We start from the raw sequence: 60,948 nt of genomic DNA, 5'->3' as shown, positions 1-60,948 counted from the left end.
CAGCAGCAGCTCCATGGCTCCAACCCTCACCCTGCACAAGGGGCAGGCACGGGACTCCTGTGCCAGAATCCTGTGCTGAGGCAGCTCTGAGGCCAAGTCATTTGACTTCCATGAGTCAGAGTGTTACACAAAAACATCCTGGGAGGAGGGAGGGAGGGAGGGAGGGAGGGAGGAGGAATTCCAGACACTGACCTTAGACAAGAAATTTAATCCACTTTTCTTTTCCCTCGTTTTAGGAAAGAGGGGGAGAGCAGCTCTTCCACAGGCTGGGATCAGGCTGGAGCTCAGCAGATGGAGCTGGGGGCTTTCACACCATTTATTCCTGAGGCAGGAAAGAAAATGATGGTTTGCACTTCTGTGGGGCTTGGGATTTATCCTTAAACCCAGTGCAGGACTCCTCTGTCCCCTCTGTGCCACCTTCTCCACTCACCACAGGTGACTTGCCACAGTGGGAAGCACAACCAGGAGCTCCTTGCAGGATTTCTGTGAGGAAAGCAACAGGAGAACAGAAAAGAACCAATTCCCACAGGGCAGCCATCTGTCCCCAGGGCCACAAATGCCTTCCTGGCTGTGGATGCTTCTCCCCATGGACACTCCTGTGGGGCACAGCCATGCTGGGAGTCACAGGGTTGGAAAAGTCCTCCAAGACCATCAAATCCAACCTGTTCCTGATGCCCACCTTGTCACCAGCCCTGAGCACTGAGTGCCACCTCCAGGGATGGGGACTCCACCACCTCCCTGGGCAGTTCTGATGTTTAACAACCTTCTCCATGGAGAAATTCCTGCTGATTTCCAACCTGAGTCTCCCCTGGCACAGCCTGAGGCCGTTCCCTCTCCTCCTGTCCCTGTTCCCTGGAGCAGAGCCTCCCTGGCTGTCCCCTCCTGCCAGGAGCTGTGCAGAGCCACAAGGTCCTCCCTGAGCCTCCTTTTCTCCAGGATAAACGCAGGAAGGCACATTCCATGGGCACCACACACTGGCCCAATGGAAGAGCAGCCACCCTCCCACTGCTCAGCCACTGGGGTTGTTTTCAGCCCTGGAAAACAGGAAATGGGGTCATGGTGTGTCCTGGCCCGGCGCCGACTCCTCCGTCTGCCGCGGGTCGTTCATCCCGGGCGGCTGCCGGCCAGCTGGGAATCATCTGTTGGAGAAATCGGGAGCACAACCTGGGCACGTGGCTCTGCTCAGGGTGCAGGATTTAAATCCCATAAATTTGAAATCCCTGGAAGTGTTCTAGGCCAGGATGGATGGGGTTTGGAGCAACCTGGGATAGGGGAATGTGTCCCTGTCCAGCAGAGAATGGAATAAGATGAGCTTTAAGGTCCTTCCCAACCCATTCCATCATTCTATGAAATTTCACTGGGATTTCCTTCCCAGACAGGATTTGTTGAGGTGTTCAGGGTGCAGCCGTGCAGAGCCCTGGCACAAGGGACAGCTTTTCTTGTTGGGAGGTGTCCAAATCTGCAAGAACAACCCCAGTCAGAGCTTCTGCCTCTTGGAAAGGGCAGCAGGAATCTCCCTAACATCAGCTCTGGATTTGCTGGACAATGCAGTGCCTGTGCTCACTCTGACCTTTCCAGCACTAATCCCACACTATTTGGCTCCACAAAACTCTGGCTTTTGAGCAGTCCTTGGGAGCAGAAGAGCTGCAAAGAGCCAAGCTCCGAGGAGAGGGAGGAGGTTTGTTTTGTATCTGATCCCTCTCTCAATCCTGCTAGAGCCCCATTCCAGGTTCTGGAGGAATTCTAAGATTTTTCAGGACACATCCTGCTGCTGGGTGTCCCTGCTCCCTTTGGCCTTGTGTTTCCAGCCACCCAGAGCCTTCCTTTGGGATTCCCTCACGCTGGACCCCTCTCCCCTTGCCTCCTCCACCCCAGTGTTTTCCAGCTCCTCACTTCTGATTGCTCCTCAAGTGGAAAGTTTACCCAGGCTGAGTGTCCAGCTGACTCTTTGGTCAAATAAAACCTTTCCCATCTTATCAGGTCATTAAGGCACCGTCAGGAAAAATTCTGCACTCAGCAGCAAATGCTGGGGAAGAACTCAAGGGGGAAAAGCCCTGAGTCAACACAAAATGATGGAAAATTGGCAATCAGCCCCAAATGATTCCATTTCCAGATCAAAGAACTGTTCTACCTCACCTGGGGACTGCAGGTCCCACCTGCAGTGCGAGGAGATGTGGAAGTGATATTCCAAGGATCCCAAATTAACTCAGTTCTCAATGACACTGAACATGTTCCCTTCCCTTAAATGACACATGACACAAGTGAGACTAAATCTCACAAAACAACAGGAGCTCAGAGTCAAATTTGAATACATTTGTATTATTTATTGGCTGTATTAAATATATTATCTATTTGATAGTTACAATTTAGTAATACAATGCATGGCAGCTTTAACATACATTTGAGATACCTCAAAAATGACAATACAAGAAAACCAAAGATACCTAAAATACATTAATGCCACGAGGGTACATCCTTCTGGAATGGACAACAGCTGGTGGAAAATCTGTATTGCAGTATAAATCCCAGATATTTTCTGGAAATATGAGCATTTTGTGGCAATCACAAAAGGATTCTATTTCATTTTTTAGCAGTGGTGACTTGTTAGTATTTACTCTGCAATCCTAATTTCAGGACTACTATTGCCAAATAAACCTCTACAAGTTTAAGGAGTTAAAAAAGAACCCTTTGGCAACAGAGATTTGCTGCAGGCAGTTTATCTGCTAAAGGGAGACTATGAGGAAAATAAAGACAGATTGTAAACTCTTCTGCAAACTAGAGACTAATATCTGTATAAAACTCTGACACTGGAGGGAGAGATTTCTATGATATAATAAATGATTAACTTAAAGTTCTGCTACAAGTAGAACAATACATTCAAACATACATTTTTTTTCTTTCCAGGCTTTTTAATCAAAATAAATAGAGTACAAAAATGAAGAGTACGTTTTGAAAAGATTAATTTCAGATTGCACCATCAATCTACTGTGAAGAGGATTAAGTGATACTAGATCATAATTTAGGTTTTCCACATCTGAAATACAACACAATGCCTCAAACTCTAACACAACGTTATTCCTCAACTGCTGTAGGAGAAAGACCCTTAAAAGTGATTAATTAATTACTGGAAACACATCGCCTGTAGCTCTGTCACATCCACCCTCCCACCCACAAGTGCATCGCTCTGATGGCCAAAGTGGAGCCACAGACTTTGCAAAATACCCTAAATCTACCATTCTGTGGCATGTTCCAAATGCTGTTGGCAAGACCCATCCTGAAACACTGGAAATTTGTGAGTTCCAGCTTTCAAAAGCTTTGATCTAACGGAGCCAGGAGCTGCCAGGCTCCTCCACAGGGATTCACAAGCAGATGGAACACAACAGTCAAATGTAGTGCACAGTGTCCACAAAAATATCCCCCAGCCGACCAGGACGAGTTTCAGACAAGTTCATAGCAGGCTGAACATTCCCAACAGGAAAACCATGGAATGTGAAGCTGCTACCACTGGGATAGCAAGTTTAAAACATTGTATAAATGTTATCTAAAAAGAGTTCTCTCACGTACAATTTGCTCGTTGGGGTTAAGTTAGAAGGGCACCCAAAGCAGGCTGAACTTTTTATTTTTTAGGTTAATAATAGTACAAAAACATTTGCTCAGTTTGAGCCAAATAGTGTAACATTTATCATAAATGCACTCTTTCTCCTTAAAGACAACTCCTGTGCTGTTCTGAGCACGCTGCACAGGGAATTACTTTTCTCTCAGGCACTGAGAGTGAAATGTGGATTGGGCCAAAGCTGCTCAGGACAGCAGGAACGTTTCAGGCAGAGCCTTTCTTGGGCATCCCGGCTGAGCGCCACATCCTGCTGGCATTGGTTTGGATTAAAACCCTAAAAAACCCTGGCACCCTCTACTCCAACACTTGAAATGATTATTACTGAATCCCAAGTATTAAAATAACTGTAAAGTAGTAATATCACTAAGTCAATATTCTGCTTTCCTTCTACAGTCTAGTAAATGTGGTATGCTCTAGTAGGCTCTGCAGTTCTGCTCTAAGCTCAAAGCACTTGTGCTGCTGGATTTCATGGATATCAAACTACAGCGAAACTCCATGGAACAGCCATCGCCTCCCGCTGCTCTGGTGGTGCTGGCAAAGGACTGTTCTAGCAATGCCTTCCCTCTCCAACTGGCTGGGATGGGGAGAGAGGAGGAGTGTGCACACCCCCTCAGTGTGCACCGTAAGGCAGCTGACTGCTGTTCTCTAACAGCTCACCCTGATTGCAGAGGCCCCAGGATCACCCTTTCTACAGGAAATCTGTGTCCAGCATTTGGAAAGGATCTGCCGAGCCAGCCTCGCCGGCAGCCAGCAGCAGGAGCGGGAACGCACGGAGCGAGGGGCTCCCAGCTAGGATTTCATTGAACTACCCATAAATACCCCAGAGAGCTCTGTACAGACAGCTGAGCGGGGCCAGCTCTGCCCTACTTGATGACGAAGTACTGGATGACCACGGCGAAGAGGATGGCGACCACGGCGAAGCCGCAGAGCAGCGCGATGGCGATGGCGCGCTCCTCGCGCAGCCGCTTCCCGCTCTGCGCCAGCTCCGCGCCGGCCGGGGCCGCGGCGGGGCCCGGCTCCCGGCGCTGGCAGCAGAACACGGTGCTGGGGCTGTAGGGGCCGCAGAGCTCCGGGCAGCCCGGCAGGTCGTGGCACTGGCGGCCGGCGCAGACGCGCGCGCGGTACTCACAGTTCGTCTGCGCGGCCGGCAGCCGGAAGCACGGCTCGGGGCCCTTGTACACCTGGCAGGAGACAGGAGCTGTTCAGTCAGGAGCACAGCACTCACCACCAGCACCTGCAACTGCCTGTCCTGCTCCAGGGGTGTGGGCGGTGCTGGGCACAGCCTGGGGTTGCCCTCCTCCTCTCAGCTTTGTAAAATCGCGGCTTTAATCTCTGGACAATTTGTGATTCGTTGAAGTTTCCTGCCACACCCCCATGCTGAGGCCTCACGTGAGCTGGGACGCTCAGAAAGGAGAAAAAAATCATCCTGCATTTTCCTCCTTAAAGCTCCTCCAGCAAAGTGGACTCTCTGATTAACAGAGGCACCACAGACCGTCAGGATTAAGAATCAAGAGCCAAAGGAATTGTTGGGAGAACAGGATAAACCAGTGCTCACCCACTTCGCACTTTCTGAAATGAGAAGTCTCCCTGTCACCTCCCCAGACAGAACTACAACCTTCAAATCATGGACTCACAGCATGGTTTGCATTGGAAGAGACCTTAAAGCCCATCTCATTCCACCCTCTGCCATGGGCAGGGACACTTCCACAAGAAATATGCACACCTTCTTTTTTTAATAATTTTTCCCAGGAAAAGTCCCTCACATTCCTGATGCTGTATAAAAGGTACCTGATCAAACTCTCTGCCAGCAGCAACCTGAAGGATGTAAACAATGGAATCTCCTTTCATCGGCTGTAGAGGCTCCCATGTGATTTCAAAAGTGTTTTCTTCCAGCTGGATCACTTTGGGTGCTAGAAAATAGAGTGATTTGTTGGTGTTTTAGAAAAAGAACAATGGTCTTTACAAATGTACAGCTGCCATGCTTAGAGACAACTCATTTAAATAACTTAAAGCAATTAAGATTTGTTTGTTTCTTTCTTCTTCTATTTGATGACATAAGCTTAAAAATGATCATTGCTATGTGTAGGTTGTACCTGTTGGTCTTTTTGAGCTGCCAGAGTGAACCCATGTTTGTGAAGAGCAGCACTTTCAAGTCATTACAGAACCCAGCATTTCTGTCCATGTGCAGAGCTGAAATTATGTTCTAACCATGGTCCAGTCAATCAATTTTGCTGCAGGCACTCAGCACTCTGACCTTCACAGTGACTTTAATGATGATCTTTAACGTCCATGTTAAAAAGTGAAGATCAGAGGAATTAACTGTGCCCTCATTTGCCTACACACTGCTGTAACTTCGATGGATAACCCTGAGAAATGCCTTTCCAGCTGAGCAAAGGTAGGAATGCTCAGTTCAGGGGTGGAAGAGCTGCTGTGCAGGAGGTGATGACAACAAAAGAGCCCTTTTCACACCCAGACAAAGCCCTTCAGAGCGAGTTTGTGTCTCTGTCCCTGCAAAGCCCAGCTGAGGGTCAGCTTGCAGGATCCAATCCTGCTCACCAGTGGCTTGCAGCAGTTGCCAGGGCAGTGCCAGCTCACCTTTGAGAGGTGCAGGTGGAGACTTGGTGGTGGTGAAAGCACAGACCTCCGAGAAGGCTCCTTCCCCCGCGTCGTTGTACGCCTGGATGCGGAAATGGTACGTGGTGGATTCGCTGAGCCTCTGCACCTTGTAGGTGTGACAGGGACCATTATAGACTGTCACAAACCTGGGGGACACAGAACACACACACAGTTACCCAGCCATCACCAATGTGTAGGGCAGCATCAGACCTGAAACACTCAGATTTGAGTTAAGGACAAAGAAGTGATGCTGCATTCTGGGTGTCCCAGCCTTCTTCCCACTCAGGCTGCAGAGCCCAGCTCCTCTAAATCACAAGAACAACCCTTGAATATCCAAAATAAATTGAAATTTCCCGTTAAAGAACAGCTGGCCAACCCGTTTCTTATATGCAGGCTTGTTTTTGAACGCCCAAAAATAACCGTGCCAGCACAGGAGGGTGGTAAGGTATTTATTCTTTAAATAGTATTTACTGTTTACAAGCAGTAAAGGTCAAGTTGTTGACAGCATTTCTGGTTGAAAGATGGGATGAAAAACTGCAAAAGAGCAAACTCTGGGATGCTCAAATGACTCGGGGGTACAAACAGAAGGGAGAATAACATAAAACACCTTAAAAACCTGAAGTGGTAAAACCACAAGATCTTTAATTGTCTCACCTGCCAAACCTGTCCTCCATCTGCAGGTTGAACTGAGTAGGGTTGGGAATTAAAGCTCTGCTGGGCCCCTCTCCCCACTTCAGTTTAAGGCTCTGGTAGCTGAAGACAACACATTCCAGATGGGGAGGGTCAGGAGGTAGTGGTTTGGTTTTGGCTTTCATGGAATGACTGAAAGGACCGACTCCAAAGCTGTTGATGGCCTGTACCCTGATCCTGGGGATGGGAGAGAGCAGCCACGTGGTCACAAAAAGTGCTGGGTAACAAAGCAAGAGTTAAAAGGTGCACAGAGTGTAACTCCAAACAGTAAAGCAATTAACTTGCACTTAGAAATGAAATCTCAACTCAGTTTTAACCAACACTGAGGTCACAGGAACCCTTGCTCTGCTCTTGTGCATCCATCTTCTTATGGCCACATACCTGAGCATCCCAATGAAAAATCCTAAACCCAGAAACCTTAAAGTCTTGGCTTTGAGAGAGAATGTGAACCTTAACACCAACCACGATCGCACTCCTGCCAAATCCTGGTTGGACTCTGGATATGACAATTTTAGGAGTTGTTTTGGAGCTGCAGGATGAATTAGGCAAATATTCTGTATGCTGCATGAAAAATTGTTCTAAAAATTTAAAGCACTACCCTCAAAGGACTTTTAAATCCTACAAATGTGATTTCAGAATAATTCTTACCTGTACAGGGTGTCAGGCAGCAGATTCTCAAGGACATGGGTTGTGTTTCTCCCCACAGTGACCAGCTGCTTCTCCCCATACTCGATGTTGTACCCTGTGATCTCTGCCCCGTGGCAGCAGGGCTCTTCCCACTGGATTGCAAGGCACGTGGAGAAAGGAGGGGGAATTTCCAACTGGTCCTCTTCAAGTAAGTGGAGCACGGCCACGGCTGCGGGCACTGATGGGGGAGTGGTCACCACGCCCGTGTCCCCAAACAGCCCTGCCCCAGCCACGTTCACAGCCTGAAAGACACCACGCAGGAGTTACCAAATCCCTGCTTTGCAAGCAGGCAGTCACAGCTCTCACAGCCTTCCGTGTGTTCTTAAAAGCAACGTGGAAGAGAATGGAAAATCTCCAAAATCTCCTGAATGATTTGTCAACAGGGCAGAGCATCTGTAAAACTGGTATTTCACAGCACAGGATCTAAACTTTTCCAGATTCAGGGAATGAGGGACTGAGGGATAAGGGAAGTGTTTTTCCCAATTACCTTCTCTAGTGCATGAGCAGGTGACAGCACATGACTTTATTCCTCTCTAGCTGGAGTTTGTCTCCAGACTGCAAGTGCCCAGTGGCACCAAAAGGCTCTTCCTACCTGGACTCTGCAGTAATAGGTGGTTGCAGGTGTGAGCCCCTTGACCTCATAGCTCTGGCAGGGGCCAGTGTAGATGATGTGCATGGACCCCTCCACCTGGCCCCAGTCCAGCCTGTACTCGGTGATTTCTGCTCCATTGCACGCCGGGCTCTGTGGGGTGAGGGAGAAATTCTGCTCAGCTCTTGCACTTGCACATCCCCAGCATCCAGGGGGGAGCTCTGTCACACTGATACACTGAGTGAGAGTCACAGAAAAGGTTGGAAAACACTGCCAAGATCATCAAATCCAACCTTTGGAAGCACTGGGTTTGAAACCTGAGGTCTGTTCCAAGGGATTTTAAGTTAAAAGGTGACATGTGGCTGTAACACCACCACAGCTCACACCAGATTTTTGGCTGTCCCACAGTCTCTTACCTCTTAAAAGAATTAATTCACTATATATTAATTACCACACCCTGAGAAGGATTAAATGCCACCCAATTTGTCCAGTTAAGACTGCAATTAATCACTCTCAAAGTTTACAAACCCAACACAGATGTCTATACAAGAAATGGGCTTAAAATATTCAATCTCTACCCATACTATTTCTTTCATTTCTGAGTATCATAAATGTGCCACTACAATTCTAAAAGCCAAACACTAATTTGGGTGGTACTGAAAACCATCAACACCTACCTCCCATGAAACCACAGCACAAGTTGCACTTTTGCAGGTTATCAGGGGCTTGCAGCACTGCTCAGGGGGTCCTGGAGCAGTGCAAAGCTCTGCCTTCTCAGAGTGGGGGCCAAACTGCAGGAAAACAACATTGCATGAACACAGCAACAGCACCAGGGCAAGAACTGATGTGCAAGTGAAGCAAACAAACTATTTCTAACTTGACAGGGAAGCAAACAGCAGAGCTCAGGGCTCAGTTGCAGGTACTTGAAGCTGGTCCATTCCCACAGGATATCTGAGATCCTCCCTCTGCCATGGTTTTGTAATTCCTCCCTCCCCCAGCCAGGATCTGCCTTCCAGCAGCAGCTGGGCACTGTTTCACAAACACTTTTATGCCATCAACATTTATCCCACACTTCTCCCAACGTGGCATGGCTGGCACCCATCCCTCTCCAGAGTGCCGCTCCCACCACATCTGCAGAGCCTGAGCTCAGGGCAGCACATCCAACAATTCCAAAGGCACAGACATCAAGAGGTTCACACCAGTCAGGCTGCAGAGCCCCCTCAGCACCAGCCTGCTGTCCCCTGTGTGGTACCAGTGAGGTGTGGTGAGTGCAGTGGTTACCCCGACTTTGTTCCCTGCCCGCAGCCAGAAGCTGTAGGTTCTCCCTGGCAGCAGGTTGGTCACTCCAAACTCAGCTGCTGGGCCCTGGTAGAGCACCCTGCGCTCGTCCTGCTCCGAGCTGGCCATCTCCAGGAGATACTCTGTGATCTCAGAGCCTCCATCCACAGCCGGGGGGCCTGCAAAACAAAAACAGATTGCATCTTCCTATTAATTTCTAAATTCCCCGAGTTAGGGCAGGCTCTTGTTATGTGTCTGAGCAGAAATACTTCACAAAGCTTGCTTCCCCCCCCACCCCCCCAACCAGGTACTGATACTTAGTTTAAGATGGCCTTCATCAGGGTTCTTTCATGCATTTTCCCTGTTTTCTTCACTAAACAGTGTATCATCATTAATTTTTAACTCCCTTACTGAGATAATAGCAAGAAAACAAGAGTTGATTTTTAAATTGCCAAGTAGGTGTCAGTCATGGGCCGACAGGAATCTTTCTCACTGGAAAATATTTATGCCTGCTTAAGTCTCATTGTACCACCCTACCAGAGGTGGACAGAATCTTTGGTCTTCTTAAAAAAATCCCACAGAACAAACCAAAAACCCCACTGCAAGCCCAAAGAAACCCTAAGGCCACAGACAGCATCTCAATATTTTTATTTTATCTTTTTTTTTTTCCCTGAAGAGTTCTACAGATTTTTGATTTGGATGACTGAAATCAGAGCAGTGTTTTACTCCAACTCTGGTGCTTACCCCACTGCAAAGTGATTTCCTTAGGCTTGGCTTTGCCCAGCAGGGCTGGGGCAGGACAGGGTCCGGGGGGAACGGCTGCTGTGGTGACAGTCGTGACATCAGAGGCCTGCCAGGGACACAGGTCATTGCAGAGCAAGACATAAAGCATTTTGCTAAAACACAAACAGAAATGGTTTCCAGAAGCACCTTTCCCCTCCTGCTGCTCACCTGGCTCTCCCCACCTTTACTGGCACAGGACACCCGGAGTCTGTAGGAGGTGCCAGGCCTGAGGTGGTCACAGACGTGTTCCCGCTGGGCTCCGCTGTAAATGGGCTCCCACCTCCCTCCTGGGGGAAGGAAAAACACTTTACCCTTCCAAACCTCTCTAAAATCCCACCTGGAAATTCTCTCACACAATTATTAAGGTGGTCAAGCCAGAGAATCAATCTGAAATGATTAATTATACAGAGAACATGATTAATTATACAGAGAACACACACAAACACACGTGTGAAATCAGAAGTGATTGCTGGAGTAAAGCATCATTTAAGTTGGAAAACACCTCCAAAATCCAAGCCTACACCATGTCCCACATCTAAATGTGAATTAAATACCTCCAGGGATGGAAACTGAGGACTGTATTAGTACCCAAAGGTGACTCCTTACCAACTGATGCCTCAGAGATTTCCAAAAAGTATTTAGAGATGTCTGATCCTCCGTTATCCTTGGGGGGTTCTGAAAGAAATCAACACCTTAAGTTACAGAAGATTTAATATCAAAGCATTATTTTGTTAACAGCTTTTCCAGTGAACATATTCATATTCATTCAAACAGATGAGTCAACCAGCAAGAGAAACCAGTGTACTTAATTATTCACAAAACATTTTTCAGAGCAATTTTCCTCCTATTATTAATCATGATTATGCTAGGAAGAGTAACTGGGAAAACACTCACAATTTCACGTATCAGTTATTACTTTTTAAATCAGTTCTTACTTTTTAAGTGAACACAGGAATTTTTTAAACATCACAGTAAACCCAGAGGGTATTAGGACAGCAGTCAGTGCTTCCCAGAAGTGAATGAACAACACCAGTGTGGTTCCACAGCCCCAAAATAAACCATTTTTGGGTAAAGTTGAGTATTTCTCCCGCAATAACAATACCTGCAGATAAATAATCAGCCTGAGTTCCCTCTCATTTAATCAGAGAGAGGCTTGTTCACACCCCAGCAGCACTGGAACACCCCAAGGCACCTACCCCACGTGACTCTCACACTGTGGGGATGGATCTTGCCCTTCACAACAGGTTTGCTGGGAGCTCCAGGTCTGTCAGGTTTGGTGCTGTATTCCACCACCTCACTGGGGCTGCTTTTTCCTTCACTGTTGTAGGCAAAGAGCTGTTGGAGGAGGGAACAGAATAGAGAATAAATGGTTTCTTTAATGACAGTAATATATGTTGATAATACATGAGGATAAACATGCTGATGAGTAAAAAAATCTATTAAAAACCCAACAAAGATAAAGACAACCATTTATACCAAAATTAGCTGGTGAAAAAAATCTGGTTTGTATTATTACTTGACCAAAACCTGCTCTAACAACAGGTAATTGTTGGGACAATGGGTGAATTCCTGCTGTCTCCATACAAAGCTGAAAAACTTGCTGGGAAATGCCAAAGCCCAGGAAAGCACATGAAATTAGGACCAAACTATGGTACAAACCCTGAACTTATAGGATGTACTCCTCCTCAGGTTTCTTAAAGTGCATGAGAGCTCATCTCCATTGTACTGGGGCTGGAATCCATAGCCCTGGCAAGGAGGGAAAAGAAAGATGAACACAATCACTGACTTTTAAGGTGAAGCAAAAGCCAGAGCAAGTAAATCAGATTTTTTTTTTTATCTTGAACTTCATTTCTGTGCCATGAATTGCACACAATACTTTGTGCCATGAACTGCACACAATACTTTATCTCTCCCATGAATTCCAAGCAATGCTTTCTCTCTCTGCCGTGAACTCCATGAAATGTTTGCCGACCATTCACCAGAAGATAAAAAAAAGTTGATTTTTATTTCAGCACGATGAAGGAAATTTCCACACAAAGCTCAGCACTTACAGAACCCTCTTCCTCCATGTCCAGGCTGTAGGTGAGGGAGTCATCCAAGGCCCCTCCTGCAGGAGGGCTCCATCCCAGGGCCATCCAGGTCACTCCTGCTTCCAGCAGCGCGGGCGGCGCCGGGGCCAGCGGCACCACCCCGGCCGTGCCGAACGTCACCGTCTCACTGAACCCACTGGGGAGGAGATTTGGAACAAGGGTGAGCAGCAGCTGATGGAATCCAGGGGGAAATCCAGCATTTGGTATCCCTGGGCTCCTGGTTACCTCATTCCAATGTCGTTTTTAGCAGCCAGTCTCAGGGAGTATCTCGTGGAGGGAGTGAGTCTGGTGAGCTTGTACTGCTTCAGGTGCCCGTAGTAACATTCCTTGAAGGGGCCATTCTTCCCCTGCAAAACAGGGAGATCCAGAGTCACTCCCTTTGCCCTGCCAAGGTCACCCTCCCCACTCTGCATCTTCCTAAATCCCAGAATCTCAGACTGGTTTGGGTTGGGAGAGACCCTAAAGCTCATCTCATTCCATGGGCAGGGACACCTTCCACAAGAAATGTAATTTCACTCATTTAACAGTAATTAAAAAATAAACTACTGAGCCTCAAGAATGCAAAATTTAATGTATCATGGTCATTCCAAGTCTGCTGATGGTCATCCTGAGCAGTCTTGATAATAAACCCCATTAGGACTGAGATATCTGATTACTTTTGGTACTGGGGGTTTGACAAAATGGTGGTAAAACATTGAGCAGAAAACAAAACACATTCTGCAAGTTTTTTATCCCTGTGCATTACATCTCAGCAAGATGCTCAAGAGCTGAGGGAGATTTGTGACACAACGCAAAGATGCCAAATGCTCGTGCTTTTAAAGAGAACACAGGAATTACTGATGCTCTGGATGACAAATGAGGCAGTTTTACACTGTCCCCTTCCACTGATCATTTGTCTCTTTAAAATTGTCAGGACAGTTGCACCAAAATAGCTGCTGTACCTAAGCAAAGGGTATTTTTAAGTGCAATTGCTCTACAGATGTCATTATGATTTTTTTTTGTACTAGAAAAGCTCTTACCTCATCCCATTCTAAAAGAAAATTAGTTATTTTGGAACCATTGTCATTTGAGGACTGAAAATAAAGAAACAATGAAAAAAAAAGTTAAAATCAACTGGTTGTAAATGCATTTTATAAACATTTTTACACATTGAATATTATCAACTCTAACTGCCTTTTAATACAAGGCTGCTGTGCTACTTCTTTTAGTTCTGATAGTTTAGAATATAAAGTTATAAATTATTTGATTTTATAAATGAAGCAAATTATATTCTTAGAGCTCTCTTCCTGCTGCCTTGCACTGTGTGCTTACCACCTGCCTGTGCAATCTAAGGGTTCACACAAGCAACATCTGACACATGAAATGGGAACTTCTTCATTTTCTAAGCACAGGTTCTACAAATAATTTCACTAAAGCCATTTAGCTGGAACCATTTTTCTGCATGGTCATAAGAAAAACATCAAAAAACAAGCAAACACAGCTACCAACAAGCCTTCACAGACAGTGGTTATATTAAAGTCAGATTAAAAATGAGAATCTATAAAACCATCCAAAGAAATTTAGTCTGAATGAGTCAGAATAACTAAAAGAACATTAAGTCATGTCTGTTTATCATCCAGAACCTCAGGCAAAGATATAAATAAATAAAAATCCCTTTTTTCCTCTCTGCCAGTTCAGAAGAGAGGAGCCCTGCTACCAACTCTGTCACACTAAAGCTGCAGGCAAGAAACTCAGCAAACATTGAAAAAAAAAAAAAAAAAAAAAGAAAGGTAATTATTATTTCATTATCAATCTTCACTGGGCAATTTAAAAGGCAACACCTACAGCACACACTGAATTCCTGCCAAAGCTAACTTCAATCCAGTGCACAGGAATCCAGCAGAGTGCTCTGCTCCCCTTCACTCAGCCCAGGTTTGGTTCTTACCTTCCACTGCAAGCTCAGGCTGTTTTTGGTTCTGTTAATCAGTTTTGGGGCAGCTGGACAGTCTGGCTCACAGCTCTCTGTGGTGAAGCTCACCAGTTCTGAAATGGTTTCTTTGATGGAACTGCTGGTTGCTGAAACTCTAAACAAAGGGTAATTAATGATGTGGCTGTTGCACTGGCACCTGGAAATGTAAGGGAAGAGCTGGCAGCTTCAGGGAGTTAATCCCACACGGTGGCTGCAGGGTGGGGGTCACTCAGGTTCACCTGCTGACCCCAGACCCCCATTCCTCACCCTTCATTTACTCTGCCATTACTCTCTGTCACAGTGGAGATATTTTAATGCTGAAATACCTGTGGCATAGGGGATGAGAACTATGGTAGGTGTTCCAAAATGGCAACAGGATACCTGACTGGAAATGAGCCTTTTGCTAAAAACACTTTAAAATTCAAATACAGCCAACACTTGTGCAGGAGTATGGGCACTAAACAGGCTAAATCATAAAATAACAACTGTATTGTTATTAAACAATGAAATCACAATTTTCATAGGAATTGTTTCATGTTTTCAGCAGTGCTGCCTCTTTCTGTGGAAAACACAACACTGTGCAGGTGGAGCTGTGCCCAGCACTTCCCACACCCAGAACTGTTCCATAGCTTCAGAGCAAGACTTTGCTGCAGGGAATCTTTAATCTCATCTGCTCCAGTGCTTCAGCACGGAGTGTGACTCTGCTTTGTTTCAGCAGCTGCTCTCTCCCTGGCCAGCCCAACAGCTCCAGTCAGGATCATTTACTCCTGATCATCCCATCCCCACCTCCCTGCTTGCACTGCTGCAGGTCAGACAAGAATCTCTGGAAATCAAGCTGACAAATCAGACTTTCAGATCCAATTTCAAGGTTAAATTATTTCATTTACCACTAACTTCAGCCCACAGCAATCTACAGAGTGTTGTTCTAAAAAAAAAATACTAGCAGAGAATAATTTAAAGTTTGTAACTGAGCAATCTGAGCAGACAGAGAAGGTGGTAGGGAAGGAAATGAGGCGGTATTTTAACTAATTTAGAACATAAATGGGAATTTAGATAGCAAACCCAGTGTCCACAGCATGGTGTTTTTTCAGAGGATTCTTTAAATGTTTGTATCACCCCTTTTCCATGAAGCCACAATAATCCTGTAATTCCCGTATCCCCAAAAGCATTATTTCCTTCCCAGCAGCATACCTGGCATGGTAATCAGTGGCTGGTCTGAGATCAGGAAGTGTAATTGTTAATTCTTCCCCACTGTGAAAAGGCAAAAACAAACAGAAAGCAGAGTTACAGCTCTTCCTTAAACCTCAGGGCTCAAAGCTCATTGAAAAGCAAAACCACGTAGTGCACATTTAAGTTTCCCACTGTCCATGTATAACTCTTTAGTGACATTACTTAAAATTTATTTCATGTGAAGTAGGAAGGTCTGCAAGTCAACAAACAGCTCCTGATAGAGAGATTGCTGATTGGTTAATGGTTTAAACATTGTGCTTAAAGGAAGAAACTAAACTTACACATAGACAGATTTAAATTTTCCATTTTTACCACTGTTGGATATTGCTACTTCAAATGTAAATGCTGCTGGACTATGACTATGGCTCTCTCCATTCTGTGAACTAACTGGGAGATTCCAGGACAGAACGGCTGATCTTGCTTGTATATCAGAAACCTATTAAAAGCATAAATAATGCAAGTAAGTTTGCTTTCTGCAAGAAAAGGTTAATTAGTCAATAACATGGCGTCGCTAATTGGCCTAGGAAGCTCCTCACTGGAGGAATTCTTTCCCTTTGGAGTGGGAATATAGAGGCATTCTTTGGATTGCAATGATTTGCTCTTTTCATTTCTAAAGGCTTTCCATTCCAACACCAAACCAACACCAGAGTGGGGCAGGAAGAGAAAATTCCTGCATTGTTTCCATCACTCACTTGGGAGCAAATGTTCAGCTGGGGAGTCTTGGGCAGGACCCCAGATCAGGTTTAGGCACTGACACCTTACTGTCATTTTCTGACAGCTCCTCACACAATATTCAACCACTGATCCTAAGGACAGCACAGGCTTCATTTGTAAAACTCAACATTTCTTGTCTGATTTTTTTTGCTGCTTAATTCCCACACTCCAAATTCTCTCTGCCCAAGGCAACACAGCTCTGTGGTAGCTCAAAGTACAGATGTCAGAAGCAGCAGGGAAAAAGTACTAAAGGACCAAAAAAAACCCTCAAAAGCTAGAGCAAAGGAACACAACCCCTGTTTACTGTGTGGATAATGCAGAAAAGAGCTCATTAAACTTGCTCAGTATCAAACACAGACATTTTAATTACCCTCACCAGACTCCACCTTCCTAAATAAGTCTCTAAATATTCAAATATTTGCTCCAGTTTCTGAATATAACATCAAAAGAGGATCCATTTGTGCAAACTTTATCCTCAACACTCCTAAAGCCTCTCTGCTGAGCAAAGGATGGTTCCAAGAGTGGCCACTTCCAAGAGTTTATCAGGCCCCTGGTTTGCAAGGTAAAGCCCTCTCACACACTGCAACAGTGGAATATTCTGGGATTACAGGCTGGCAGACTGAGAAATAGTGAATTTCCAGAATGGCTGCCCTTTCCCAGCTATGAACATTGACAACTAAACAGGATTTATCTTCTCTATTAAAAAAATTAAACCATTAAGAACAAAGAAAAAGGGATTGATAAAACACAAGTTATTTTCTAGGAAGCACAGGCTCAGAAAATAATGGGATTTTAAGGCTAATACTTACGACTGGCTTGCCAATGCTCAAGTGAGTATCACATTTCCTGGATTCTGTGTCAGATTCTGCAATTTAAACACAAACCAGATTATCCCAAAGCCTGAGAGCAACCCAGGCTGTTACCAAAAGGCCACCACGAGATGGAGTTGGCCTCATTAGGACTTGAACAATGGTTCTTATTGTGCAAAGTTCATTTCCCCTGTTTGTTTTGGCTGCGTGAGGGGCAGAAACACCAACTATCCAAAACCAACAGTGGTACAAAAACCCTTTTAGTACATCCTGCACAAAGGGGATCTTTTCCTAATGGAGCAGAAATAGGTTTTCTTTGACAACACAAAAACATTCCTCCAAAAATGAGAGGTGTTAAAAAAAATGACAATAAGATCTTATCTCTGTTTGATGTGTTTTCCTGGAATTTTTATGGCAAAACATTCCCAGTTTGGAAGAAGCCTGACACTGTCACAAAGCAAAGCAAAGACACTGCACGAGGTTTATAGCAGTCACAAGGTATTAAAAAACTGAAATTAGAACTAACTAAACAGCAGCTTCTACAACTGCTCAAATTTTTGTATTTCTTGAAGGTTTAACTGGCTCCTGGGTAACCAAAAAGTACCACAAACAGTGACACCAGAAGTTCTGGAAGTACCTAGAGGTCACCCTCAGTGGGAATATTGATCAGTCCTGGCTCAGAAATGGCAGGGAAGTGAAAAAGTTTAAGGTTAAATCTTCCTGAAGACCTTATTTGATAAATACCAAATGAAAAAACTTGATATTCCAATGATTCCTAGAAAGAAATAAAAACCTAACCATAATGGATTTTAGGCTTCCTCTAATTCTGAACAGCCAAATGAATTGATAAATTCAGCTTTTTCAGAACCTGTTTTGCAATAAGTTTATAGAAAATAACTGAGACTTCCCCTGTCCATGCCACCTACCTCCCATCTCTGCCTCTGGACTGCCTTTTGTTTTTCCTATCTGCTTCTGCTTTAGTGCTCCAACTGCCCCTTGCTGGCCCTTTCCATTCCCATTGGGAATTGTGGCATTGGAAGAATTAAGGACTTTATGTGGTGAGGAGGGAGGGCTGTTCAGTTTATTGTTGGTGTGGCCAGTGGCTTGTCTGTCCTTTAGCCTCTTCTTGAGGTGTTCCTGCATTTTGAGACTCCTCTCATCCCTCTGGATGAAGTTTGTCCTCCCATGGGAACGAGGTTCTGCAAAGAACAGAGAAATGGCTTCATTACTCTGAATTATTCATCTGACATCTGAATCTATAACTTGGAAAAATCACTAAAACCCAGCCCCTGGAACTTCCCTGTGCTTTGTCAGTCTGGAAGTGCAGGGATTTTGGAGTTTGGGGTCTTTTTAAACTGAATTTTTGGGCCTTTCTCTGTCAGCTGCTCCAGATTCTGCTTTACAGCTGCCTTTCTTCCTGGCTACAGACACATTTACAAAAAATTAAGCAAATTTAGGACGCAAACTGAATTTTTCCAACACAGCCTGAATGCTGTTTTAGCCTAGAGCAAGTCAAAATACCTAATTACCAATTTAGGCTTGAAAGACAATGAATGGTCTTACTAAATCTAATTTCTGTTTTAAGTCTTGATAATAAAATAAGGATTAGAGCTTGGTTTAATTCAACATAACCCTAGTCCTTCACTGATTTATTGCTTCGTTCAGTTTTCAGAGTGGTCTGTACTTCATCCTCTGCTATGGATAACAACAATATTTTGAGTTCATTTTTCAGTCATATTTGGACTAAAAAAAATACATTCGTGTATCAAATTAAGTTCATTTTCAATAAACTTCATGCCAAGGCTGTGACAAAACTCAGTGGGCAGAGTTTTAGGGGAAAGAGTTTTAGGGAAAGGAGTTTTAGGAGTCACTGCCGTGGGATTTACAGTGGCAAAAGCAGGGATGAATGGAAAATACAACATTTGCATAATTCCTCGAAAACAGAGGATTCAAGCAGAAGAACCAGAGGATACACAGGCACACTTTGCACAGGTGAGTGCCTGAGCCCCAGGGGGGTTCTGAGCTAGCAGCAGAAGCCCTGGGAGTGCGTGGGGGGCTGTCCCCAGCCTTGGGGACGTGCTGGGCTCTCACCTTGCTCCTGGAACACGTGTGGTGGCGGGTGCTGGTGCAGGAACTGCGGCGGGAGCTCGCCCGTGCCGGGCACCGCGGGGAACACGGGGTGAGGGGGGGGTGGGAGCAGGGCGTGGGGGTGGTGCATGTAATGGGGAACGTGGGGAGGAGGGGGAGGAGGAGGGGGATGCATGGAAGGATGGAATTCCCCCGAGTGGGGCACCACCACCACTCTCCGAACTCCGTTTTCTTCCACCACCTGCCGGGAAACGGGAGAAAGCACCTGTGAGGCCAGAGACAATCCCATCAAGTGTTGGACATTTAACAAGGAATTTCCCCGCTCTGGTTCATCTCCAGATCCTGACAGGCAGGGTTTGCACAGCAGACTGGATTCCAGTGGAAACCAGGCAGGTACTGCTGGGATGGAGTTTGAGGCAGTCAGTCTGAACAATCAAAGTGCTGAACAATCACAGAATCCCAGGATGGTTTAGGTAGAAAAAGACCTTAAACTTCATCTCATCCCAGCCTTTCCGCAGAACAGGCTGCTCCAAGCCCCATCCAGCCTGTCCTGGAACACTTCCAGAGCTGGGAGTCCACAAGCTGCTCACTCCTGAATTATTTCACTCCACTTTGGCAGAATCCAAGGAAACCAGCCCTGGGCTCCTGCAGACACTGGGAACACAAAGTTATCACCTCATCTGACAAGAGCAGTCCAGGTAACTCAAGCTCTGATTTAAAGCCGCTTTCCAACTTGTCAATCCCTTGTCAACCAAGGGAAAACAACCCAACCCTGCTGGTTTCAGGTGACAGCAAACACAGAACAAATAAATGTGGTTTTCAGGCTAAGCAGCTCAGTGCTGCCAGGGCTTTGCCCAGTGTTTGCACTGAGGGATCCATTTCACAGGGATCAGAAATTGTCTGGGGGAATCTTTCCTCAAGGTCTGCAGAGCTGAAGAACAGCAGAAGTCCAAAATGCAGCTGTGTGCAAAAAGAAACTGCCTGGAGAAGCCAAGAACTCACAGTTACAGGTTTCGAACCTACTCAGAATACTCCTGATTTCCAACATTACTACAACACGAGTTCTCTTGTCACATTTGGTTTTAATTATTTCCTTTTAAAACACATTAATTTAGAAATAAATCAAACTGGAACTGGGAGTATCTCTGGTAACAACATGCAGGTCTGACCTGAACAACACCCAGGAGTGGAAAATCCATGGGAGTGGAAAAGCAAAGCTGGGAGAACCCTGCTCATTTCCCAAACACATCACTGGAATCAGTGTTTGCATCACCACCACACTCTGCTCCAGCAGGGCTGCTTTGCTGGAACTTCAGGAGATCAGGGTTGGTAAAGAAAGGGGCACTGAAAATTTGGATAAATTTTTGGATTAAATAGAAAACCTGCAGTCAGTTGGGACTGTTCACATGACCCAGCTTCACCCTGCAAACAGGACTGATGAAAAATAAACATGTGGATTCTGTTCAAGGAGCTCAGACAGTCAATTCAGAGCTGTCCTTGTTAGTAAAAGTGTCTTTAACTCTGGGAACAGGATTAAAAAATTCCTGGAAACTGGATCAGACATTACTCAGTAACAGAAGGGACAGAACCCACAATAAAGTGAAACAGTTGGTAAGTTCAATGGAAAAAATAGCTTTTTTCGCAGCTAAAATTACCAATAAATAATAAAAAATATTATTAAAATTTCCCCCAAAACCACACAGCAGGAGAAGGAGAAATAAATGTACCTGAGATACGTAACCAGGAGGCACAAAAATCGGCGGCATGGAACCGTTTGGTGACATCATAGGGACATGAGCTGGACCTGGCAGGGACAAGGGGCCACTTTTTAACAATCAAGGCTTTTTCCATCTGGAGACACCTTTTTCCAAAGGTGGGAGCTCACCCTGGAGCCTGAAACACCAGGGATTGCATCCCATTCTCTGTTGATTATTGGCTTTATCCCAACCACCACGCTTTGGCCAACACTGTCTTTTAACTGCACAAAAATATGTATAAATCACTTTAGCTCTTAATTTGTAACAGCTAAAAGTCTGTAGTACTGAAGGTAAATGCAGGTATTGGGGTAAAGCTGATGTAGGAATTTAAAAATTAATTTTTAAATACATAATTTTTTAAATTAAGCTCAAGGGAAGTATTCCTGTAGGGGGTTTGTTGAAAGCAGAATAGACACATTTTGTATAATGTCATGTAAAATGGTGACAAATACTCCAAAAATGGAAATACTGCTAAATTCAACTTGACTTACAGGAGATATTTTGCCCTGACTCGGGTCTGCTGTCACTCACCCAGAAGGTAAAAAGGAATTTGCAGGCACAGAGTGGAGCAATGACTCCCCCACTTCACAGCACAGGGAGGTACCAGTGCCTGTTAAAGTTCTTTAATTTATTGTGCATTAAATGCCATAAAAATCATGTGCTAAGATCCTGGGAAGACACTTAGTCAAGGATCACTGCAAAGCCATCTACTGGGAATGAGAATCTGCAGGATTCAGGGAATCCTGGCACATTCCCAGCGCTGCCTCATTTGTGCTTGGACACAAACCAAAAAATCTGATTTCTTCAAGTGTAGAAAACACATCTGACATCACAGAAAAAACCCAGTGGAATAACCCTAGAATCAAGATATTTGGATTCAGAGCTTGAGTCTCCCTTTACCTTGAATGCACTGAATGTGTCCATCTTCAGTTGTAATTGTAAATGTTTCACCTGGGTTTACCTGGACAAGAATCACCTGCAGGAAACAAAACACAGAAGATGGGTTGGGGGCTTTTTAAATTTTAGAAATTCTCTGGGGAAAACCCCCTCTCTTTAGAGACAAACAACAACAGAGCTTTGGTAACCTTGGAGTAAAACGAGAAAATGGGTTGAATGATGGGTAAAATGAAAATATTTCTTCCTACTTTGACACAAAATCCTTGTATTTTTCCTCTGTTTACTCCCAGAAGTGCCTCACTTGATACACATGAAACATGCATTTAATTTACGTTTCAACTGATTTTTCTGCTTTTACTGAGGCAATAATGACCTGAGGTTCACATTGCATTCCAGGCTATTCCCAGCACCTCTGCCCTGCAGCTCCTGTGAGCCCAGGTGTGCTTTCCCTGTGGAAGGAATCCAGGCCCCAGTGACACCCTGCAGGTCCCTGTGGTTCCCACATCTGCACACAAATCCACGTGGAGCTGGGCCAGGATCACCCCTCAGGCAGTGCTGGGATCCCAAACCATCCCCTCATCCTGCCCCAGCCTCGGGGGAATTTTGGCAGCTGCACTTTATTGTAACATCTATGATATTCCACAGCTAATCCTTTAATAAAAGGGGGTTTGGCCAGGTAAGAACTGCAGGTACACAATTAAAATTCCACCCTGGTGACAGTTGGCACTGATGTAAAAATGGAAGTAAAATGTATTTGTTAAAGAAGCTGTGAAAATCAGTGTAATTTTCTTCAATTCCATTTTTATAAAGTGTTTTTGCACTATTCATGGAGTGACATTTGTAGCAGGTAGGTGAGACCTGAAGAAATCACCTGGTCATTTAACTCCTGGTAAAATGAGCGACACATGACATTAATGAATTAATTTTTCCTGTGCTGGAGCTCCCTGAACTCCCCAGGCACCAGTTTCACTGTCCTCATCACTACAGACTCCAAGGATAAATAATAAATGCTATTTAACATTGGTTTTGCACCTTCTGCATATTGGTGTATTAATCTTTGATTTTATTTTTCATAACCTCCCTTGTAGGGGAGAATTGATGCTTCTTGTACAGGAAAATTTACTTTGGGTGGATGATTTGTTTCTGGATATAACTAAGCCACCAAAATCCCTGAAAAGGCCATTTAGGCACTCAGTAATATTTACTATAGCTCCAGGAGGAGAGATGGTAGAGAATACCTTTAAACGTGGCATAATTTGCATTAATAATGAAATTTATGCAGATTTGTCACTTCAGAATGCAAACAAATGCATGACCTCAATGCTAATAAATTCCTTGGGATAAAGGGAGAGAAGTGGTGTTAATTGTTTAAAGAAAACTGACAATAATGGGCTGGGGATTTGCCAGAGCACAAGAAACAGGAAAAAGCTTTGCTGTGGATCCAGGATTCCACAGGCAGGGATTGACCTCAGGAAAAGGCTCATCTTTGAGGACAAAACTCAGCAAGAAAGGGATTGTTTGAGAGATTCAGAGCCTCTGAGGGTGGCACATCTTCAGCACAGGCTTCCCGGAACTCCAGCTCTCAGCAGCAGCTCAGGAGAAGGAGGGAAGGATCCCAACAGTGCTGCAATCCCAGGGCTGCAGCAGTGGGAGCCTGGAATCCCAGGAATGCACAGGCCATGTCTCAGAGCAGTGACTCACTGGAATTAATGAAGCAAACACAGTCCCAGGCACCTTCCAACAAGGAACATTTCCAGGAAGCTGAGCTGAGCACCTCTGCAGGGCTGGTGGCACCAGTACAGCCAAAGCTGCTCAGCCACAGCTCTGCTTTTAGCCCTAATCACACATTTTTTGGATCCAGAAAACTTCCAACTTTTGCATTAAGTGAAATGGTGCTAATGGATTCACTGGCCAAACAGACATGTTAGGTTTTTGGAAACAAATCTCTCTACAATAATGAAGTATTAGCACTGTCCTCCACAGCATAAATAATATGAAAATAATTAAATAATTAAAAATCCTCTGCATTAATAAAGATTCTAAGCCAACACTCTCTTTAGAAGATTCTATTTAAATTTCAAATCTGCTCTTCAAATGCATCTCCACAATATGACTCTATTATTTTCCTTTTTTTCTTTTTTTTTTTAATCTCACCTGATTGCAAAGTCTCCTCCAGGTCCTAAAAATATCACTGACTGCCACCTCCATGTCCCATACACACAGCCCTGGGGACAGGGGCCAACTAAATCTACATGATCTCCTTTCCTCATGAAACCTGAACCACCTGAGCCACCTCCCAGCTGGGCAGGGCTGAAATTTCACCTTCTTCTGCCAGAACTTCAGAAATACTTGGGAGACTTTGCTCATTTCCAGACATAATGATTGTACTTCCACCTCCAGGGTCTGAGGCAGAAAGGGAAAAGGACTTTTTATTTTAAAAAGCCCATTTTTTCCAAGCATACAACTGAAACAACACAGATTTCTCCTTCTAATCTGCAATAACGACAAATTAAAGGAGATCTTGTAAACTTTCAGCATTTATGGACTACCAGACCTCAAAGGATGGGAAAAGCTCCCAGTATTTGTAGTACAAACACTCAGCTCTTTCTGCCAAACACTAAATTAACATTTACTGACGATTTACATAGACTTGAGCTTAAAAATTGTTCTGCTGCCACTTTTTACCTGTATTTTTAATCCTATCAGGGACTTCTGAAGGGTTGTGTCCAATAAAGCTCTAAAGTTTCAGCTAAACACACTCGAGTTTCACCACTGCACTGTAATTATTAATGAAGACACTTAAAACCAGGAAGCCAAGGTCTTTCCTTTCATTTTCCTGTAATAGATTTCCTCTGCAATCCCTTGCTAATCTTTATTCATTACTTCACAAGAGCTTCAAAACCTTTATTAACCCCCAAATTTTTTCCTTTGAATTTTGGAGTTTGCAGCTCCATTTTAAAGCCCTTTTTTCACACCTGTCCATTAGCTGGGAGCTGAATGATTTTTTTTCCTCTCTCCATTTACACTTCTGTTTAACTCCTGATGTGAGTGCTCACAACCTCATCCTTCCCCAGCTCTCAGACCCATGGCAGAGCTGCCTGGTTTTTGTGGAGCCACCATCCCAGTTGCTCCCAGTGCTCCCAGTTCAGGGCTCACTTGCCTGCTGGATGCTGTCCCCGTTGACCATGTGAGGTAGAAGTGGCACTTCATTCAGCAGAGGGGTGGCTTCCAGGGGGGGCGGCTGCTCAGCCATCATTTCTTGGGATCACTCATGGACACCTGCTCACCTCAACCACCTGCTCCAAGAAAAAACAGGGATGAGGTCAGATCCAGCTCTCCCTTCCTTAAATCATTCCCTGTTTGTTTGACAAACTCGGCTCTGCCAACTCAAGTGCACATAAATAGTCCAATATTATCCTGTTTTTCACATGTAACTCCTTTCATGTAAGCAATAAACGTCCTTTTTCCAAAATTCTCCTCTTTAATTATCAGGAATATTCAGTCACGAGTGCTGGAATTGGTACCTCGGTGCAGCAATGACACAGTAGAGAAATTTACATTTATACAGCAATTTACTCCCAAATTTGCACTTCAGACTCCTAATTTGCTTCCACTCCAGACCCCAATAATGCACATACCAATTTACATTTCAGTGATGACCAAAAAAATCCAAACCATGCAATTTCTCCAATACAAAATCTGCCAGGGTGAAAACAAAGCTTAAGTCAACACAAAACCCTGCTTTGTCCCAAATTTTTTGACTGAGAACCGTGGGGAAATGTGAATGGAAAAATGGTGCAGAGTTGTGAGCTTCCAGGGAATAATCTGTAATTAGAGCAAGTCAAAATACACATGATACAAATTAATTATAGTAATTAGAGCAAATCAAGCTGCAAGCTTCCAGTGGTAGGGAATTTTCAGTGTATAGTTAATCCAGCATCCATAAAAAGCACAAGATAACAGGATACAGGAAATGCTGACACTTCCTGCTTCTTTCCCATTACCTCCCATAAACCAGAAGGCAAAATGTGGTTAGAAGGCTCCAATCCCTTAAAAATAAAAAGCAAACCACAAAACACCCCCCTAAATCTGTTCATGAACCGAGTCAGGCTGCTTCAAAGTGTCAAATCTTTCTTCAGTTCTCCACAAGCAGCAAGGAAAGGGCAATTTTTGGGGAAGAAAAAAGACAAAAACTGATTAGTTCTGTACCTGTGGGACTGCATTTCCAGCAGATTAGCAATAGTAGGAGAAATATAATATAATTAGCATAATTTCTTCCGGTTTTAACTGATTTCATACAGAAAGATCTGTAAGAAAGCTGAGATTACAAAGGTTTTCCTGTGCTGTCAAGACAATGCAAAGGAGCTGGTGGAATCCACTGATAAAACCCATTCCTCCTTTGCAAAAGCATCTCAAGATCAGAGATGCAATCACACAGCCACAAAATGCAGCACAACAAACTCCTCAAGACTTCCCAAAACCCAGCTCCTTTCACAAGGAAATTCTTTTCCAGGGCTGCTCCAGTAACAGCTTTAAGAAGCCAAACATCACTGCAAGGTGCAAGGGCTGGAAAGGACCTCAAAGAGCAAATTTGCATCAGGTTTGGCCTAAATACACTTAATAAATACACTGAACTGCCTTAGTATGGTATTTATTTCCTGAATAAAATAATCTCCTTTTTGTCAGGTCAGGAATTGCCTCTGCCCAGATGAAAATTTTAACTATTCCACTTAAAAACCCCTGCCTGGAACAATAAAATTCAGGCAAAGGTTTCTTCCTCTACACCTCTCCCATTTTTTTGAGATTGGATCTAAGCCTTAAGAGCCATAACAGGAATTCACTGTATACAGGCAAAATGAAAATTCTTTATTTTATATATGAATATGAATTCCTTGAATCTCAAAGACAACAGAAATTAGTACTTAAAATAAAGAGGAAAACCCTTTACCAAAGGGTAACTCCTTCTGCATCGAAATTCAGCTACCCCAAATAAGCAGCTGCAGAAAAATGTGTTCTGAAACAGGACCCAAAGGCACCTGCAAATAAAGGTTCAGAGTTTCTATACTCATCCTCTGCAGCTTTAAATAAAGGTTCAGAGTTTCTGTGCTCATCCTCTGCAGCTTTAAATAAAGGTTCAGAGTTTCTTTGCTCTTCCCCTGCCTTGGCTGAATTTAATTGTCTCTTTAGGACAAATGATACAGCAGAGCCCCAACATCTCTGTGGTTTTTAGAACCCTTCATCTCCTGCCTAATGACACAGGGAGGATTTAATTTGCATGGACACCTGCACACACTTTCTGCTTGCTTAATGCTGTAACTTCATTTCTCTGATGAAGAATTTAATATCTGGAGTATCAGGAAATAATTGGTTTTAAACTGTTAATGATAAACTCAAAAAATAGCGAATTTTGTGTCTTAGTAGCAATGGCCATATGTCAGGGAAAACAGAAGTATTGACAGGAACAAAACCATCTAAAGAGGTTTTGGGGCAGTTTCACCTGCCTCAGAATGTTGATATTTCCCTGTGCAGCTGGGCTGGGGTGGCTGCAAGTAGCAGAACACTGAGGACAAAGAGGGACATCCTGACAAACTGGAAAAAAACAAGTTATTTTGGGTTTTGAGCACTGCTTCATTCCTTGAAAACACTGATAAGAGCAGCAAAATCCCCCTGCCCTCCAAGGGAACACAGTCAATGAATGTGGGACTCAACCCCTCCTCTGTTCAACAAGTAAAACTTTTCGAGGGAAACAAATCCATGGATTCACCACTCCGAAGTCTCCATTTCACTCAAGGAAGTACGTGGTATTTGGGTAAATAAAAAGAGAATTCCTGAAAAGTTATTACATACTCAGCACAATTTCCTGCAAAACAAAACAAAGACAGAGCTCTATCTTGAAAAGCCATTTCCCAACACCCTCCCATAGCTGGCCAGGGAATGCAGTCCTGCTCTCCCTGCAGGGCAAGGCTGCTCCTGAGGGAAAGGTGGAAGACAACCAGCACAGGGGCAGAGAGGAGATTGCAGCATCCCAAACCTGACTCCATCCTCACTCCCACACTCAGACATCACAGAATCCAGCATGGTTTGGGTTAAAAGGGACCTTAAAGCTCATCCCGTGCCACCCCTGCCATGGGCAGGGACACCTTCCACTAGCTCAGGTTGCTCCAAGCCCTGTCCAAGCTGGCCTTGGACACTTCCAGGGACCCAGGGGCAGCTTCTCTGGGCACTCTGTGCCGGGGCCTCAGCACCTTCACAGGGAAGGATTTCTTCCCAATCTCCCATTTAAATCTACCTCCCTTCAGCTTAAAGTCATTCCTTCTTGTCCTGTCACTCCAGCCCCTTGTCCAAGATCCCTCTCCAGCTCTCCTGGAGCCCCTTTAGGCCCTGGAAGGAGCTCTGGGGTCACCCTGGAGCTTCTCCTCTCCAGGTGAGCACCCCCAGCTCTCCCAGCCTGGCTCCAGCCCTGGGAGCAGCTCCATGGGCTCCTCTGGACTCTCTCCAGCAGCTCCAGGTCCTTCCTGTGCTGGGAGCCCAGGGCTGGAGGCAGCTCTGCAGGTGGGGTCTCACCTGAGTGGGGCAGAATTCCCCTGCTGGGAACAAGCCCTGGAATCAGGGGGTTCAGGGGGCCAGCCTCTCCTCCACCAACACTCCTGAGTTCCCAAGTTTCACATCATCCCTAAAAGTCTGTCAGTGGTTCCAGGCTTCCTCTAAACCCTTGGATTTCCCCCCAAACCCCAAACCAAGTCATGTTGGAGAGGCAAATGCAGCTGGGGGGGTTGTTCATGGACACACCCAAAGGGAGAACTGCATCAAAGAGCTGCTTGGTCCCTAAAGCCACTTTATTCCAGAAAATCTTAGGAAGAGCAGCTCAAACTGCTTTTGCTGTGGTCTGTTCTTGGCACTGAGGGATTTATCATCCCCAGGAACTATTCAAGTGGTCAGGAAAAAAAAAAGAAAACAAGGAAAAAAAGTACAGTCCTGGGAATTCACAGGCTGCACTGACATTAAAGATGAGCTAATACACTAAATCTTACATTCTAGACTAAAAATTAGCATGAAAAAATCCCATCTGGAAGCATTAAAGAACAGGCAAATTTTGTAATTTATAGGAATAAACTGAAATTTAGTGACTCATTAAATATGAATCAATAGCAGAACTTGTAAAGGTGTCTCTACAGCTTTTTCACACTGTCCTGAAGATTTTTGACTCACTATGGAATTAAACAGATTAAATTTTAGAAAGGTTGCATTTTGCAAGGGCACTTCTGGCCTGATTCATTTTTTGCCATGGTTTCTATTACACATCAGCTAAAGGTCATTCTCAAACCTGAATTCAGCTGAATTCAGCCCACAGATCCACAAAAAAAGAAAATAATTTGTTTTAATCATCTCAGCAACAAACCTGAAGCTGGAAGAAGTGATAGTGGGTAACACATTTCTAAGTTAAATAGCTTGAGCTTTTGTTTTCAAAGATTATTCAACATCTAGAAAGCTGAAATACAGTAATTTTTCACAACAGAACTTATTTTAAACTGAACAAACCAATCCGTATAGTAAAAACGGGCCCTGAGATGTGTTCTGGACTAATTCAACAATCTCATGTAACATGGTCCTGTTCCCATCTTCAAAAGAAGGCAACATTTTCCAGGGACACTCTCACCCTACAAAGGCTTCTAAGAAAAACAGAAAATCTCCAGGACTGCCTTTCCAGCAAACAATTCCCATCCACAGCGCTGGGCCTGACCTCACTTCCTGCTGCAGCAAAAATCTGAGTTCTGCAAGGCTCCAGCATCAACCTCCCCTTGCTCCAGCCCAAATTCCAGCTGAGCTCTGCAAGGCTCCAGCATCATCTTCCCCTTGCTCCAGCCCAAATTCCAGCTGAGCTTTGCAAGGCTCCAGCATCAACCTCCCCTTGCTCCAGCCCAAATTCCAGCTGAGCTCTGCAAGGCTCCAGCATCATCTTCCCCTTGCTCCAGCTCAAATTCCAGCTGAGCTTTGCTAGGCTCCAGCATCAACCTCCCCTTGCTCCAGCCCAAATTCCAGCTGAGCTCTGCAAGGCTCCAGCATCATCTTCCCCTTGCTCCAGCCCAAATTCCAGCTGAGCTTTGCAAGGCTCCAGCATCATCTTCCCCTTGCTCCAGCTCAAATTCCAGCTGAGCTTTGCTAGGCTCCAGCATCATCCTCCCCTTGCTCCAGCCCAAATTCCAGGTGAGCTTTGCAAGGCTCCAGCATCAACCTCCCCTTGCTCCAGCCCAAATTCCAGGTGAGCTTTGCTAGGCTCCAGCATCAACCTCCCCTTGCTCCAGCCCAAATTCCAGGTGAGCTCTGCAAGGCTCCAGCATCAACCTCCCCTTGCTCCATCCCAAATTCCAGGTGAGCTCTGCAAGGCCCAGCATCAGTCTCCCTTTGGTCCAGCCCAATTCCAGCCAGCACAGCTTCTGGAGCCCGGCCAGCCCCAAAGGAACACTCGGTTCTCATTGATTCCAGCTCACATTCCATGGAAAACTGCTCAGCAGCTCCCTGGGAGCTCCTGAGGGCTGGCAGATATGGGATCATCCCACCCCAAGTCTGGAAACCATCAGGGATTCACACCAGACAGTTGGAAATGCTAAAATTCACAGAATTCACAGAATGACTAGGTTGGAAGAGACCTTAAAGCTCACCCAGTCCAACCTTTGCCCTTGTCTCCAACCCAGCTGCCTCCGATGGTTTGGATCCCAAGTGGAATAATGAGTAATTCCAGGGCACGGGAGCAGTTACAGACAAATGGCTGGAATTTGGGTTTTTTGAGGTCTTTTCCAACCATAATGACTCCAGAAATGTTTTGTAAACTCCTGGGAAGAACTCCCAGCATTCCTGGGCCTCCTTTAGCCATTTCCAACATGCAGCTCAGGATGAGGCACCACGTCAGCTCTGTCACTTCCACTTCAATGACACAGAAGAAACAACTTCAAAATTGTCACAGCAATATCTGGAAGAAATGCTCTGGCCAGAAGAATCTTCTTGGATAAACACATCACTCCTGTTTTATCAAGGGTTTTTGGAGCAGTCACCACTTCTTTACAATCTACAATTTACAGACGTGTTTCTCTTTAGGCACTGACAGTGAATTTGCCAGTATTTACTACAGACATGCATGTGTATTTCTTAATGGTAATAGAAAAGAAATAAGAAAAAACTAATAAACTGAAAAAACCCCATTTTCATTGGATTGTATCTTTTAGTCATGTTATCTATTGTGCAAATGTGTTGCAGTATTATGGATTTTGCGAGTTTCAAAGTTCCTGTTATCTCAAATTAAAGTATTTCCCTATTATATTAAAAATCTCTCTCCAGAAAGATCTCACACAGACTTTAAATGGGAGGAACATTGCAGACAGGCATGGATCAGCTTTATTCCACCATCCAGAGAAGAAACCAAACAGATTTCATAAACAGTGAAAAATAAAGTTTATAACCCCAGACAGAAGCTGTCCCAAAGGCTGATTTTCATTACAGTAAGTGCTGGAATTAAGATGAGAAAGTTCCTATTCCAAGGAGCTTATTACTTAAATGGAGACTTTATATTTTTTTAAATACAGCATGCCTGAGTTAGAAAGAACAATATGTACAGGAAGGAGAGCCTGAAATTCAGCAGGGACTTCCTGATTTCCAGGTTCAGTGCATAATGCAACCTGCCAGCCCGACCCTAAATTTTCATTTATTGCAGGAAGTAAACTAGTCTAATATTGCTCTTTACTAAAAGCAGTATTGTATAAACAGTTAAAGCTTCACTTACACCTTTTTTTTAATGACAGAATTACTAATTAGTATTATAAACATTACATAATATAAAGAAGTACGGTAAATATATTTTCTCTGAGCAGGGGGAAATCCCATGCTCTCTGATATAGAATATTATTTGTTACTGCCATGCCTTAGAATTCAGATCTCCTACAAACTGAAGCTCTATTTTACACTTCACTCTGTCAGTTCAGTTTTCCATCATTCATCTCCAAAGGCTGTTAAAAGGAACAACCACAGAACCATCCCAAAGCCATCCCCAACCTCAGGCTAAGGAATAACCTTGTCAAAAAGATCCAACCTTAATTATGACTCCTAAAAAACCCATATACGCCCCACACAATTCTAAAGCAGAAAAAATTGGGGAAATAAGACAGAAGCTGCCCTCTCCCACCCAAATGTTTCCCATAAACAGCATTAAGAAGGTGTTGAAGGTACCATCCCACTCCTAAAATAGTTTGTGCCACAGGACCACACGTGAGAGCTGCTGGGTGGACTGGGTTTACTCTGAGCAAGATGAAGGCAAGGAGAGATTTAACAGAAGCTCGGTTACAGCCTGAGCTCTGAAGGGACCACCCCTGCTCCAAAAGTCATCTGTTCCCCACTAAATCCATGTTTTGATTAAAATCCTGGAAATCATTTCTAACGGTCCCCAAGGGAATTAGGCCACAGCATCTTGTGGGAAGTTTGGCTTCCAGCCAGGAGGGCAACACAGCCTTGAGCCTGAAAATGTTCCTCATGATTTACCCAAGAAATGGGCTCAAATATTCTGAATATTCAGAGAACCTGCCTGAAAATGTCCCTCATGACTTACCCAAGAAATGTGCTCAAATATTCTGAATACTGAGAGCTCACCTGAAAATGTCCCTCATGACTTACCCAAGGAATGGGCTCAAACATTTTGACTATTCAGAGCCTGATCCAGGGGTAGCTTTGACCCAGTAAGGTCTGTGACTCCAGGAAAGCTTCTTGGAATAGGAACTTTCTCATCTTAAATCCAGCACTTACTGTAATGAAAATCCAGCCTTTGGGACAGCTTCTGCCTGGGGTTATAAACTTATTTTTCACTGTTTATGGAATCTGGTTTCTTCTCTGGACAGTGGAATAAAGCTGATCCATGCCTGTCTGCAGTGTTCCTCCCATTTAAAGTCTGTGTGAGATCTTTCTGGAGAGAGATTTTTTAATATAATAGGAAAATACTTTAATATGGTGTCACAGACCCCATATTTGACCTCACCAAAATTCCAGCCCATCTCCTCACACACAGGACAAGGCTCCCACACTCTGCTCCAAGCGTTTGCATTCAGCACTGGCCAAATTACAGGAGGATTTTTAATTTACTATTAACTCATCTCTCAGGCCACCCCGAGACCTCAACGCTCCTAAAATCCTCCCTGGAGGATGACTAAGACTGGGATTGGAGCCCTCATTTCCCAGACACCAAAACCCCTAAAATCACCCAGAAGCAGCAGATCCAAGCCAGCGAAGCCACGGGAGCTCTGAGCCGAGGGATGGGATCGACTTTCACCCCTCTGGATCAGGTTCCTGGGGGAGTGTGCCAGGAAAGCCATCAAACAATTGTCCCCTGCAGTCTCCCCAGCACTCCAGGATTGTTTTCCAGCCTGAAACTCCATCCCTCAGGATTCCAGTGCCCACCCTCCAGCCTTACACTCACGTTTTTCCAGGGGCTGCACAATTCCCTGCTGCTCTTCCCAAAAGAAACTCCACTGGAAGAGCTGGGAGCTCTGGGCAGAAAAGCACTGTCAATGCCCAGAGTGCATTAATTTGATTTGAGTTCTTATTTAATATTATGCTCATGTTAAGGCCATGCCTGCCCTCAGAATTATTCATTCAGGAGGCCCATAAAATTGGCAATAACAGTTTCTATAATGCAAACATGACATGACTTTTAGATAAATATTTTCCTTCGTTGTTTTAGTTCTTTTTTGGCTTTTCTGTTATTACCAGAAAAGCAGAGTTGAATCCTGAGCACTTGTATTCTGCTTCCTAAGTGACCAGTTCCATAAATCAAAATCCAGGAGTCCCTGAAAGGTCCTATCCCTAATCCCAATCCTGCTTCTACAAATGTTCAGAGAACAGAGCACCTCAAAGGACTGAGCTATTAAGGTGCTTCATTCTTATTTCAGCTTAAAAAATAAAGGGATTAGAAATTTTCAAGCTGCAAAAATGTTGTTACCAAAAAAAAAAAGAAAAAAGAAAAAAGAGAGAAAAAAGAAAAACATAAAACTATCTTTCTTTCCACCTGTTAGGAAGGTGACTCTTTCTGGAATAAGCCAAGGTGCTCATTTGAACATCTTAATGCTACACAAAGCAAAAGCTTTCAAACTTAGATGAAAAAGCCTTTATTAAATGCAATTTAACAATGGGCTTGTTTTAAATATGATTTTCCAAGTGTAAAGCTGTGAATTTAAAACATTATTCTGGTTTTTTTTAGGCCTTGAAGCAAACCAGTTTATTTACACATTAACACATTACTATGGAAATTCTGTATCCAAATGGTTCTCTAAATCACTTGGAAGCTATGGAAGTAACAGACACCACAGTCCATGGAAAAGAAATCCAAAAAACTTCTCCCTAGAGGTACAAGACAGAGCACAAGCCCTGTGTGTGACTGGAATTCTCTCTTGGACCTGAACTGGTCAACAAAAAGGCAGCTGGAATTCCCACCTGGAAGTACCACAGAGCTGAGCAGATGAAACAAAGAATTTCCAAGTGTGCCAAGGTTTGCCAGCTGGGAACTGCAAGTTCCTACAGGGAGCTGCACCCTTTCCCAAGGCTCTGAAATCCAGGAGAAGGATCTGCACAGCTGAGCACAGCTATTCTCCATGGGACACATTTGTCTTGAAGTGGAAGGTACAACTGAAGGCATTTTATGGTAATTTTTTTCCTCCAAAATAAAAAAGTTCTGCCCATTTACCAGATTGCAGGGGAAAAGTTTAGTTTGAAAGGCTGGAAGCAACCCAAAGGAATGGCTGCTGTGTGTGCAGACACGTTCCCTCCAACAGGAACACATCATTCCACAGCACCTTGTTCATCCCAGTCCCTCCCTCCAGCCAGGAACACCCAGCTCATGGCAAGGAATAAATATTAAAGGATTTTAAAAACTTTTTTTTAGAATCTTTCAGTGAGGATCAGGAAAAGTGGGGAATTTAAGTGCACCCTGAGCTTGGCTGCTCTGCTTTGTCCTGTGCCATGTGTGTCCAAACCTGGATGAAACCTCCTAGGATTGAGCCAGGAAAGCACCAAAACTGAGCCCTATTTAGTGCCAGAGCTGGGTGATACCTCCATGAATTTGGGAGCATTATGGGATGGCAGACACACACAGCTGGTATGAGACAGAGGTGATCCAAAAGCTCTTTCCCAAATGCTTGCATTCTGCATCTTCACTGATTTATTCACTTTAAACTTGACTCAGGGAGGGCAATCATGCAGATTATAAAAACCAACAGCAACCAGGACATTTCCAGGAGAGGTTCCCTACCATGAGACAGCTCAGAGCAGTCAGCTGCTGTCTAATCCAACAAACAGGAGGAAAATTAGGATTTCACAGGTGGAACAAACAGGAGTTTGCACTCAGGTTTCTGCAGGCTCTAAGGAAGCAAAGGCTGATTTTCCACCAGCTCTGATCTGCAAATCACCAGTGTTGGATGCAGCACAAACAGGCCTCTCTCATTTAACAACCAGGACTTCAAAACCAAGCAGAAAACCCCAGCAAAAGCAAAGGATTTCTTCAAATTGGAGCAGATTAAGCAAACTCTGAGCAAGGAGGAATTATTTTGATACAGCAGCTGAAGATTTTTCCTTGCACAACACCAGAGGTTGAGGCTGTAACACTTTAGCTGAGCACTGGGTCGAATTAGGCTGGTTAGAACAGGTTATGCTTAAACCCAGGGCTAAAACACACCAATAAATGAGTGCAATTACCACAGCTGAGCAGCCTCGTGGCATCAGACCATGTGCATTTTTTTAGTTCATGGAAAATGCAAGGGAGAAATGCAAGTGTGAGATCATCCCCATGAGGCTGGAGCAGGAACACTTCCCTCAGTCTGGCCAGGACCAGCACAGAATCACTGCCACAGCTCAGCTGATGGCTGGCAACACACTGAAATAATTCCTTTCTCTACCTGAGCTTTGAATATTTATAAATGACAATTTACAATAGACCAAAAGGCTGTTTACATAATATCTTCCAAATCTGAATAGTTCCTCTAAATAATTTTCACCCCTCACATTGAAATGGACAAAAATACATACCTGGGTGACCAGATTAAAGTTTTTTTCAAGCAGGATCTGCTTAGAACCAACAGGAACATCTTGCAAGTCCTTCAGGAGCATAAAGCTCCTCCCACACAAACATTAAACTCTCCTGACTGGAGATAACAAACCCAAGTGACATCAGTGGGCACTTAAATACCTCATCCAGCAGAACTGAAAGCAACTGATTCTCATGGAAGAGATATTAATGCTGAAGTAATTTAATAAAGGGCATGGAAGAGCAGATAAAAATACTTCATCTGAATTAATAGACCTGGAATTAACCTGGTTAAATGCTTTTCCTCTCAAAACACCTCTACAGATCCAGGGAGTGCAGCACGATTATCACTTCTTTATCTCTTGTATGAAATCCATCTGCTGATCATGTTTTGCTTTCCAACACTCCTCCCCAGGTTTTGACAGATTCCTTTGTGCTTTTCCAGCAGATCAGTTCCCTGACCTGACCAGTTCCATGAGAAGGAACTCAGTTCCATGATCTCCAACTAAAACCAAAGGATCTGAGCAAGGCACTACCAGAATGCTGTCACCCACTCCAGCTGTTCTCTACACAGGAAATGCATCTGGCTAAAAACAGAATTTACTTTCTTTATCCAAAGCCAATTATGCAATTCTCTCCAAGAGAAAACTTCCAGCTAAGTGGGTGAAGGGAGAAGAAAGAGTAAGAAATGTGAATACAGAGACAAGGCTGCCACCCTACAATATCAATAATGTTCCTGTGGAAGCAGAAACTCTTCTTGCCTTAAGAACTCACATCAGTTCTTCGTTCCCTAATTCATTTTTTCCATTTGATAAGAAGTTGTCCAGAACTTTCTTCCAGAAAAAAAAAAAAGTCCTAGGTTTAGAGGTCTGTCAAATACATTCACTTCAACTTAAACTGTTACTTAGAGACTTAATGAGAAAATAAAAATCATAAAATCCAGGAGAATCCTAAGTTCTGTGTGATTACCGTTGTCACTTCTCTGACTTGGAATTCCTCCTGGTGAGTGCTCCAGTGCCTGCTGCAGAGTGAGCAACGTCTGCTGTCCTCAAGCTTCTTTCTGCAGGCAAAAACCCCACATGTTCATGTTAGTGCCTTGGCAAACATGAAATCTGCAGTAAAACAAGCTGAAGGGAACACCAGAGATCCATGGAAAGAGCAGAAGCCAAGAGGTGACAGGCAGTGGTAACTTCACTGGGAAGTTCTTTGGATATAACTGGATTTATTTAGTTACTATATACCTGTTCTATTCCTCTGCATGGCAGTAAAGACAGAAAACTCAGGTTCCAAACATACCCAAATTTAAATTGTCATGCACACATTTCCCGTCTGATAAGGGACATAAAAAGACATATAAAGCTGGAAATACAACCCCAGTTTGCTGTTACAGGGCAGCACAGCTTTATTCTAGAAACTGCTCTACTAAAGATGCTCCAACAGAAGGAAATGAACAGCTCCAGGAGTCGTTAAACCACTTCAGATGTTGGATTTAATAATGTAAAAATCACCACCTTTCTCAAGCTGCATCCAGCACTAGAACACTTCCTAAACTGAGCCTTCTTTTGGCCTGCAAACACATGAAGTTTTTGCAGGGATCAGTCAAACCCCAATATTGCTCTTCATTGAACTATTAAGGCTGGAAAAGGTCTCCAAGATCATCCAGTCCAACCTGTGCCCAACCCCAACCAGCCCAGAGCTCTGAGTGCCACCTCCAGCCCTTCCTTGGACACCTCCAGGGATGGGGACTCCAAACCTCCCTGGGCAGCCCCTTCCAATGCCTGGCCACCCTTTCCATGGAGAAATTCCTGCTGAATCTCTAAAGATAAGGCCCAGGCAGGTACAGGGTGTTCTGCAGTTTTACTGAAATGCTCAAAAAAAAAAAAATCTCAGTCCTGGTGGCTCCTCAGGCTGCCTGGAGGAGCTCCCACACAGCAATCCATTGTCATTGTCACCCAAAAGGTGATACTGTCTTCAGGTCACACTGATGACATCACTTGAAGATGCTTCTGAAGTCACAACCTAACAAATGTTCCTCCTGAGCAACTTCAAATGAGACACTGGAAAAATATTGAATATAAAGCATCAGGCCTCAGAGTGAATCCTGGGCAAAAGGAGGCATTTTCCACATCAATCAAGATCCTGGGAACAAGGGGAGATTTACATTAGGATTGAAAGGGCCCAAGGGCTGGGAGCCAGTGGTCTGTCTGTGCTGGTCAATACACAGAAAGGATTGTGTTAGCACCACTGAAAGAATAAATTATCGCTGCTTTTACAATAAGCTCTTCAAGAATGCAATAAAGAGTTCAGTGTGTGCTCCTCACTCAGGAATCCAAAACTTTTCAGTGAAGGTCTGGCTTGCAGCAAAGATAACAGCTGAAAACCAACCATCTTGACCTTGTGAAGCTCCATGACAATGTGCTAAAAACAGGTGAAAAATGCACAGGTTCCTGCTTCCACATCCCCCAGCCTTGAGGCCAGAGCCTTGAGCAACCCCAGGTTTAAATACTGAAAGTTCAAACCTGATGCTTTCAGACAGACCACAATTAGAAGTGAGAAATGTAATTTTTTTCCCTCAAGACTCTTGCCTCTTGCAGGATTACTAATATTGAGGTTTTCTCATCTGCTTTCAGAGATAATTTTAAAATTCTTCTCCAATTCAATGAAATCATGACAGGAAATTAAGAAAATATGTTCCTAGGGAAAGAATTCTTACAATATTTCATAGCAGCTCCTGACTTTGATGAACAATATTATAAAAATGTCTTCTCGGTCACGTATTTCCTTCTAAATCTGACAAGTTTCCCACTTGTGGAAATAGCAAGTCACCAAATAAAAATGCTGCTCTTTCAAGCTTAAAAGATAAATTTTGATTTGCATGAAATTCACCCAAGGCCAGGCAGAACGAGTGCAGAATACTGGAATTTCTCCTGTCTGCACAGTCCATATGAAGTGTTTGTTTTCTAAGGACTCGCCAAACCTTTCCTAAAAATAAACATAAAAGATGACAATTGTTGGCTGGGCTGGGACAAGCCCCACAGTTAACAGGACACCAATGCCAACCTCCAAAAATGACAACCAAAAGGTCATGAAAAGAGTTATACAGAACATTTATATCCAGATTTGGTGTCAGTGCAACATCAAAGAGAGATGCAGCTTCTGATCAAGGCTTGTGGCAGGAAATGGATTTGTGTAGACAAAGTTATCTTTATTCTCTCTCAATGTGAATCCACCAGGAGTTATTGTTTTAAAGCATTCTAACATCCAATTCCTCAAAACCACTGAAGAAAAATGAATTACCAAACCACCACCAAAAATCAGCTGTTTCAAGAGAAGAGCAGGGCAAGGTGGCATTTGTGCACAAGGAGCTGGAATAATTCCACTGCATTGTCAAAGTGCTGCTTCATTCCAGCTGAAGCCAAGTTTTCCAAAAACTTGCTGCAACAATCCTGAGCTACAGCTGAGTGAATAACTTGTAAGAGCTTGCTCTAGGAGCTGTGTGAGCCGTCAGTCCCAGCCCTGTTTATCCACGGGCTGCCCCATGAAAGATCCAAAACAGAGAGATCTGGGATCCAGTGAATTAGTTCAGCTCTCTAGAAAATGAGATTTATTTGATCCCAGCTGAGAACAAAAGATTCCCAGACAACAACAGCGCTCCAAAACTTTCCAAGATTTGGAAACAGGAAGGTAAAAAGCCCAAAGAGAGAGGAGAGTGTAATAGCTGGCTGCTTTTCAACACCCATGATCACACACTGAGCCCTGAGAAAGTCAACATCTTTCCTATTTTACCACCTTATCCTCTTTCACAAATTACATAAACCAAGGGAAGGAATGTGAGTGTGGGAAGCAACTCAGGCTGCGCTTACTTACACAGATACTGAACCAAACACAAAGTACTTTCTTCTACACTGGATCTTAACTCCAAGGTCAATTTATTGGCTTAAAATACAGAGAGGATGCTTCCCTGGTTCAAATGCTAATCTGAGGCTCAGGAAATCTAGATTCAATTCCCTGCCTCACCACATACTTCCTGTGCGACCTTGGGCCATAAATATTTCGGTGCCTCAGTCTTTCCATCTGTGACTGAGACAGTGTTTCCCTATTGAACGGAGTGTTGTAAAGATAAATACATTAGGAAAACATCAGGAATCACAGGCCACAGCCATAAGTGCAGCGGGCTGTTGGGGAACTTATCTGTGTGTCAATATTCCCAATCGGGCAGCAGGGAAAGCAAGGAAAGGCTGCCAATGTGAAAAAAATTAACTAGCACACGACAGAGAGAAGACAAAGTAGCAGCAGAACGGTCAGAAACTGAAAGCTCAATTATTAATTACAGAAAATTTCCATCATTCCAACCAAGTTTTGAACAGAAGTGAGACTCGGAAACCAGCTGGGCGAGCTGCTGAAGGGAGCAAATACACCTGCCATCATTGCATTATTTCCCTGTTTTCAGAGATTATCGCTTCAGATTTGAGGTGGCAGAGGGACTGCTGAGTCTGGGGTCAGAGAATCCCAGGGGACTGTCCCCGAAGGGAAGCACCCGCTGCTGATGTCCCCAGCCCTTTGCGAGCCACATAAACAGCAGCGGGCAGAGCGAGTGACCCCAGCGGGGTCCCCACTGCTGCTGCCCCAAGGCGGAGAGGGGGACACGGCGGGAAGGGGGAGGGCAAAAGATGGTCAGCAGGCAGGCAGGGGCTGACAGGAGTGACCTCCCCCTGCCCCGAGCCCAGGAGGACGCGGGGGAGGTGTCTGGGACCGGAGCTGCGGAGCAGCCAAGGGGAACAACTACAAGGCTACGTGGCATTCGCAGGCAGCGGCTGCCGGGGAGGGAGCACGGGGGGGCGGCCAGGGGGGACCCGGGGGGGACGACTGCACATCGCAGCCCCTCCTGCCCCACCAAGCAGGAGGATAGGGGGGGGAAAGGGAAAAGAGACGGAGAATCTGAGCGCAGGGGAGCGGAGCGGGAACGGGCTGGGGGAAGCGCGACCCGCGGCGCGGGCTGGCATTAACCCCATCCGGGCAGGCTCGGCCGGAGCCCCCGCTCGGCCCAGCCCGGTCCCCGCAGCAGCAGCGGGAGTGCCTTTAGGAGCGAATCCCCAAAACCGCGTCCCGAACCCGCCGGGTGTCCCGGGGGATGCCCGCGCTGCACAGGGCAGCGCACCCGGACAGATGCCGGCCGTGTCCCGGACACCCGGAACGCTGCCTGCCCCGCACCCCGGGCACCCCAACCCGGGCACCACATCCCAGGCACTCCATCACATCCCATCCCACGCCATGTCCCGGGACATCGGATCCCCCTGGATCCTGCCCCCACCTGCCCCTTGCGCCACGTCCACCCCGGAGCTGCCCCGCAGCCCGGGCTGTCCCCCGCCCCAGAGCACCCTTCCCGTGCCCGGGGTCCCGCCTGTCCCTCCAGCCGCCCCCGCCCGGCTCCGCGCCGCCTCCCGCCCTCCGCTCCGCGGGGCTCCGCTGCCGGCACTGCCCACCGCGCCCCGCCCGGGCACCGCCGCTCTGCGCCGCGCCGGGGAGCAGCGGAGCCCGGGGAAGGGGGCTCGGGGAGCGGACCCCGGCCGCGCCCGTGCGCTGCCCCCGGCACTGACCGTGTGCCCCGCGGGCTCCGCCGCCTCAGCGCCCGCCGCCCGCCCGCGCCGCCATCATGGAATGCGCGCACCGCGCCTGCGCCGCCGCCGGGCGGCCGGGGGCGGGCGGGCGCGCCAACCACAGCCCGCGTGGATCCGCGGCTCCCGGACACCGCGCCCGACGAAAGCTGCGCGGGAGGGCGGCCGGCGGGCCGGGGCGGTGGCACCCGGGGGTGGGTGTCCTGTCTGGGCGCTGTCTGTCCCTGCCGGACACCGCCCGCCACCCCCGGGCACTGTGCCCTGGGCACTGTCTGTCCCCCTTGGCCAATGTCACCGCCAGGCACTGTTTGTCACCCCAGCGCTCCATCTGTGTCACCAAACCGTGTCCCGCCCCCCTCGGGGGTCTCCTGTCTCTGTCCCCCACCCCGTGCCACGACAAGGATGAGTGGGAGGTTTCCACGATTTGGGGGGGTCACAGCGCGTTCCTGACCCTAAAACTTTGCCATGCCGTAAAAAGCTTGGGTGGTTTGTGAAAGTGACGTGACAATCCTGAGGGGGCAAAGAGAAGAGGAAGGAGAGGTGTCCTCGCTGGTCGTGCCAGGGGAGGTTTGGCTGGATATTAAGGAAGATTTCCTCATGGAAAATGTCCAGCACTGGCAGAGGCTGTCCGGGACACCCATCCTGCACAGAGACCCCGTCCCTGCAGGGATTCAAGATCCCGGTGGATGTGGCACTTGGGGACACGGGCTAGTGGTGGCCTTGGCAGTGCTGGGGAATCTTGGACTCAGTGGTCTTGGGGCTCTTTTCCAAGCTGAATATTCCTGTTATTCCATGATCCTGCAGCTCCATTTCCTCAGAATTCCATGGAATTCTTCATTCCATGATCCTACAGCTCCATTCCCCCAGAATTCCATTGAATTCTCCATTCCATGGTCGTACAGCTCCATTCCCCCAGTATTCCATGGAATTCTCCATTCCATGATCCTGCAGCTCCATTCCCCCGGAATTCCACGGAATTCTCCATTCTATGATCCTGCAGCTCCATTCCCCTGGAATTCCATGGAATTCTCCATTCCATGATCCTGCAGCTCCATTCCTCCATTCAGCCTCGGAGCATCCCAAGCCCTGCTGCAAAGAGGATCAAGGGCAAGGCTTGGAAAAAAGCCCTCCTGGGCTGCAGAGCCCCTCTGGCACATCCATTTTTTTTTCCTGTCAAATAATGTACCAATAAATCTTACACTCTTCACTTTATTTCCACCAGGAAGTTTACACCAATATATTTCCATTAATGTGTTTTAAAAAATGCACCTCAAACTTGCTTAAAGCAGCGATTTCAGAGATATTCTGTGTACAATTCAGCTCCATGTAGATGTAAAATAAATGTGACAGCTGTGCTTTTATACAAGCCCCACTAAACTGTGCATCACAGCAGAAAAAGGTCACACTTGACATTTATATGCAATATAATAAATGTGTATATATAATCTATATAATAGACATAGAAAGACTAACCTTTTAAAATGAATGGGCTTGTGTTTACCCCCCAGATTGATCTTAGATGCATTCATAATGAATACAGAAAATTTTATGATGAATAGAAGAAATTGTTCCTTAATGTCAGAGAATTTCTCTCTGGAGAATGCTGGAAGGGGTTTATTTGCCAGAACGAACACCCTATGCTGGACAGGACTAAAATAAATTCCCATCCATCTTTTTAAACAATCAGGCCCTGGTAAGAAAGGACAAAAGAGGTGGTGGCTGCTGGATTTTTCAGCAATTAGTAGGTTACCTTGTTAAATAAAGGCCAAAATAACTCTCAGAGTAACTTTACCATTAATTTTACTCATATTGGCCCATAAAATTGTGAGTATATTCCCTTCTAGTTGGGAGCAAACAGTGAAAGAACAAAAAATCTGTTGCATCTGAAAAGCAAAATTTTATAGCCGAGTCCACAGCAAATTCCAGGTGGAAAAGGCAGGAGAAAGCTTTTCCTCTTAACAAGAGAATGGGTAAAAATCTCTGCACTGAAATTCCTCTTCTTTCTACCCCTTCCACAAGTTTTCCTGCACACATGTGACTCCTGGCCTGATTCTTTTCCCTGTGGAATAGTCTGGATCAGCACATCCCGTGTTTTATTAGGATTGATAAGAAAATATAAATTTGCCTATAACCTAGATTGAAACCTTCAGACAAAGACTTAGGGGAAAAATAATCTGCTCCTTTGTTTTGAGTCTCACGGTGCTTTTGTCCCTGATATTAAACTCTGAATTTCCCTGATGACCCCAAAATGGAATTCTTTCATTCCAGCTCCCATTCAAGTCTGGGAACACCTCAGGAAAGGTGGAAGACCAGACCAGCACAGGATTCAGTGAGTGCAGACCTGTTTTAGGAACAAAAAGTTGGTTAATAATTTCACCTTTGAGAGAATTCCTGGAATTTTCAGCACTCCATCTCAGGAATCTTAGAACTCCACAGGCCCTACCTAATCTGCAGTGCCCTGGGGATTTCATTCTGTGAAATCTTCGGGCTTAAAATAGTGAAAAATTTGGGCTTAAAAAGTGAAATATTTGGGTTTAATTTTTGTGAGATCGCCTGAAAGTGACCCACCAGATGGGATTTGGAAATCTGGAGCGCTCTGCACCAAATGAACTTTGCTGCTGAAAGCAGAGATTCAAGGACTGTTTTGACTTCCCAGGCTCGGTATTTATCCACTGCCAGCTAAACCTCACAAGTTGTGACTAGTGGTGGCTGTGATCCCCCGTGGTGATGTCCTGTGCCTGATATCCAGAATAAAGGAGGTCCTTGGGAGGGAATGCTGAGCATTCTTTGCTCTGAAATCTCCTGGACCTCCCCGCAAGCTTTGATAAGGACAAGAATTCCTTTGTAGGTAATAATGCAGTGCAGAAACATCCTTTTCCCTTAAATCAATTTTTTCCTCCTTAAATTTCCATTCCAAATGCATTTTATATGCTAACAAGGTCATTCCAGCAAGGTGGTGGAGGAACTCCTGGGGTCACAGCTCATTCCCAATGAACCTCAGGGTGAAAGATCTCCAAGCTGCCCACAGGCTCCAGGGCTCCTTTCAAACTCATGCCACAGCTGTTCCCACACCGTGGAAAAGAAATGACCCAATGTTTGCTGCCTACACCCAGCGTGACAGGGAGGGAAAAGCTGTTTTTTTACAGCTGGAACTGGGAAGGGAGGTGATGCTGGAGGCAGGGGCGGGATGTTCCAGACGGAAAAGCCGCACGGGAGGAATATTTGGCGTGAGGAGCACGGTGACCAAATTGCCTGGGAGGAAGGTCTGATGAAATGGGTCAGGAATTACAAAGCTGAGGGCAGCTTTAACTCGATTTTGAAATTCCTGGAGAGCCACAAGGACCGTGCAAGGACGGCGAGTGGATGGGCAAAAGTTGGATTTTGAGGAAATTTTTGCCCAGATTGTTCTTTCAGTCTGGAAAGGAAGAGGGAATTAGTTTGGGGGGTGGGAAAGAGGAATTAAAAATAGCAGAATGTAACATCAAAGAACTCTTGGCAAAAGGAAAGGGAAAGAGAAAAGAAATGGGAAGTGGAAATGAGTCAGGAGGGAGGAAAGAGGACAAATGGGAAGAAAACTGGGCTCATAAAGGAAGGGCAGGCTCTGAAATGGAAAAAAAATGGAAAAGAGGGGAATTGAGGAGAGTCTGTCTTAACAAAACAATGGCAAAAGGCAGTGCCAAATGCATGCTCATTCTTCCACTAGAAAATTTGGAAGTGCAATTTCATTTTTTAAAATTTGCTGATTCGACTGCCTTAGGTGAGTTAATAAAAATAAAGGGGCAGGGGGAAAGAAAAATATTAAAGGAATGGAAAAGAAAACCCTTTGACAGAGAGGGGAGAAAAGAAAGATAAGAAGAATATTGCAGTTACAACATATCCCAGTCTGAACGTGGGTTGGGGAGCTTGAATAACAAAAACCTGGATGCACACCCCCCTCCACGCCAACACCCCACTTATCAGGGGGGTTAGCAGCCATCCTGGAGTTTTAGTTCCAGCCCATAATAAAAATGTTTGTTTTTCCATCCTTGGACTACAATAATACCCATTCTGGTTATTTGAACTCGTGTCCAGCAAAGCCTCCCCTCTCCTGCCTTGGCTGGGAGCTGCGAGCGCGGGCTTGGAACGAATTCCCTCGGTTTTCCCTGGCTCCACACAAACTCCTGCTGCCTGCACTCCAGGAGGGAGCGGGGCAGGACAGCCTGGCAGACAAACTCCCCTCCAGCAGCACTTTGCTGGGAGCTGCAGGAGCAAACAGCCGAGCTGGAGCAGGTTTTGCACCGCTCCTTCCACACCCGGAGCGTTTTCTCCAGCTGTGGGGTCAAACCAGCGCTCCGGGCTGTGGGTTTGGGGGGCAGCACGATGGGAAAAGCCTGGAGGGCATCGGGAGAGGGGGTTTTCCTCAAAGGTCACACGCCTGCCCCTCTGCAGGTGCCCTCATCCCTGTTCCATGGAGTCGAAGAATCCCGGGATGGTTTGGGTGGGAAGGGACCTTAAAACCCATCCAGTTCCACCCCCAGCCAATGGCAGGGACACCTTCCACTATCACAGGTTGTTCCAAGCCCTATCCAACTTCTGTTCCTTTGATGTTGAACCACAGAAGCAAATCAACACCAGCAGAAATGCTGTAGGGTTATTAAACACCCACTAAACAAACAGGTGACACTGGCAGGGGCACAGGGTGGTACCAGCACTGGTGACCTGTCACTGAAATTGAGTCATTTTAACTGAGGAAATGACACCAAGTTTGGAGATTTTCTTCTGGGTTCAGTAATATTTTCAGAACCCTCTGCCCACTCAGTAGTTTTCAGTTCTGGTGGTGCCTTATAGCAAAAAAGGGATGCATGAAGAAGAAAATACAGGTGTTTGTATCAGTATGGACAGGCCAGTAGGGAAGGCAGGCAAGTCTGGCAGGGGATGGCAGTGCAGGTGGACACCACATTTTGCTGTCTGTGCTTTTTCTCCAAGCAGGACCCAGAACCCCCCAAGAACCCTCACTCCAAACCAGGACCCCCTGTGGCACAGACCCGCTCCCATAAAATCAGCCCCGAATTCACAAACCTTCTGGCACAAAGTCACCATAAAAACCAAACCAAAAGCCCTCTGCAGCCCACAGCAAACACTGCTGGTGTTTATGGCAGCTGGAGGTGGCGAGGGATGAAGTTCAGCACTGGGGAACACCTGGTTTATGATTCCTTCACTCGTTACGTGGCAGAGCCCACGAGCAAACACTGCATGTCCTGACCTCGAGCTGCTTCCACACCTCCCTCTGCCCCATCCTGCAGGCTGCAAGCACAACAGGGGCTCTTTGGAAAAGGGAATTAAAACCTGGCCCACTGAAGATCTTTCTGTGAGCAGGGAGGAAAAGCTGAGCTCGCTCTCAAGGTGGGGCTGGAGCTCCCACCTTGCCACTGGATACCTGTAAATGGTAAAAAACTGGAGTAGGGAAGTTGCTCCTCACTTCTCTCAGCCCCAGTCTGGAGCTGCTGTCACCACCATGTGAGGAGAAGGCTGTGGAGCACCTGTCTGGTCTCTCCCACCTTCTGCAAGGTCTTTCTGCCCCGTTTCTCCTCAATTTATTCAGCGAGGGCCCTGATAGGGATCAAACATCTCATTTCAGTCCAGTTCCAACCACTGGCTCTGTTTAGCCATAAATCTATAACTCTTGCCCCAAGCCAAGAAGCAAACAAGACAGAAAAAAAAATAACCCAAATCCAAACAGGCTGAAGAACTCTGTGCCTCAAGAAATTGTTGGGAACAGGCAAGTCCAAGCAGAGGCCTTGGGAAGCAACACTGGGGCTTCTGCTCCAGAGCAGAATGTTCAGCTGGGAAAAACAGGATCTCCTTGTGGGATGGAGCCCATCCTGCCTCCCTCCCTGGTGCTGCAGCATCCCCAGAGCCCAGGGAAGGTGCAGTCAGCAAGGGCAGGCTCAGGAGCAGAGCTGCTGCCAGGTGGCTGCAGGGACAGTCACAGCTGGCCCACCACAGGCACACCAGGGCTGGGTCAGGTCTGCTTACCTGGCAGTGTGCTCACTGCTCCAAGGACATCAAAACAAGCAGCATTTAAACATGATAGAGCTGGAGATGCTCGTCCTTGCTGTGATAAAAGAAAGAAGGCAAAATAAGTTCATTTATAAGGTTCTTCTAAATCAGAGTGAAGCTGTTTAACAAACCCTCTCCAATGTGCTTTCCTGCTGCTCTGCACGAAGAGAACATTTCCAGGATGCTGCAGAAGCACCTGAATCCTGGGGTTTTATCCCAAAGAGGGGATTTCACTCCCTGGGCTGGGCAGGGGCTCATTTCCCTGCATGGAATTCAGCTGAGAAAGGTCTTTGGAGGGCAGAACAGGCACCAGAGCCAATGTCTGGAGAACAGAGAGGAGGGGAAGAAAAAAAAAAAAAAAAAAAAAAAAAAGAGGGAAGAAAGCAAGCAGAATAAATCTGAATTGTAACAGAATTGCAGCCTGTATTGAAATCTCCCCATTTGGAATTGATTTTTTCCATCAGACAAAAGGCTGAGTTTAATTGTCGAAACGCTGATCTCTTTTTTAACTTGATCTGAAGGACACATCCAGGGGAGCTGCAGGTGAACCCTGAGCAGTGGAGGACTGATAAAACCTGAAATATTCCTGTGTCAGGTGTAATGTGATGCTCATCCCTTTGTTTGGTTTGCTTCCTTCCTGCTGGTCACTTGGAGCAGGTTTCCTACCTTTCCACAGGTTCACTTGTTTTTCTGGCTGCTGCCTTTGTTTTAACTCCCCCCACCTCACTTTTAGGGCATGAAGAAACCCTTTTCCCTTCACCTTGGCACCAAAATTTCCCTGTGCATGGAAGGTTTGATGTCCATCCCTGGGCTGAGAGTGCTGGAAGATGCAGCACCTTTGGGAAAAGCTGCCTGATCTCCCTGCTCCCTGTCCACATGGCACTCCAATTGTTTCACTGCAGTTCTCCATTGTCTCTCTTCAGAGCTCTATTTCTTTCCTATCTGGCATTTTCCTCCCTGTCCCCAAACAACCTCTTTTACTTGCTCTCTCCTACAATAAGCCCATTCCTCGTGATTGTTTCCATTCCCTTTTTTTGGTGGTTTTTTTTTTTTTTCATATTTTTCACTTGATGGAGGCCTGGGGGCCCTGCTCTGTGCTGGGGTCTCCTCTTACAGCCACAACTCCCCTTCCCATCGTGGGGGTGTCCTCAGCACTGCAGAAGGGACTCTCCCCACCCCAGTGAGCATTTTCTGTCTGATAGATTTCATATCAGTGCACAGCTCTGAATCAGGTCTGGGATGAAAATAAGAAGCAGCCACATGGCATGAGGCACCCGGGAGCACTTCAGGCTAAAGAGGAAAAAAAACAAAAAACCAACCCACCCAGCAAAAGGAAGAGATGCAGCTGTGAAGAATTCAAATATTGGCTCCTCCAGGAAACCTCCACGCTGTATCCATTACTGAAATCTATTTATTTCTTTGGGGCTGATGATCTCCAGTTTGAGATTGGCATGGATCTGGTTTCCCACCCTCAGAGGGAAGGTCCAAGCATGGATATTGCATGGGAGGTGGTGGCACAAGGAGGAATCCTCAGCTGGCAGAGCAGATCTGTGGGAGAGAACCTGCAAGTGGAATTATCAAGGACACTTTAGGAGAGAAAGCAAAATAAAGCCCCAAACTGGCCCCTTCCCACTTTCCCCACCTTCTCTTGCTATGAAAAAATCCTCCTTGCTGCTTTCCCTGCTGCTGTGCCTGGTGCTGGAGGCTGTGGGAGTGGGGAATTTCAGGGAGCCCTTCCAGAGGCTCTGCTCCAGGAGTGCTGGCTTTGCCATTTCCCTGCTCTGGAAAAGGGGCTGGTGGCTCCAGAGGCTGCAAATGGGGCCTGGAGCAGCTGCCAGCTGAGCTCATCCATGGGGATTGATGTGGGGATTGATGTGGGAATTGTCTGTGATGCTCCAGTGGTGAATTTTCCAATCACTTGTGAAAAGCAGAAGGAATAAAGAGGGATGGAAGCAGAGTGACATTTCCTGGTATGTGCCTTGGAGCTGTCTCTGCAGGCCAGTGCTCCTGGTGCTCCTCCTGAGCTGGTGGGGAGCTCAGGATGAACTTTTCTGCTGGAATAGGTGATAGAGAATGGCCTGGTGCTCCAGCATCAATCCCTGCCCCTCTGCCTCACTGACACACCAGGAATAAGTCACTTCCCTCTTGCCAGGGCAGTCAGGGGTCCCCACTAGTTAGGGGTGAGATAAGCATGACAGGATGAGGATAGATCTGTGTTAGGGCTGTGAGAGGGGGCTGAGCAGCTCCTGTGTGCCAGGAAGGGATTTGGGACCCCTGATCCCAGAGTTCCTCTGCCTTGGAGAGGATTGGGGTGGCTGAACCCCAGCAGTGGCATTGCCCCATTCCCGCCTCCTGAGACCAAGTGTTTGAAGCACCTCCTTCAATACCAACCTTGGAATGACTCTCTTTGGTCTTTATCATGCTCAAAATTCCTACTGGAGCTGAGGGAAAGCCTCCAGACATGGAATATTTGTACCTGTGAGTGGCCTCCTGTGACAGGTCACCCTGCAGAGCCCCCAAATCCTTCCCCCAGTGACCTCGGTGGCCTCGGTGTCTGTTCCAGCAGCTTCTCTAAAAACAAACACACGTGTTGAGAGAACTCCAGGACCCTTGTTTCACAAAGAAATGAAGCAATGTCCTTTTCACTTCCCCTCTTTGCTGTTACTTCATCTTTTCTCCCCCTAAGGGTGCCAGCAGCGTCCTCGGGCAGCGCGTGTGGGACACGCAGGGCTGGCCTTTGTCACCGTGTCACTCAAGGAGCTCTGCTAATCCCTGCTCTTATCCAGGGTTACTGGGCTTTAAAATCCTCCTTCTGATGGATAAAATACTGTCAGTGCCTCCTCAGGGGGCCCTGACCCCCTTAGCTTTGGGAGAGGGGACAGAAAACACCTCACCGACATCAGGGCCTTGCTCAGCGTTGCCTTCTCACTGCTGCCCCTGGCCTTCTTATTTATGTATTTCTGTATAAAATCCAGCAAAAACATTCAATGAAAGTCTTTAAATACAGATCACTCCATCCAAAAGGAGTTGAAACTGTGTTTGTGTGAGCTGGGATGGCACAGGTGATGCTCTCCTGTGGTTTTGCTGCGCTGAACTTAAGGAAAAGCCCCTGAAGTTTAACATAAAATAGAAAGAAACAAAAATATGCCCAAATTTGCTGTTTTCTCAAACAGCCCCAAATGTCCTCCCTCTCCCTACAACTCCTGCAGTTTGTATTGACATAATCCTTATAGTTTAGATAAAGAGCTGGTATTTTGTGGAAATTTCAATTTTCCAGGGAAAGAAGGGGCTGAAAAATTTACTTTTTTTTTCTTGTAACTGAATTACATTTGGGATTGAAACTTCAGCTTTAAATTTCTGTTATCACTCTCCTTGGTTCACGGAAGAACAGTATTCTCCCAGCTGTGTTGTTTTGTGCTAGATTTGATAGCTAATAAACCATATTTCTACTTTTCCCAACTTCCTTCTCTGAGTCAGTTTAGCCACGAACTGTGCCCTCTCTGAGTATGAAGTGTAAGATCTGCCTCCTCCTCCAGCAGTTCTTGTTGGAGCACAGTTGTTTCAGAGGGACATCTAACAGAAATAAACAGGGAAAAACCAAAATACACAGCTCTGCTGAGGGGTCAGTGCTGGTGGAGGAGGCCACGAGCTCGGGCACCTCCCTGGAAGCCGTGGAGGCTGCGCCTGAGTTTACATAAACTCAGTGTAATATTGGATATTTGCTGGGCTTGTTTCACCAGCAGAATCCCCACCACGGGGAGAGAGTTATCATAATTAGACATTTAATTTGAGTTGAATCATTGGTGCCACTCTCTGTGGCTCTGGAGACTCCTGCTCAGCTCTGCCCTATGGCTCCAATGTCCTTTGACATGTGCAGATGCACCAGGGACATTTGCTGACCTGCAGAACAACCCCAGATTCTATTGATTAGTTTTAGTTTTAATTACAGTGGCAGCAAACTCGACCATCAGCTGGTGTTAGCAGCACAATTTGGATCTGGACAGATCCCAGGAGGATCTTCCCCAGGAGCTGAGGATGTGCAGGACTCTCCCCCAGGGCTTTGACATCCGTTCTTCAGCACCTCTGCTTCATTAGTTCACATCCTTGAGGGCTCTTTTTCCTCCCACAGGATATGATTAACCCTGACTGGAGTCACCACACTGCATCCCGAGAAGAAGACCCACCTGAGCTCAGCAGCCTGGGACTCCTGGAGCAGGTTTGGGAATCTGCTCTGGGACTGGGCTGCCCTCCCCGAGAGCTCCCAGCCCTGCTCCAGCCTCTCCTCTGGAGCTGGGCACCACAAGCCCTTCCCCAGAGGTGAGGATGCTGCTCCAGCTTTGGAGGGAAGCTGCTGCCCTGCCCTGCCCTTCCCACCTGGGCACTGGGAAATGAGGAGGAACCCAGAGCAGCTCTGGAGTCCTGTGAGCTCTGGCACGGTGCTTCAGGTGATGGAGGACGTGGGGAGTGTGAGAGGGGATGCTGCTGACAGGAGGCAGCGGCTCAAGGCCAGTTTGGGGGAGCTTTTCATTCCATTTTCCTTGAAAATTCGTGGTGAAAGGGCAGTGCAGCATTTTCCAGCCCTCACTCACGTAAGCAGCTTCCTGCCGTGAGTAACGTGGGGAGGACAGGGCTGACAGAAGGGGCTGTCTCAGGGTTACTCAGAAAGGAAATAAAGCCTCGCTGATCCTGGGGCAGATGCAATTCTAACAGTCCAGCCACAGGCTGCCTTTTGCAATAACTGCTCCCAAACCCAGAGTCAGCCCTTTGCAGCCTTCTGGGCTTGTCAGACAAAACACCTGCAGGAACCTCCTGTCCTGATTGTCCCCGCAGCAGGGACATGGTGGCACTCCATCCTGAGTGTCCCCGCAGCAGGGACATGGTGACACTCCATCCTGAGTGTCCCTGCATCAGGGACATGGTGACACTCCTGTCCTGATTGTCCCCGCAGCAGGGACATGGTGGCACTCCATCCTGAGTGCCCCCGCAGCAGGGACATGGTGACACTCCTGTCCTGAGTGTCCCCACAGCAGGGACATGGTGACATTCCTGTCATGAGTGTCCCCACAGCAGGGACATGGTGACACTCCTGTCCTGAGTATCCCCACAGCAGGGACATGGTGACACTCCATCCTGAGTGTCCCCGCAGCAGGGACACGGTGGCACTCCTGTCCTGGTTGTCCCTGCAGCAGGGACACGGTGGCACTCCTGTCCTGGTTGTCCCTGCAGCAGGGACACGGTGGCACTCCTGTCCTGGTTGTCCCTGCAGCGGGGACACGGTGACACTCCTGTCCTGGTTGTCCCTGCAGCAGGGACATGGTGACATTCTGCTTCTTGTCCTTGAACCCTCCAGGAGTTACTGGGGGCTCAGGGGCTGTGGGGAGCCTGTCAGAGTCATGCAATACCCTGAGCTGGAAGGGACTCACAACAATCACAGTCCAGCTCCTGGCCCTGCATAGACACCCCGAAAAATCCCACCCTGTGCATCCCTGGGAGTTTTGTCCAAACCCTCCTGGAGTTCTGGCAGCCTTGGGGCCATGACCATTCCCTGGGGAGCCTGGGCAGTGACTGACACCCTCTGGGGAAGAACCTTTTCCTAAAATCCAGCCTGACCCTCCCCTGACACAGCTCCAGCCATTCCCTGGGTCCTGTCCCTGTCACAGGGAGCAGGGATTGGAGCTGCCCCTCCTGAGGAGTCTCCCCTGTGTCCTCTCTCCTCCAGACTGAACAACCCAAGTGACCTCAGCCTTGCTGATATGAAACTCAAGCAGATCACCAGGGAGCTGTGCTCCTCACAAATAAAGGGATTTTAACAGGCCAAACCCAAACCAAACTCTGTTTAGTCTTTGCCTGCCCCAGCAGAGACCTGCAGTAGTGGTCCTGCACTTGGAGTTTTTATTAATGATCAGAAATGTGAGGTTTTGCTGCCTCGTTCCTTCTATCCCTCCCAACCTGGTGAAGATCCACCAGGAATGTATTTACTGACCTAACAAAGGGCCCTTGCTTTGCTCCCAGGGCAGCCTGGCTTCCTCTGAAGCGTAAGAAACCACACTGACAAGAACAAAAACGGGCACATTTCCCCCTCCAGTGAAGCCTGCAAATATTCCAAAGAGTTGTTTGTACATGCAGCCCCTCGCAGGGCTGGAATGAAGAGGTTGGGACAAGCAGAGTTGAGTTCCCAACCTTGCTGGTCCCAAAAGGGATTTGCAACCCCAAGTGTCAGGCTGGGCTTTTCATCCCTCAGGTTTGCTGTCAGGAATGTTTCTAAGATATTTATTGCTTTCAGGAATGTTTCTAAGAGATTTTGGTGCTGGTGGTATTTCAAAATCTGATGGGCTTTCCTTCATTTTTGCTCCTTAGTTTCTTCCCCTGGTAATCAGGTTGTACCCTGTGTAGAAGAAGGATAAAGAGCCTGGTGCTATCCCTCCTGCTGTGTGGGAGAAGTCCCTCTCCTAATGTCAGACCACAGTGGACATTGGGTAAAAATGCTAATTTAAAGTTCAGTTTGAGAATTAACTCCTGCTTAAGGGACCCAGAGCTTCCCAGTGCACAGATCCCTGTGGAATCCAGGCAGTGGGAATGGATTGAGCACCTCCAGCCCAAAAATTCATGCCTAGGGATGGGGAGGGGCAGGAGGAACCATGCACGAAGCACGAATGAGAGGAAATCTCTCTTTATTGCCAGTGCTTGGACTTTATTACCCATTAAACTGAAGGGCTGCTGGCTTCTCACATCCTGCAGGAGTTTTATGGGAAAGCAGTTTATGGAATTAGGGTGAGCCTGTCCTGTGTGCAGTTTCTGAGCTCCCCAGCTCTGCCTGTGTGGCAGCTCCCTCTCCTTTGGTGGGAGACAGGCAGGACCATTCAATTCCCACATGGATAATGATTTTCTTGCAGAGCTTTTCACCCACAGCTGTACTGGTTTGGTCAGAAATAACCCTCCCAGACACACCCAGGCACAAGGAGGTGATTCCCAAGGGCTGTACTCACCACCAGCTCCCAGTGGAAGCTCTGCAGGTCCATCCTGGAACAGTCATCTATGGAAAATCAGCATTTTTCAGGCAAAGTGGAGGGTGCAGTTGGAGCCCAAGGCAGGAGGAGGGTACTGGGTCCTTCTGTGGCTGGAGCATCATCCTGAAAAAAATAGGAAAAACCAAGAGGGAGGCAGAGAGGGAAACCCAAAGATTGTGAAATAAAATATAGGCAGGGGTGGGAGGAGAGGAACGAAAGGGTCAACACCAGAGGAAACAGGACAGTGACAGGAGAGGAACTGGACGACATGAAAAGAGGAAACCTCGGCAACCACAGGCGGCGGCTCCGGGAAGGGCTCAGCACTAGGGGACACCATTGGACCAGAAACTGCAGCAGAAACCGGCCCCGTTTCAAGCAAAAACCCACCCCACGCTCTTTCCTTTGCTCTGCCTCTCTGTCACCGCGCCAGGGTGACACTTGGTCCCCAACTCCCAGCTCCTGTCACCTTGTACAGCCCCTAAACCCAGCGCGGTTCCTAACTTTTCCCATCCCAGTAACAATCCCTGTTTCCCTGCGCAGCTTTCTCTCCAGGTTCCTATTCCTGCTCAAAACCTGCCCGGGGTTTGCTGCCGGGGTGATGCTTTGTGGTATCCACAGGGCAAAGGCACACGCGGGGACATTGACAGGGACATTGTCACCTGGAGCTGATGGCAAAGCCATCCGGGCTGGAGCTTTGTACACCCCCCTGCAGCCCCTGCACCTGCTTCGGGGAAATCCAAGGGGAAAACATTCCCAGCAAACATTTCCGAGCATTTGTGATGTGTGACCACAGAGAACAGACAAAAATCCCCCTCACCAAGAGCATCCCTGTCCCTCCAGCCGCCTTCCCAGCATTTTCTGTCTGTAAATCCCAATTTATCCAGGCTCCAGCTGCTTTTTGTTGGGCTGCTCCACCACTGCAGGCTCTACCAAAACCATCAGAAGTATTTTGGTTCCAACAAGTCCCCAAACAGCAGCTCCAGGTGGTGTCTGAATCCTGGGAAGTTGGGCTACAGCAAAGTCCAGTTTGGCTGGAGCAAAATAACTCCCGCAACATCTCAGCAACATCTGTGTTGCTCTAAGTGTTTATTACACCATTATAAATTGTTATAAATTGTTATTATTAAGCAAATATTACACTCGTGCTGTGTGCAAATAAAGTTTTATTGTAGGGAAGAAGAATCTGTAACAGAGACTTTCAAACGAGCCACAGGAAACAGTAATTAAAATTTCACTTGCAATGTTCTCGTTTGGCTTTCACTAAAGTTTTTTAAAACAGACATACCTATTGCACAAAAGAAAAAAAAAAAAAAAGAAATAAAAAGCTGCCATTTCCTTTGCAATTAACATTGTCACATTCAAATAAAAAAGGCAAAAGGTTAAAAAATACATCTGGTACAATAAAAATGCTTTGCAATATATACATATATATATACACACTTAGCTTTACTGTACAATATTTTAAACTTTGGGAATGGGCATTTTCTGCATATTCTGAATAAAACTCCATGAGGATTTTTTTACAGTTTTATAATGCCTTTAAAGCCTGTGGACACAAGTGGAATACTCAGTGCTGACCCTTGAAAATGAGTTTCAGCCAATTCATTCACATTATTTCCCAGAACAATTTTCAGTTCTGGCTTTGAACTCCTGGCTCTGCCCTCCTGGGGGTTTATGGGGTCTCTAACTCTACTCTACAGCAGCAGCTTTCAGCCCTCTACTGCTTTACCCTTCAAATCTAACAAAGGAATTTCAGATCTCCTTGGAAATTCACATCCATCATTTGTCCTGCAGGTGAATTTGGTTTTTTAAGTGCCTTTTGCTGAGCTAGGCCTGTGGTGCCAAGAGAGAATTTACACTCTAATTATCTGTACAGATAATTTCTCCAGCAGATGCCTGTCCAAGCCGAACTCCTTTTGCTCACTGTTATTCTTCATTACTAAAACTGTTTTCTTTATTCAAGATAACATCGAGTAATTTCATAAATACCATATCCAAACACACTTTCAGTTGGAGAAGGAGTTGATAAATGAACAGTGAGATTTAATCCTACAAGAATTTCTATTTCTGTCGGGATGCGCCGCACATTTCCGGCCCGGCTCTGTTCCAGCAGAGCAGGAGCTACCTTCCTGCAGATTCCCTGGAAAAGAACAGGAATGTTTCCCTTCATCCAAGAGTTTCAAATTTTTCTTTACAGAAGAAAAATAGCCCAATGTTTTTTTCAGCATCACATCTCATCCAGACTCAGATTTTGAATCTCCAACTCTTCCTAAAAGTCTTTCCAAGGGCCTCGTGTTGCCTCTTGGCTGCCAGGTGTGGGTGAGGTGAATACTCTGGAACAGAATCAAACATCCTGGAGAGATTTTTTTTCCTATTTATTATTAATTTAACACCCTTGGTCAAGAGTTGAGAAAGGCAAATCTGACTCCAAGCATGCAGAGCTCCACTTTTACCTGAAACTTCCCCAAAAACTGGAGTGATACTCTGAATCCTGCAGCCATCACTTCAGGACCAGTCCCACTGAAATAAGGTTCCCTCTTATTCCTAAGCTATCCTGCACATAGGATACTGCAATTTTACAACTGATCACACAAATTTCTCTAGAAACTGGGAAAAGACTGGCAAATCTGATGCCCATCAAAGCCTCTTGAACTGCTCAGTGTGGGTGAGAGAGGGGCCCACCGTGATCTGCAGCCCAGGCACAGCCCTGGGAGCGTAAAACACACAAAATGATCATAAAAAACCTAAATCCAGAGGCAGCTGGGAGCAGGGCAGGAATTATCCCGGCCTCGCTGTGTAAATAACTTGGTGGCTGTTTGAAGTTCCAGTGAAAACTCTGCCCTTGCTGTTTCTCGGGAGCTCCCCACGTGCCGCAAGCTTTGTGTACATTTCCCGCTGGCTCGGGGAATGAACGCTCTTGGAAAGTTGTGAAACGAAGCAAATGCCCAAATACAGCCTTGGAAGGGGTTTGGGAGCTCAGCAGCAGCTCCACGGCTCGCTGTGCTGGTGGTGGCTGCTCTGTCCCACATGGCTCTGGGGGTCCCAGGGGCTGCCCAGCCCCAGCAGTGGCTCTGTCACCAAGTACCACAAGCCAGTTATTTAACTGGTTATTTAGCCACAGTTATTTAACTGCAACGAAGGCTTGAAAGCCTCCATCCCATCTTCTGGAAGAGTCTGGAGATCTCCATCCCCCACCAGAGCTCTGAGGGGAAAGTTTAACCTCCTTACAAAGGTGCCACATCTGCCTTTCCATTCTCCCGCTGGCTTTCTCCAAAGGGTTCCTCATCCTTGTCCTTCACGGAGATCTTTTTCCTGAAGGCTTGCGACAAGCTGGAGGAGGACGCCTTCCTCAGCGTGGTGAGTCTCTGCCGGAAGTTTCCCCCGGAGAAGAAGTAGAGGAGGGGGTCAAAGCAGCAGTTGGCAGCTGCCAGGGGCAGGGTGACGATGACGGCTTTCTGCAGGAACATGGTGTCCCCGCAGCCGGCGCCGCGCAGGCGCAGCGCGTGCAGGTGCACCGTGCGCAGCACGTGGTACGGCGTGAAGCTCACCAGGAACGTGGCGGTGACAATGACAATCATCCACACGGCCTTGCGGCGGTTGGCCTCGTTCTTCCGCAGCGAGTTCCGCAGCAGGGTGCGGATGATCATGGCGTAGCAGATGGTGATGATGATGAAGGGGAAGATGAAGCCCACGAAGAGGGCGATTAAATCCAGGATCACCACCAGGTTTGTCTTCTGGGAGTTCTCCGGCGGTTCGAAGCACTTGGTCTTGTTGCCGTGCTGGTACGTCCCGTTGCGCAGGAAGGGCGCGCTCGTCAGGGTGACGAACACCCAGATGCCAACGCACAGAAACTTCGCCTTCTTCTCCGACACCAGCTTGATGTTGCGGACCGGGAAGACGATGGCGATGCAGCGGAAGAAGCTCATGGCGGTCATGAAGAAGATGCTGCAGTAGAGGTTGACGTAGAGCGCGTAGGACGAGAGGCGGCACAGGAAGTCGCTGAAGAACCAGTGGCCCTTGTGCACGTAGTAGATGACGCGCAGGGGCAGGGTGAGCACGCACAGGAAGTCGGACAGGGCCAGGTTGAGCATGTAGATCTGGAAGGCCGTTTTCTGCCGGTAGGTGCGGATCAGCACGTACAGCACCACGCCGTTGCCCACAAAGCCCATGATGCTGATCATGGAGTAGAGCGTGGAGTAGACGCTGTTGCGGAAGTCGTCGATGGAGTGGTGGTGGCACGACAGGTTGGGGGACAGCGTGGTCATGGTGCCCAGCTGAGGCACCGACTCCCTGGGGATGGTGTCAGGCCTGGGGGGAAAAATGCAGGTGAGGTAAAGCAGCACAGGGAAATAAATACCCATGATGAAATAAGAGGGAAAATCTGTCATCTCTCTCAGGAGAGAGCTGAGAAGGGGTGTGCATCTGACCCATCCCCACTGCATCCATTCTTCACCAGGTACCAACAGCTGGTTATGAGTGACAAAATGTGGCAGAGTCATGGAATCACATCACAGGACCATGGAATCCTTAAGGTTGGAAAAGACCCTTGAGACCATCAAGTCCAACCATCAAGCACCACCACCAGGATCACCACTAATCCATGTCCTCTAGTGCCACATCCATACGGTTTGGAACATGTGATGGCTCCAGCACCTCCCTGGGCAGCCTGTTCCAGGGCTTGGTGAGCCTTTTGGTGAAGGAATTTTTGCTAACATCCAGTCTAGACCTCCCCTGGTGCAACTCGAGGCCAAGACATCAGGACATTAAATTACCAAAAAATCTCTTAACTCCTCATGAACTGAGGCAGCTACTCAGCAAAACAGCAGAGAGGGATAACAAATATCACTAAGGAATTTTAAAATAGGAGGAGTGGTCCTGGACCCTAATAGTTGTTCAGCCCTGATTGTCCTCTTTTTTTGTTGTTGTTTATCGATTTTCAGTTTCTGATGGTTCAAACACAAAACTTCCCTTGCAGCTTGAGACCAGAACTGCAGGACAAGAGCCAACTGAAATAACAGGACACCACAACAGCAACAAAAGCAGAAGCTGGGTCAAGATCAGCCATGAGAGCCCACAACTGTACCATGAATATGCTCAAAATTGCTGATAAAGATATTTTCACCCATACAAATAACTTGGCAGTATTAGATTCTCTGTCTGCCCCCAGGACTTACTGAGGTCAGAATTCAGAACTGCTCTGGGATGCTCAGGGCTTCCAGGTGTCAGTTACATTTCAGCTATTTTGGTGTTTTTACTCTTTTAAAAGAGTCCTTTGATTATCTGCAATGCACAAACGAATGAAAGTGGAGCAGGTGTCAGCGAGGGGACTGCCACCACCCCAGGGTAGAGGGAGTGATGTTTATCAGAAATCCTAAACAAAGCCACCAGCCCACATGTCAAGGATATTTTATACTTCTATTACATTATGGCCTTAACTCCAGCAACCAGCCCACAATTTAAACAACTATTCAACATATTTGTTCAAAAGACAAGCAAGACTTGTTTTCTATTGTATTTCTAAACACAATTTGAGTTCTGCAACCAAAAGAAAACTGAGGTTAATAATCCAACTGCTTAAGTGTGAGAAAACATCACACCCAGAAATGCATCTGTAAAAAACAACAAGAATCCCACAAAAGAGCATTTCCCAGCTGAGGCTTTACATTTGCATCATGAATTGAAGACAAACATTGCTTCTGCCACTTTTTTATTTGTACTTTTTTATTTGTGTGCTGGTGGATTTGCTCACTGGGTGAAAGGAAACTGCAGTGGATGAGAAACCATTCCAAGAGGGAGAAAAGCCCTGAACTACTGCTATTCTCCCAGCCTGATAAATTTATAGCACATATAAATTTATAGCTTGTCATAGAATCACAGACTGGTTTGTGTTGGAAAAGGCATTAAAGCTCATCCCATTCCATCCCTGCCATGGGCAGGGACACCTTCCACTATCCCAGGTCCCTTGGACACTTCCAGGGATGGGGCAGCCACAGCTTCTCTGAGCACCCTGTGCCAGGTTCTCACAGGAAAGAATTTCTTCCCGATATCCCAGCTACCCCTGGCAATGGGAAGCTATTCCCGTGTCCTGTCCCTCCATCCCTTGTCCCAAGTCCCTCTCCAGCTCTCCTGGAGATCCTTTCGGCTCTGGAAGGGGTTGTAAGATTTTCTTGGATGCTTCTCTTCTCCAGGTGAACACCCCCAGGTGTCCCAGGCTGGCTCCAGAGCAGAGGCACTCCAGCTCTCGGAGCATCTCTGTCGCCAGTAGATAACACCCAATTTAATTGCAGAACCCCAGCGCTCAAAGCCGCTGCTGTCCTCCGTTCCAAGCACAAACACGAAGCATCCCCACCCGCAGGAACGCTCCGGGCCCTGCACTCCCCATTTCGGGAGGGACGGGAATGCCCCAAAACACCAAACTCTTCTCACAAGCGCCAAATCCCCTCTG

At 46.4% G+C, this 60,948-nt stretch overlaps 2 protein-coding genes across 2 annotated transcripts; both read right to left on the bottom strand.

Moving 5' to 3' along the window:
- Positions 1-2,298: 2,298 nt before the first annotated feature.
- LOC110474371 (fibronectin type-III domain-containing protein 3a) lies at positions 2,299-41,531 on the bottom strand. The gene is made up of 27 exons (XM_021537740.2): positions 41,440-41,531; positions 36,812-36,902; positions 24,950-25,085; positions 21,793-21,868; positions 20,863-20,939; positions 19,139-19,376; positions 17,974-18,246; positions 17,048-17,103; positions 15,806-15,960; positions 15,486-15,545; positions 14,271-14,409; positions 13,366-13,419; positions 12,572-12,693; positions 12,308-12,482; positions 11,916-12,002; positions 11,453-11,591; positions 10,863-10,931; positions 10,425-10,543; positions 10,218-10,323; positions 9,477-9,652; positions 8,873-8,986; positions 8,199-8,348; positions 7,568-7,848; positions 6,884-7,096; positions 6,209-6,375; positions 5,402-5,523; positions 2,299-4,794 (listed from the first exon to the last, which is right to left on the bottom strand). The coding sequence occupies exons 3-27, from the start codon at positions 25,043-25,045 to the stop codon at positions 4,477-4,479; spliced, it is 3,582 nt and encodes a 1,193-aa protein (XP_021393415.1). The 5' UTR covers positions 25,046-25,085; positions 36,812-36,902; positions 41,440-41,531; the 3' UTR covers positions 2,299-4,476.
- A 16,079-nt stretch (positions 41,532-57,610) lies between these two features.
- CYSLTR1 (cysteinyl leukotriene receptor 1) lies at positions 57,611-58,768 on the bottom strand. The gene has a single exon (XM_021537718.3). It carries the CDS (start codon positions 58,766-58,768, stop codon positions 57,728-57,730), a length of 1,041 nt encoding a protein of 346 aa, XP_021393393.1. The 3' UTR covers positions 57,611-57,727.
- Between the last annotated feature and the right edge of the window lie 2,180 nt (positions 58,769-60,948).

This window comes from Lonchura striata, chromosome 14, assembly GCF_046129695.1.
Source record: "Lonchura striata isolate bLonStr1 chromosome 14, bLonStr1.mat, whole genome shotgun sequence".
Lineage (NCBI taxonomy): Eukaryota > Metazoa > Chordata > Aves > Passeriformes > Estrildidae > Lonchura > Lonchura striata.
The sequence above is the reverse complement of the archived record's forward strand: the minus strand, read 5'-3'. Positions and strand labels throughout refer to the sequence as shown.

Bases quoted from the DNA above. Each gene is read 5' to 3' on its own strand.
- LOC110474371 (XM_021537740.2), bottom strand. From the start codon at position 25,045: ATGATGGCTGAGCAGCCGCCCCCCCTGGAAGCCACCCCTCTGCTGAAT. The intron at 13,420-14,270 runs GTAAGAACCAAA...CTTTATTTTCAG, and splicing joins GCCTGAGCTTGCAGTGGAAG to TCCTCAAATGACAATGGTTC. The intron at 9,653-10,217 runs GTAAGCACCAGA...TTTGTTTTGCAG, and splicing joins GGAAATCACTTTGCAGTGGG to GCCCCCCGGCTGTGGATGGA.
- CYSLTR1 (XM_021537718.3), bottom strand. From the start codon at position 58,768: ATGACCACGCTGTCCCCCAACCTGTCGTGCCACCACCACTCCATCGAC.